General features: G+C 36.6%; 1 protein-coding gene across 5 annotated transcripts; it reads left to right on the forward strand.

Moving 5' to 3' along the window:
• The first annotated feature begins 10,214 nt into the window (after positions 1–10,214).
• RRAGB (Ras related GTP binding B) lies at positions 10,215–41,623 on the forward strand. Of its 5 annotated transcripts, none has more exons than XM_047765156.1 (11): positions 10,229–10,885; positions 11,704–11,737; positions 14,447–14,546; positions 18,851–18,934; positions 20,803–20,869; positions 31,108–31,330; positions 33,785–33,880; positions 36,064–36,186; positions 38,226–38,317; positions 39,973–40,088; positions 41,109–41,623. In XM_047765156.1, the coding sequence occupies exons 1-11, from the start codon at positions 10,794–10,796 to the stop codon at positions 41,204–41,206; spliced, it is 1,125 nt and encodes a 374-aa protein (XP_047621112.1). In that variant the 5' UTR covers positions 10,229–10,793; the 3' UTR covers positions 41,207–41,623. The 5 variants fall into 5 exon arrangements, with proteins under 5 accessions (XP_047621116.1, XP_047621112.1, XP_047621114.1 ...); XM_047765158.1 differs by having other exon boundaries at positions 10,229–10,632; XM_047765159.1 differs by having other exon boundaries at positions 10,259–10,278.
• Positions 41,624–72,089: the final 30,466 nt, after the last annotated feature.

Below are 72,089 nucleotides of genomic sequence, written 5' to 3' on the forward strand. Positions count from 1 at the left end.
TAAAATTTGTATAGAACACAAAAGACTGAATAGTGAAAATAATCTTGAGAAAGAAGAAGAATTCTGGAGGTATCACACTCCCTGATCTCAAAGTGTACCACAAAGCTATAGTAATCAAAAGAGTATGGTACTGGCACAAATACAGACACATATTTCAATGGAACGTAATAGAGAATCCAGAAATGAACCCACAGTTATATATGCAATTAATTTACAAAAAAGGAGCAAAGAACATCAATGAATAAAGGGATTGTTTATTCAATAAACAGTGTTGTTAAGCTGGACAGGCACATGCATAAGAAAGAAACTAGATTACTACCTCATACCATACACAAACATCAACTCAAATTGGATTAAGGACCTGAAACCATAAGACCCCTAGAAAAAAAAGTAGGCAATATACTTGGATAATAGTCTTGCCAATATCCTTCTGTATATATCTCCTCAGCTAAAGGAAACAGAAGTAAAAATAAATAAATAAATAAATAAATAAATAAATGGGACTATATCCAACTAAAAGGGTTTTGCATTGTGAAGGAAACTATCAACAAAATGAAATGATCATCTACTGAATGGAAGAAGAAATTTGCAAACGATATATCCAATAAGGGAATTCATATCCAAAATACACAAATAATTCATACAACTTAACAAAGAAAAACCCAAAAAACCTGATTGAAAAATGTGCAGAGGACTATTCACAATAGCCAAGACATGGAAACAACCCAAATGTCCATCGACAGAGGATTGGATTCGTAAGATGTGGTATATATACACAATGGAATACTACTCAGCCATGTAAAAGAATGACATAATGCCATTTGCAGCAACATGGATGGAACTAGAGAATCTCATCCTGAGTGAAATGAGCCAGAAAAAGACAAATACCATATGATATCACTTATAACTGGAATCTAATATCCAGCACAAATGAACATCTCCTTAGAAAAGAAAATCATGGACTTGGAGAAGAGACTTGTGGCTGCCTGATGGGAGGGGGAGGGGGAGGGGGAGGGAGTGGGAGGGATCGGGAGCTTGGGCTTATCAGACACAACTTAGAATAGATTTCCAAGGAGATCCTGCTGAATAGCATTGAGAACTTTGTCTAGATACTCATGTTGCAACAGAAGAAAGGGTGGGGGAAAAATGTAATTGTAATGTATACATGTAAGGATAACCTGACCCCCTTGCTGTACAGTGGGAAAATAAAAAAAAATAAAAATAAATGTGCAGAGGAGATGAAAAGACATTTTTCAAGGAAGACATACAGATGGTCAACAGGTTTATTAAGATATACTCAACATCACAACTCATCAGGGAAATTCAAATCAAAACCACAATCAACTATTTCCTCACATGTCAGAATGGCTATTATCAAAAAGATGACAAATAATGAATGTTGGCAAGGAAGTGGGGAAAAGGGAACCCTTGTGCACTATGGTGGTAATGTAAATTGATATAGCTGCTGTGGAAAACAGTATGGAGTTTCCTCGAAAATTAAAAAAAAAAAAAGAACTACCATATGATTCAGCAAACCACTCCTGGTATCCAAAGGAAAAAAAAACACTAATTAGAAAATATACATACACCCCAATGTTCATTGCAGCATTATTAAAATAGCCAAAATATTAGAAGCAACCTAAGTGCCCACCAATAGCTGAATGGATAAAGAGGGTTTTATATATATAGTGGAATATTACTCAGCCATAAAAATAAATAAAATCTTGCCATTTGCAACAGCATGGATGGACCTAGAGGGCATTATACTAAGTGAAATAGGTCAGGCAGAGAAAGACAAATGCTATAAGATTTCACTTATGCTCGAAACTGAAAATAAAAAAAAAAACAAATGAACAAACATATAAAACAAACAAGAGTTATAGATACAGAAAAGAACAGGTGTTTACCACAGAGGATGAGGGTAGGGGGAAAAAAGGAATAGACGAAAGAGAGTAAGAACTACCATCTTCTGGAGTTCTCACTGTGGCATTGTTGGTTAAGAATCCAACTGCCATGACCCAAGCCACTGCAGAGGCATGGGTTTTATTTCTTGCCTGGAGCAGAGGGTTAAAGGATCCGATGGTATCCTACAGAGGTTTAAAGCTGTGGAATAGGTTGCAGCTGTATCTCAGATTCAATCCCTGGACCAGAAACTTTCATATGCTGTGGGTGTGGTCATTAAAGAAAAAGCACTACCAAATTTCAGTTGGAAATAAATGAACCATGGTTATGAAACTTAGAGTGTATGGAAGATAGTCAATAAGTAGGCAATATCTTAGCATGGTGACATATAGTAACTGGACTTATCATCACCATGATGAATTTGAAATATATAAAAATATCAAATCACTATTTTGTGTAACAGGAACGAATACAGTGTATAAGTCAATTACATTTCAAAAGCAAGCAGACATACTCATACAAAAAGAGATCAGAATTGTTGTTACTAGAGGCAGGAGTGGGGAAGGGAATTTCATGAAATCAGTCAAAAGGTACAATCTTGAAGTTATAAGCACATATTAGCATGTACAACATGATACATATAATGAACACTGCTGTATGTTATATGTGAAAGATGTTAAGGGAGTAAATCCTGAGAGTTCTCATAACAAGAAAAAAAGATTTTTATTTCTTTGAAATTATGCCTATATGAGATGATAGAGGTTCACTAAATTTATTGTGATAAATATTTCATGATGTATGTGCTCAAATTATTATGCTGTATACTGTAAATTTATACAGTGCTTTATGCTAATTATATCACAATAAAACTGGTAAAAAAAAGTAACCCCCCTAAAAAACATCCTAGTGGTCAAAAAACCCATTTTATTGACCATGTATTTCAATTATGTGTTCTTTGACCAGTTTTACAACATTTTTACTCTGCTAACCACCCTCAAACCTCTGGTTTAGTCAAACATACCAATGGCATTAAGACTCAATTGACAAAATTTGCAGAGGCCCCCCAAATAAGTTGGCTAAAGAATTGCCATTAGTCCTTCTAAATCTCAGATCCATTCCTTTTGGAACTCATAAGCATCCACCCTTTGAAATAGTCACAGGATGCCCAACAAGGCTTTTGGGCACAACTGATAAAAGGAGTTGCCACAGAGGATCAGGGTAAAGGGAGGAAAAGAATAGATGAGAGATTAATATTTTGATGGCTTAATTGTTTCTATTAAAAATAACCATGTTGGATTCCCACAAGGCACAATGGGATCAGCAGTGTCTTGGGATCACTAGGTCACAGTTTCAATCCCCAGCACAGTGGGGTTAAGGATCTCTTGTTGCCAACAGCTGTGGCCTAGGTTGTGACTATGGCTCAGATCTGATCCCTGGCTTGGGAACTCCATATGCCACAAGGTGGCCAAAAATGAAATAAAAAAAAAAAGACACATTTTGAGAGATCAGATCAAGATGGTGGAGGAGTAGGATGTGGAGCTCACTTTCTTCCTCTAATATATCAAAAAAATCTACACATAGAACAATTTTCACAGAACGTCTACTGAACGCTGGCAGAAGACCTCAGCCTTCGAAAAAGGGCAAGAAAATCTCCACATAACTGGGTAGGACAATAGGGAAAAAAAAGAAGAGAGAAAAATAAATCAGGACTGGACCAGCACTAGTGGGAGGGAGCTGTGAAAGAGGAAAGATTTTTGCACACAAGGAGGCCCTGTGACTGGCAGGGAGATCAGTCAGGGCATAAGGGGAGCTCCAAAGCCTTGACAAAAAGCACAGCAGCTGGCCTAAGGAGGGCAAAACAGAGAGAGAGCTGCACAGATAGCGTGCCATCCACAGTCACACCTGAGACACTTATCATTGGGGATAGGTAGGGTCTGGGTGCTGAGACGCAGAACTCAGAGGTCATACCAGGGGAGACAGTAGGAAACATGAGGGGGCTAAGGTGTGGTGTGCCACATCCTAGGGAGTGCAGGTGGAGGCCTAGGTCCACCAGAGAAGCAAGGTGCCATTGTTGGGGAGTGTGGGGTGGGGGTGGGGGGCTGCCATAGGAACTCCTTTCTCCATGCACAGGCTCTCAGGCAGCAGGATATCACTTGCCCGGGCAATGGAGGTGGGCAAGCCGCCACTGCAATCTCAGACTATAGAGGTGAGCACAGCCTGCTCTCCCTGAGGGTACCATAACCTGGCACTGACTGCCTGCCGCCCCACCTCCCTGGGAGCACATGCAGGCTGTGCACCTGATATCTCCTATCAAGGCAATAAGGGCCTGCACAAGCTGAGGACAGACAGCAAGCACTCAGAATATAGTAAAACCATACAAACTACCCAGAGATTCTCCTGAATACAAATAGAAGGAGGAAATCAAAAAGGAAATTAAAAAATACCTTCAGGCAAATGACAATGCAAACACAATCATACAAAATCTATGGTGTTGGGAGTTCTTCTCGTGGCTCATCAGAAATGATTCTGACTAGTATCCCTGAGAATGCAGGTTTGATCCCTGGCCTCGCTTGGTGGGTGTGGGCATTGCTGTGAGCTGTGGTAGCAGATGCAGCTCACATCCCACATTGCTGTGGATGTGGTGCAGGCCAGTGGCTACAGCTCCAATTCGACCCCTAGCCTGAGAACTTCCATTTGCTCTGGGTGCAGCCCTAAAAAGCAAAAATAAATAAATAAATAAATAAATAAATAAATAAATAAATAAATAAAATAAAAAATAAATAAAAAATTCTATGAGGTGCCTCAAAGGCAGTTTTTTAGAGGAAAGTACATAGCAATACAGGTCTTCTTTAAAAAACCAGAAAAACAACCTAACCTACCACTTAAAGAATTAGAAAAATAACAAACAAATGCTAAAGTCAGCAGAAGGAAAGAAATTATAATGATCAGAGAGGAAATCAATAAGATAGAGATTTTAAAAAAAAATAGAAAAAATCGGTAAAACCAAGAACTGTTTCTTTGAAAGGATAAACAAAATCGACAAATTTCTGGACAAGCTCACCAAACAGAAAAGAGAGAATCCAAATAACAAAATAAGAAATGTAAAAGGGGAAATCTCACTGATACGTAGAAATACAGAAAACCATAAGAGACTATCGTTTTCCTTCTCTCTGAAGATCTTTTTTTGTTTGTTTGTTTGTTTTTAACATTTTTTGCAAGGCAGATCTACTGGCCACAAATTTCCTCCAATTTTTGTTTGTCTCCAAAGTCTGTATTTCACCTTCATTTTGAAGAATAATTTTGTAGGGTACAGGGTTATAGGTTGGTGGGTTTTTTTCTCTCACCATTTGAAATATTCCACTCTACTCTCTTCTTGCTTACAGGTTTTTGAAGAGATGTGAGTTGTAATTCTTATCATTGCTCTTTCATAGATAAGGTGTAAGGGTTTTTTTTTTGGCTTATTTAAATATTTTTTCTTTATTCATGATTTTCATGTAATTTTAAAATGATATGCTTAGGTGTTTTCTTTTCCTTTCTTGGCCTTTATCTTGCTTGTTGTTCTTTGAGCTTCCTGTGGTTTGGTGTCTGAAATAAAGTTGGGAAACATTCTCAATTGTTATTGCTTCAAATATTGCTTCTGCTTCTTTCACTTTTTCTTCTTCTGGTATGCCCATTAGACATATATTATCCTTTTTTTGTAGTTATTCTGCAGTCCTTGGATATTATTGTTATTTTTTCAGTCTTTTCTTCTCTTTGCTTTTCAGTTTTAGAAGTTTATTTTTACATATCCTCCAGGTAAGAGATTTTTTTTCCTCAGCCATATCTATTCTACTAATGAGTCCAACTAAGGCATTCTTCTATAGTGCTTTTTGATCTGGAGGATTCCTTTTTGATTAATTCTTAAAATTTCCATCTCTTTGATTAGTTCACTTATATGTTATTTACTTGTATGTGATCTATTTTTCTCCATTAGAGCTCTTAGTATATTAATCATAGTTATTGGAAATTCACAGTTGAATAGTTCCAACATTTCCCTCAGGTAGGCTAGGCACTGATAAAACCCTAGTATGTTAGGTTCTAGTAAAATAGTTTCCCCTGAGGACAGGCTTGTTAAGAACAGAAAGTTCTGTTTTTTTTTCAAAATTGTTAGTTTTCCTCTCCCACCGCCAGTAGCAAGAAGGGATTTTCCTCTCATATTCACTGTGAGGACCTGGTAGAGTCCTTGGAGATAAAATTCACAAATGTGTAGATCTCCCCACTATGACTGGGCTTCTCTGGAGTTTTTAACTCTTCAGACTTATACACACTAAGCCTCCAGCAAATTATCAATTACTGTTCAGCTTTTCCTACTCTGGTAATGGTTCCAATAGAAGTTTCTGAGTAGGTTTCTGCTCTGGAGAGTTATCATTCTGCATATCTATCCATATGTCTCTCCAGTTTTAACAGAAGCAGTTTGCCCTGTGACTTCATGTCTCTGATGAATCTAAGAAGACTTGTTGGTTTTTAAGTTTTCTTAGGCTTTTACCTATTGCTAGTATGTTGTGGTAACTCCTAAACTCCTTACATGCTGGGCAGGAAACCAGAAGTCCCATCATGATGATTCTCATTCATCAAATACTTAAGTCTAGTTAACTGCAAGATCATTTCCTAGTAGTTCAAGAAAAGGAGTGGGAATGGAGAGGAAAGTGCTGCCAGCAAGTTATAGGAATAAGCTCATGGGACTCTGGGAAGTAACAGTGAGCTATGGGAACAGAAGATAGGGGAGGGTTGAAAAGAAGAAGGGCAGGGAAATTATGAGGGGTACTTTGGGAATTGGGGACCCATGGGTATGGTTGAGGAAAAGGTGATTAGAATTAATTTAGGAAATAAAAGGAAACATTTTATTTTGTCTTAGGTGGTCTATACTACTTTTTATTGCTGAAATTGATAATTGAAAAAATATAGGATGGTATATGGACAGATGGAATGCTGATATGTTTGTATGTGGGTGTACAAGTATGTATGAGTGTATGAAGTTGAGGTGTTAGAATCAGAAGCATCTAACAGGCAGTGGGGCCTGAAATAAAGGAATGTTTGTATCCTCTAATGTCTAATACAATCCCTGGCACTGAATAGCTGATTAATAAATATTTGTCAAATGAATGTATGAATAACTCTGCAAAGCTTAATGAACACTTTCATCAAAGAACTTAAAAAGTTCAAAAATTAACTTGACAAAAATAAAAAGTAACCATCATCTTCTCTATCTATGACCCTTTAGTGAAAATGTAAAAATAAGCCATCAGGAGTTCTCATCGTGGCTCAGTGGTTAGGAATCTGACTAGGAACCATGAGGCTGTGGGTTCGATCCCTGGCCTTGTTCAGTGGGTTAAGGATCTGGTGTTGCTGTAAGCTGTGGTGTAGGTCACAAATGCGGCTCGGATCTGGCGTTGCTGTGGCTCTGGTGTAGGCCGGTGGCTGCAGCTCCGATTAGACCCCTAGCCTGGGAACCTCCACGTGCTGTGAGTATGGCCCTAGAAAAGACAAAAAGACAAAAAAAAAAAAGCAGTCAATAATACCTGGGTGAAACCAGAATCTTTATCTCCAGAATGTATAGGAATACATTGTACCAACAGTTTTATTTATTATTCTCTGGGATCAAGTCTTAATTTGGTTTAGTTCCACAATCTTTTTCAAATCCCTTTTTTCCACTATTTCTTTTCCTCCTCTTTCCTCTTCTTTCTCCTCTCTCTCTCTCTGGGCATCTCCCCACTTCTCCCCCTTTTCTTCTTCATTCCTTCTCCTTCCTTTTTTTTTTTTTTAATCTGTTCCTCACAGAACTTTGGGAAGATAGTGATAATGGTAAAGAAGTGTAAAGGCTGGAGGAGAAGGAAATGGAGACTAGCAACAGAAAGTGAATTTATATAAAAGACTGGTTTAAGGGAACAAATTGTCAGGTGAAGTCTGGTGGAGGGGGATGGAGAATATTTTGAAAGCATCAGTTACATAACAAGCACATATTATTTACTCTGAATGCTTTTGAGGGGTGAGATGACTGAAGATTTATTCTACTCACTCCAAACTCCTTTGAAGCTATCATTCTAGGAAAATCACTTAAGAGGTTATTGCAGTTTTCCAGGCCAGATATTATAACAGGTGGAATAAAAATAGCAGCAATAAGAATAAGGAAGTGCACAGAGATTGTAGAAATGGACTAATGAGAACTGAAGAATGTTCAGCACATAACTCTGTCCAAACCCCTGCACCAAGAGACTTGCTAGGCCCCAAGGATGACCCCAGTTCCCCATTGATCCCACACCTGACCCCTGTTAAAAAGCCTACCTGAGAAATTTCAACATCTCAAGGAGAATTTACTGTTTGTTCTGGCCTCATGATAGGCCCTTGACCTACTTTTCTCAGAGCATTTACACAAAAAAAGCTTACAGTCGTGAATATGTATCTCCTACAACTCAAAAATGTCTTTCTGAAAGCCATTCCTTTGAAACATATTCACCAAGAAGAATAGGTGAGGGAGATTAAGCAGTACAAACTTCCAGTTGCAAAAAATTGAGTCATGGGTATTACATGTACAGTGTGTGGAAGATAGTAAGTAACTATGTAATAATATCATATGTATATGATATATATGTGACATATCATAACTGGACTTACCATGAGATCATTTTGAAATGCACAGAAACAGTTTTATAATAGGAACTAACGTAGTGTTGGAGGTCAATTATAATTAAAAACAACAAATTCATTCAAAAGGTCAATTATAATTAAAAACAACCAAATTCATTAAAAAGATCAAATTACCAGAGGCAGGGGGTGAAGGCAGTCAAAAGATACAAACTTTCAGTTAAAAGTACTAGGGATGTAATGTACAACATAAGAAATATAATCAAATAATTATGATTAAAATTATAATTACCACTGCTGAATGTTTACATGTAAATTAAGAGAGTTAATTTTAAGAATTCTCATGACAAGAAAAAAATTGTCTTCTATTTCCTTAATTTGGTACCTATATGAGATGATAGAAAGATGTTCACAAAACTTAATTGTGATAATTATTTCATGATTTATGTAAGTCAAATCATTAGGCTGTACACCTTAAACTTACCCAGGGCTGTGTGTCAATTACATCTGAATAAAACTGGAAGAAAAAAATAGTAAAATGACTTCCTGGTTCGAGACTCAGGGTCTTTCACCACACGGGGAACCTAAAACAAGAGCTGGTTTGACAGGAGGTAGTAGAGAGGAGGGAGGAGATTTAGCAAGTGATAGGGTCAGAATAGAATGAATTTTTCTTGAAGCATGTCATTTGTGGTAAGAAAGGATCATATAACATGGCAAATAGGAAAGTCTGAGGGCAAGAGCACACCTTGTTTCTGCTCAGTTTCCCTCCCTTCCTTCTTTTCTTCCCTGCCTTTTCTTCTTCCATCTGTCCTTCCTTCTCGCCCTCCTCCCTCCAGTCCTTCTTTCTTTACAAGGAAAATATACTATATATATATATGTGTGTACACATACATATACACACACACACTGTATATAGTGTATATAGTGTATATATATATACACAATATATACTGTATATATATACTATATATAAAATATTACATATATAGTTCAAAAGGGATTACGATGAAAAGCAATAGTCGGCTCACTAGATCCCCTGCTCCTCTCCAGAAGCAACCCCTTTGAACTACTCTAGCTGTTTTTTTCTTATAGTCTCTACATCTAAATAGGGTATTTATATGCCTACCAGTGGTCCTTCAGTCATCAGCTCTAGGCTTTGTCTATTGACTTCTTACCATGCTGTGTAATTTGTTTTCCTTTAAGTTTTAAACAAGTGGAAAGTGTAAATCCTAAAATTCCTGATGAATCCCTGGTCCCAGCAATAATTTTTATTGTGCACTATGTGGAAGACACAGTTATAATCACTTCGGATGTATTAACTCATTTAATTACAAGTTCAGCCACAGGAAGAGGACTAATAATAAAAACAGGAAAACAAAGACAAAAAACAGGGAGAAAAGGCAATGTTGTGCCTTCCCCACTGAAAATCGTTAAGGGTGAAATAGTTGGGGGGGGGAGCTAGATTTGAAGCACTGAAATTGCAACCAGCTCCTTTAATTCTCCACGTGGGAGGGCAGCGGGGCCAAGTGGACCACAAGTACAGCCCCTTCAGGTTGGCAGCGCCCTGCGGTGCCACTGGCTTAGCAAGAGCCGGGGCCAAGTGAGACAGGAGGCACTCTGTCTTTCTCCCCGCAGTCTCTATGGTACTCTTCCCAGTCTACCCGCCCCTAGGGAAGCGGCAAGTCACGTGACAGGCTCCGGGTTTACGGCAGGTGCCCACGTGATCCTGTCCTGCAGTGGGGTGGCTGTGGTGAGGTACCTGCGCTCCTGAAGGGCGGGCGGTTAGGTCGTATCCGCCGCAGCCGCCGGCGGACTCTGCCGAGCGGCCAGGCTCAGGAACCACAAGCTGGCTGAAACATTCATCGCTTAGTGCTTTCAGCACGGGTCTGCTCTTTCTGCCACCTCCGCCTTTCTCGTCCCCACCTCTTTGCGGGTGAAGTCCCCTTTGGGTTTCGAGACCTTGAGGCCTGAGGCCCAAACTGGAGACGAACCCCCTTCCCCCGTCCCTCCTTCCCTCTCATCCTCCATCTCTTCCTTTGCACCACTGAATCACAGCCTTTGAGCCGGCCAGCTCTGAGGTGGCTTGAGGCCAAGTTCGGGGCGCTAAAGGTAACGGTGGGGATAGCAGCCCCCCAGTGGACAAGGCGGAGGCAAGAATATAGGAGGCCTAAGGGCCGCCGGCGACGCTAATAGGCGGCCGAGGGGGTGAACAAGGGGAAAAAAGGAGAGTACTGCGGATTTAGAAGGGACTGGAAAGGACTTGTTGCACGATGGAAGAATCTGACTCTGAGAAAAAGATGGAGAAAGAGAATGTGGGGCCGAGAATGGATCCTCCCATAGGGGAACCAGAAGGATCGCTTGGGTGGGTGAAGGGTATTATGTCAAACCTGGAGGGGGGAGGGAGCGTTCTAACTAAAGAAAATACAGTGAATTAGAATATTTCACCCGTGATAAATTGTTTTGACGCTTCGATTTACCAGTAAGGTTGCTTTTGGTGGTTGGATAAACTGGCAAGAGGACTGATTGCTAACTGGTCAGAAACAACCCTTGGGACATGCCTGAATATCACTCTGGGGAGGGGAAGTTCAGAATTGCTTTGAATTATCAATAAAGAAGATTTGACATCATCATGTTGAGGATTAGACTAGGAATAGGGTTGGCATTTCATGGGCAGAGATCAGTTCCTTGGGAGTGCTTTTTGTGCCAATTTGTACAAATTTGAGATTTGTATTTTATATACTTTGTGCCTTTGATGAGTGAAATATTGCTTGGAAGAACAGATGAAAGACTAAAGATTTTTTTTTAAATATACTGACTTTTTAAAAAGGTATTCAAATATGACAATATTGTTTGATTTATTACAGCATTTGTAATTATTCTTTGATAAATTTCTTAAGATGATGAAAAAATTAATCTTGAATTTTAGTGACATTTATATTTCTAAATCCATCTTCCTAGTAGCTATCTCCTGAGCATGTAATTAGGGGAGACAAAGCATAAACCCAGTTTTATAATTTAGGAAAATCAGGGCCTCTACCTAACTGAGGTTCCCCACATAGCTGTACTCAGCTGTTGTGCTATAAATGTCTCCTTTGCACCTCCACATTTTTTAGTATCTCTTTAATTCCTATTTCTAAGGCACCTGGATTATGGACTCTGTCTTTTGGTTTATATCTACAGATGGGTGCTACCAAACACAGCCATGAAGAAGAAGGTAAGATGCGTTAGGTACATCAGAAACATAAAGGTAAAGGTAAGAAGTTACTGTTTAGAAAATATATTTGTGATGCATATTTGCCATCTTTCCTGACTATTGGAGGAACCTTCTACATGTTCTCCCTGAGTCTTGTTCCTTTCTTTGCTATCAGGTTTAATTTTTCTAATATATAAATCTGAGTCATTTACATCCTTAACTTTTTATATTCCTGAAGCCCATAGAATACAATCCAAGTGGCTTCATCTCATGGAATGCCCTTTAAAAATCTATTCCTGGCTGAACCATCTGCCACACCTATGCATCTCATCATAGCCATGCAGAATCTGTTTTTCTCTAAGTTTACAAATTAATTTACATTTTGTGCAAGCCATATACACACACTACACAGACTTCTGCCTGCACATTTATGATAACCCCTACTCACATGTTACCACAATAAGGTTTTATATGAATTCCTCAAATGGAATTGAACACTCCGTCTCATGCACTCTTATGGTACTGTGCTCCGCCTTGGAGTTTAGGAAGAATCGATAGGAGCACAGCTCTAGAGCAAATTCCTGAACATTTTGGGCTTTCAGGTTCTTCCTTTGTAAAACGGTAATGTTACCTACCTCATAGGATTGTTATGAAGTTTAAATGAGCAAATGTAGGTAGAGCACTTAGATTAGTACTTAATACAGTCAGCCTTGATAAGTTTTTCATAAGCTATTAAAGTAATATTTTTAAATTAAAAAATAAAATCCCATTAAAAAGAATAAAATATTGCCACTTGCAGCAATATAGATAGCCCTGGAGAATATTATGCTTTGTGAAATAAGAGAAAGAAAAATACTATATGATGTCACTTACATGTGGAATCTAAAAAATAATACAACTGACTCTATATAGAAACTATAAACAGACTCATACATAAAAAAACCAAACATGGTTATGAAAGGGGAGAGGAAGAAGTCAGGGACTAATTAGGTGTATGAGATTAACAGAAACTCTATACACAAACTAGATAAGCAACAAAGATTTACTATGTGGCATAGTATATCTTGTAATAACCTATAATGGAATATAATTTGTGAAGTAAAAATAACCTATAATAGAATATAATCTGCAAGAAAAAGTAGCACTATGCTGTATACCCGAAGCTAGCACAATATTGTAAATCAGCTATACTTCAATTAACAGACAAAATGTACTATATTTAGCCTTAACTCTGTGTAATAATTCAGTTATGTAATTTCAGTTTGCTAAGAAAATGTTCTTGATGAGCCTGTCTAAAGTTTCTATCAATAGGGACAGCTAAAAATACCAGAAATTTGTGTGTGATTAGAAATAAAAATATTTTTTTCTTATAACTTTAGACTAGCTCCTCAGGAATATTTCTTTAGTGAGATAGAATTTAAATAGCTAAATAGTTAGATTAAATTGAGCTTGAGGGCAGAACATTTTTATTAATACTCCCTATATTTGTAATTAGAACTTTTTATAAAATATCTTGGAATAGAAGATAGAACATACACCCCCTTATTTGAAAAGCAAGGTAATTGGAACTATATTTCATAAAATTTAAGTTAGAAAAGGCTCTTAAAAGTTACCTCACCCAATTCCCTCCTAGTACAAGAATCTACAGGATCTTTGATAGGTGTTTTTCTGTCTTGTTAAATGCTGTCATTGACAAGAAGGTATGTACCTTTACCCTTTCCATTGGACAATTCTCAATGTTAAAAAATTGCTTTGTTTTGATAGTTTGCTCATTCATGTTAGGCACTGAAGACTCAAAGGGGATTCTCCCTGCCATTCAAGAGCTCAGAGTCTTGTGACAGACCAAACACAAAAAAAAAATTAGATAAGTATAAGGAATTGTGGTCTTTGTAGTGTCTTAAGAGTGCCATAGGAGGACATAAGTGAAACACACCAAAGCCAGCCTAGGGCATTGTGATCAGAGAAGGGTCTTGAGATGATTACTCACCCAAGTCTTGAAGAATAAGTGGAGCTTAGCTGAAGGAAGAAAAGGGAGTGGAAAGTTACTGGCAGAGAGTGTAGCAGGAAAGAAAGACTTTGGGCTCCTTGGGTACCTTGAGCAATCAAAGGGGCTATAAGCAGTTCAGTACACTATGACTAGATTCTACAAGTTCCAGGCTAGGAGGCTCAGAAGATAAGGGGAGAGGAATAGATAAGCCAGATCAAGGAGGGTCTTGAACATAATTTAAATACTTGATCCTGTAGGTGGTAGGACACTTTTGAAAAGAAAAAAAAAGAGTAATTAATGGACCAAAATTATGAAGGTAAGTAGAAGAGATGAGATCAAGGGCAGAGGTGGTGAGTTTGACCCTGAGCAGGAGGAAGAGCTATCAACTAATCTGAAATATCCTGCCACGTAGTTCAGCACACAAAACATTAGATTATGAGAATTTCTTCTCAACTTGGTATTTCTCTAACATAATTCTGAATGTATGATAGTATATATTAATAGCATAATAAATTCATTGTGATTCTATCACCAAGAAAAATGTGTGACTTATGATAGGTAAGTGTCTGGCCTTTGGAATTCTTGGTACCTCTGCATTCACCATTGCTGGGGTAGCTAGTTAGTTATGATATCCACACCAGGTTGTTAGCACTGCCACTTTAGTACAGGAAAGAAGTAGATTCCTTTAGACTTATTTGCTCGTGATTGCTGACTCCTTTCTTTTTTTCCCATTTTGTCCTTAGGTACTGTTGATGGGTAAAAGTGGGTCTGGTAAGACCAGCATGAGGTCTATTATCTTTGCAAATTATATTGCAAGAGACACACGTCGCCTTGGTGCAACAAGTAAGATGTTTTGTCTTATTGTAAAGTCAGGTGATCTTAACTGTTAATAATCTGCATAACACACTTGGTTGCAGTAACTTGGGGATGCAGAGATTGACAGATTTGTTTTTGAGCATGTTTCCCTTTTTTCATTCCTTCTCAGAGGGATGTGACCTAATTCTGGTTACTACCACTTGCTCTCTTGGGGAGGTTCTTTCCTTTCTAGATTGCTTACCAAGTGGGATACCCTTGTTCAAATTCTCTTTTATCCTGCTCTTCCTCAAACAAGCATAGAGGCCCTTTTGTTTGTTCATTTTGCAAGGGGGGGGATTTTTTTTTTAACTCTTATTATTTAAAGGAAAATTAATTACTAGGTATTAACAAGCATAGCAATAAAACCTAAGTTTTTTTTAAAGCAGTAGTTAATCATAGTCCTCATTAAAGGGTAAATTGCTTGGGTTGGGGGGCTGTCTGAGGGAGTTACCCAGACCTGTACTCTGTTGCTTCTCTTTCTGGATACACAATAGAAGTTCTAATTGGAGTTCTAGCTTTGACTTGAAAAATGTTTCATCACCCTTTATGGTTTGAATATTAAATCTGGCTTCTTAGTATAGGCTGCCTGGGCTGCCATGGCTGCCAATTCAGTGGGTCTATGCTCCTGGGAGACCCTTTCTGACTTTAGGCTATAATGCCATTTCATTTTGTAGCATTCAAGCATTTCTGGATTCTTCCTTGGTCCTTAGCCTCTAGGTGATGAAACCATTGCCCTACCTGGCTTTCAAATTTTCCTGATCTGGGTTGCTCACATCTTGAACACTTAGAGACAAGACACCCACTACTTCATAAGGTATCTCACTTTGGTTGTAAGAAAGACAGACACTTTAAAACACCCGATGTTCCAGATCCTAGGATACAAAAGAGAAGGAAACTTCATTTCTGTTCTTAAAGTGCTTGGAGTGTAGTATAAACTCATAATTGGGAAAGCTTTAAAGTTATTTTTTAGTTAAAACCCTGAGTCTATTACCCTTTATTTCTGTTAGTTGGTACCCTTTCTGTTCTCTTGAGCCCCTACAAATATTATAGTATAATTAGTGTTTTAATCCTAGCCATCCCTTGCCTCCTAAATCTTATCTTCCTTAAGTTAAATATCTCCACTTTCTCCATCTATTCCTTATTTGACACCATTTCAAAGCACTTTTAAGGACTTGTTTGAATGTGTCTGTAAGTGCTGAAACTTGAATGATGATGTGCTCTAATCAGGGCAGAGTAGAACTGTTATATCTCTTGTTCTGGACATCACACTGCTTTAGTACAGTCTAGCCCCTATTCTCCTTTTGTGGAGTGGCCTTCATTATATTTAGTCATACTAAAAAAAATTCCTTTTCACATATATTTTTATTAAAACATATGCCCTCCTTCTGATCCTTGTGCAGTTAATATTTTGAATCTAAGAATAAATGCTTATCTCTATTAAATTCTTTGGTTTTATTTGTTTTGCCCATGATATATTGTGAAATCCAGCTCAAGTTACTATCTCACTGGGCCTTAGTTTCCTTATCCATAGAAAAAGGATTGGATCCTATTTTAATTTTAGCTATTCTCTCATCTGATATGTTAGCTGTCCTTTCTAGCTTTGTGCAATTTATACATTTGATAAGTATCTCATCTAGTTTTAAACTAAGTCATTTATCAAAAATTTTGGTCAGGGAACAGGGTCCTATGGCTTTTTATGCCTCAAGAGACTTTCTTCTAGATAGTACCTGTCCAAACTTCTCTGTGTTTTGATTTGTTAGTTTTTCTGTTCTTCCAAGTTTAATATCTGGACCTAATAGTCCTACAGTTTCAGCAGATTAAAGGAAGTTAATGTTTCTGGTATGCTATTTTATTTACTTTAATTTTCATATTAACTTCATTTTGATAGATGAAGAAAGTACAATCTAGAAATTAAGCTCACTCAGCTAGTAAGTGTTAGAGTTAGAATGTTAATCTATGTTCCTGCTTTATTCATTATGGTACAGCCGCAGCTCCTGGCAGACTTCTTTCTCTCGATGTTCTAAATTCCACACATTTTATTGCAGTACATTTTTATAGTCCAATTAATACTTCTGTTTTTAGCTAAGCAGTGGAATTGATTGACTACTTTAAGTCTGGTGAATAGTCTTGCAGCCCAAATTTCAGATCTAGCCAAGCTCCTTAAAATAGTTTTGAAATAATCTAGCAGCTTCATTTAAAAGTTATGAGTAGAATATTGCAACATATATGAACCCTATATATTAAAGCCGGCCATTTATTTAACAGGTGTTTCTCTGGAGCTTCCTATGAATGGACAGGGCACTTGACCTTAATAATATTTCAAGTGGGACCTTTATTGATAATGCTTTGTTAGTAATTACTATATTTCTTAAAGGTAGTAAAAGTATACTTTAAAATATTATGTTGACCTTAATGCTTTAATGTATCATTAGCTAGTTTGTCATTGCTGAAGAAAGGTCTGGGTTCTACTGTTAAAGTTAGAGATTAATTAAAAATATCTATAGTGTATTAATTTTTATTTACTATTCCTTTTTATACAGTTACTGATTTTCTTTAAAAGTAGTAAGAGTATTTAATCTAAAATATTATATCGCTTTAATGTTTTAGTATTTTTCTAGTTTGTCATTGCTGAAAAAAAGTCCAGTTTCATTTTGTTAAACTTAAAGTGTACTGTGTTTTGAAATTTGAAGTAAGGATACAGAATGATGGTATAATTAATTTATTAGGGGGCTGTTAAAACACGTTTGATGGAATAGTAAACTTGTCAATAAAATTGATTATGAAATATTTTAGTATTAAACACTGTTGACAGCTCCAAGATTCCAGAAATCTACCTTCTCAAAATTCTCTGTTCCCTTGGCTTTAATTTAATGCTTTATTACCCTGGTTTTATTCCTTTATCTTTAACCCTCCTTCCCTTCTTAAAAAAGAGTTATTTTCTTCTTTCTGCCCCGTAAGTGTATGTGATTTCCCAAAGCTCTGTTCTTGATTCTTTTCAGTTGCTACTACAACAGCAGGACAGGAAGACTAGGAGAGCCAGAGGGCCCTACAGGAGACATGAGACTAAAGAGGGAAGCAGAAATTGGGGTTAGCTTATAAAGTGCCTGATATGCCAAGTCAAGTAGTTTAAAGCGAGGGTAGAGGGCAGCCCCTAGAGAATTTCAAACAGAAAGGTAATATGACCAGATTTCATTATTTTTAATTTTCAATTTTAATTACAAAAGTAATACTTGTGAAAAATTCAAACATTACGGAAGGGTAGAAAGTCTACTCCTTCCCTCATTTTCAGGCCTATTTCCTAGGGACAACTACCATTAGTAATTTGAAGTTATCCTTCTGGTCTTTTTTTCCCTGGGCGTATACAGTCATACATACACAGAGACTTTTTTTTTTCTTTTTAAATAAGAATGGAATAATATATGCATGGTAGATCATTATATTTGTAATATGGAGGGTAGGGTGGAAGGAGGCAAGGGTAGAAACAGGTTGACAAATTAGGAAACTGTTTTTAGTAGACCAGGTAAGAGATCATGGGGCCTTAACTTAGGTTAGGGTGGTGGTAGTGGATATGGTGAAAAGCAAATGGATGTGGGATATATTTAAGAGGTAGAGTCAGTAGGACTTGCTGGTAGGTTTGGGGAGAATGATGGGGAAAAGAGTACACTCAAGGTTTTAGTTTTGGCGACTGGTTAAATTCTCTGAGTTAGGGAAGATGGAAAGAGGAAGATTTTGTGGAAAGAATGGGGAGATGATGACTTATATTTAGATAAATTGAGTTTGGGATACTTGTGGTTTATGCAAGTGAAGATATCCAATATATGATTCAGAAAGTGAAGACAGATACATATTTATGGATTATCAGTATCCAAGTGGTAAAATAAAATAATATGAATTGATTAGCTTGCCTGGGGGAAGAATACGTATAAGAGTTGGTGGCCAAAGATGGTATCCTGAAGAGACTCCAGCATTTAAGGGACAGAAAGAAGAATAGGAGCCTGTAAAGAAGGATCTGCCAGAGAGGTTATAGGTATGCTAGCAGAGGCCAAGAGAAAAGAATATTTTGAGAAGAGAGTAGTCAACAGTGTCATGCTGCAGAAAGTAAGAGAAGGACTAAAAAGTCCATTGGATTTGGTAATGGGGCCATTGGTCACTTGATGAGAACAATTTCTATGATATGGGAGTAGAAACCAGATTTCTATCCCATGTGCTCCATATCTAAACAGTCACTGAATCCTGTCACTTCGTTATTGTCTTTCCCTTTCTCAGTAGTACTTCTTTCCATTTTTTTTTAGTACTAGACCGTTTACATAGTCTTCAAATTAATAGCAGTTTGAGCACCTACTCTCTCGTAGACTCTGTTGGAAATACAAAGACATGTAAGATATGATTCCTTTTCCAAGGAGGGGAAACTAAAGGGGAGAAGGGAAGTAGTTTGAGCACCTACTACGTGCCAGGCACTTTATGTATGATAACTCCTTTAATCCTCACAATAATCCTGTGAGGTCAATAGTATACCTCCCATCTCTTTTTAATAGAAAAGGAATAATACACAGAGGTTAAGTGGCTTATCCAAGGTCACACAGAGAGGTAGAGCCAATGTTTGAATTAAGAACTGTCTGACTCTAATGTCCATTTTTTAAAAATAATGCTTTGTTGCTTATGATCTACTTTTTAAGAAGATAAAATTGCACAAAAGTTAGATAGCAATCTATTTAAACATCTTCAAGATAGTCATAGAAGAAACACCACTGTGTGATTAACTATCACATATATTATAAAGATGATAATTACCAGACTTTGAGAAATTTTCAGGATAAGAATTTTCATTATTCTTCCTTGTGATTTTTAGTGCCTGGCAGAGAGTAGATGCTTAATAAATGTTTAAATGAATTCAGAGGGAGTGATGATGGTTAAGTGGGGGTGGTCAGGTAGAGCTTTTAGAGAAGTTGGGAGCTGGGTCTTAGGAGATGAATCTAACTTTGGAAGAAAAGTGGGGAGGACTTTATAGGGCAGATGAACAGAGTAGGCAAAGTATAGGGTGGGAAGGGAAGAGTAAGGCAGAGGTCGCAAACAGGCAGCCTGTATGCTGGATATGGCCTGTAGATGTGTTTCGTTTGGCCTGTGCAGTGTTTTAGAAAAACTGAAATTTGTTATAAATTTCCATAAAAATCTGGATTTCCTTCTACTATTGAAAATTTTAAAGATCTGGTAATCCTGAGCCCACGTTTCTACATGGCAAATGAACTACCCACTCCATCATTCCCTGGGGTGGATGTTTACTCTCCATACATGATCAACTTTGCTCTTGTACGTTTACTGGCCTGGCTCCTATTAGCAAGTTTGCGACCCCTGATGTAAGGTATGTTGGGGGTTGGGGAGGTAGAGGGCTTTGGGAGTCCTATGAATAAACCAAATTGGACTGGAGCAAAAGGCTTTATTAATGTCAGTCATCGGGGAACATAAAGGTAGATTTGAAGCCAAATTCTGAAGGACCTTGAATGCCCTCCCCCCATAGGCATGGAGGAGCCATTGAAAGTTTTTCGAATGGGGAGTGACATGTTCAAAGTAGTGTTAAGAAGATGAACCTGGCAGTAGCCTATAGGGTGAAATAAAGTGAATAAGACTTCTTGGTGGAAGATAATTATAGAGCTACTGTAGTGATGTAGGCTTGAGAAGGTAAGGGCCTTCTTTAATGTTAGTGGCAGTTTGTAAAACAAGGAGTGGAACTGAGAGAGATTAGAAAGCAATAGCAATGAACTGAATGTGGACAGAGGAGTCAAAAATGACCCCCTCAAAAATGGGAAAATGGTAGGGTCATTAGCTGAAATAAGTAAATCAGTAGAGGGAGTGAATGTTTTATGTTTGTCTTGTATTTGATTTTTGTTGTCATTTTAAAACTTTTTTTTGTGAAGGATGTTGGTGGGTCAGAAAAGAGCTATTAAATGGGCCATGTCTCTGTCTTAAATGTTGAAATTTTAACAGTATTATAATTGGAGATTGTTTCTGCTCTAAGCACTAAACTACTAAAAAGTAAAATGACTTACACAAGAGCCAGTTCTATAGCTCAGAGTAGTTTAGGTGCCCACCTTGCCACTAAACCATACTACTAAGCTGAAAGTCACCTTGTAGCTTTGAGCATTTCACTCCACTTTGGTTCTTCTAAATCCCATGGGTTTGTGCTTTGCTTATTTTGAATTTCACCTTGCATGCTGCAATTACTAGATTTGTCATGTTTGTCTTCCAGTTGATGTAGAACATTCTCATGTTCGATTTCTGGGAAACCTGGTATTGAACCTGTGGGATTGTGGTGGGTAAGTACCATCTGTGTAATTGTTTGTGAGGCCAATAGCAGTAATCTAGTATAATGAGCACAGAGAATGCACCAGAGTAACTATCATTTGATATAAATACATTAGATAGAAGTTACTTCAGAATTGACACTTAAATAAAGATATCTGACTTTTATGTTAATTGTGAAAATGCCATCTATACGTGACATGTTTAAGCAGCATTAACACAAGCCGTACCTAGGTGTGTATAGTATGGGGTAGATTATCCTTCTCTATTTCAGATGAAATTAGGTTTCCATCTCAGATGGCCTAACACCAGTGTTGAGCTCTTAACTGTCAAACCATGCTACCTTATTCTTTGTTTTTTTTATAATTATCTCCAGGCAGTCTAAGCACTGTAGATTAAACCTAAGTTTGTATCCTCCAGCTGAGTTTTCCACTGTTGAAGGAATAGGAGACAGTTTTTCCTCTCATGGCCAAAACACTTCCAGAATAGCCTATCACAAATATACATTCACTGTGCTTGGGTGCAGGTATTGCTCCCTACCCTATGGAAAGGCGCTCCCTACCATGTGGTGTACTTGTACTTGCATTTCTGTGCTGAAGCAGCAACATGTAGTGCACAGTGGTTAGGATCCTAAGCTGTGGAGTTAGATTGGGGTTTGTATCTCAGCTCTGTTAGCTGTGTTACCTTGAATAGATCATTTAAACTCTTTGAGCTGTAGTTCCTTTGTCTGCACAATAGGAATAATGATGGTACCAATTCATAAGGTTGTTTTGATGATTAAGATTATATATTTTACACAATCATATATATTTTATATATCATATATCAAAGTGCCTTACAAAACAAATAAATACCATTCTTAGCTCAGTGTCCCCCAGCTCCATTTATAGAGCCAGCCATGGAGTAGGTGTTCAATGTAAATTTGTTGAAAGATTAGCAAATAAGAAAATGACTTCATTATTGCTAGCAGATGGATCACTTAACATCTGAGCAGCTTTTTCCATGCAAATCCTTCCTTGGTATCATTGCTTCCAATTCTGTAATCCGTGTCAAGAAATTAGTTCAAATACCTTACTTTTAGGCACTAAGATGTTACTGTCTTTTTTACAGATAAATCAGCTGAAGTCCAATGAGATTATGAATCTCCAAGGTCACACAGCTAATTAATAGCCAAGTATAGGACTAAAAGCCAGGTTGATGATTTTTTTATAAGAACTGCTATTTATTGAGAGCATGCCATATGCCAGGTTTCACGCTAGATTCTTTCCCATAGGACAGAAAATCCATTGATTTTTTTTCAGGTTAGACTCCAGAAATTTAGAAAATTAAATTGACCAGAATCCCCCACCCCATTTCATTGAATATTCTACTTTTACAGAAATCTGTTCAACATTCACTCAGTGAACATGAACTTATGTACGATAAAGTGAGCAAAGCACTGAAAGTTATACTGCAGTAGATTAATATACACAGTATTTGGTGGGTATGACAGAAAACGTCATAATACATATAATTTTTTTCTTTCCTTCTTTATTCTGATTTTTAAATTTATTTTTTGTTTAGGTAACATTGGTTTATAACATCATATAAGCTTCATGTGTACAACATTATATTTCTACTTCTGTATACCCTAAAACATGCTCACCACCAAAAATTTCCTTTTTATCCATTAGCATACAGTTGGTCTCCTTTACCCTTTAGGCCTTCCCCTATCCCTTTCCCTCTGATAGCCTCTACTCTATTCTCTATATCTGTAGGTTTGTTTTTGTTTGGATTTATTTTGTTTATTATTTGTTTTTATATTCCATGGAAGAATGAAATCATATGATACTTGTCTTTGTTCATATCACTTATTTCACTTAGCATAATAGCCTCAAGATCCATTATATGTATAGATACCACATTTTTTTTCATCTCTTCATGGGCAATTAGGTCATTTCCAAAATGTGGCTATTGTAAGTAATGCCACAGTAAACATAGGAGTGCATGTATCTTTTCATATTAGTGTTTTCATATTCTTTGAACAAATACTCAGAAGTTGGTTAGCTGGATCATAGTCTTGATTTTTTGTGGACTCCATATTTTTCTATAGTCGCTGCAGCAATTTACATTTCTACAAACAGCATATGAAGGTTCCCTTTTCTCATATCCTCTCCAGCACTTGTTATTTCTTGCCTTTTTGATAATAGCCAATCTAAAAAGCGTGAGATGATACATTATCATGGTTTAGACTTATATTTTCCTAGTAATTAGTGACATGGAACTTTTTTTCATGTGCCTGTTGGTCATCTGTATATCTTCTTGAAAAATGTCTGTTCAGCTCCTCTGTGCATTTGTTAATGAGGTTGTTTGTTTTATTGTTGATGAGTTTCGTGAATTCTTTACATGTTTTGGATATTAAACCCTTATCTGATCTGTGATTTGCATATGTTTTCCCATTCATGGATTATCATTTTTGTTTTGTTGATAGTTGCTTTTACTGTGCAGAAGCTTTTTAGTTTGATGTAGTCTCATTTGTCTATTTTTGCTTTTGTTTCCTTTACCCGAGGAGACATATCTAGAAAGATATTGCTAAGATTGATGTCAAAGAGCATACTGCCTATGTTTTCTTCAGTGGCTTCAAATCTTTAATAATATTGAAGTCTTTATACCATTTTCAGTTAACTTTTGTGTATGGTATAAAATATTATTCTTTACTTTTTTGAATGTCACATTTTTTCCCCCAACACCATTTATTGAAGAGACTATTCTTTCTCCATTGTATATTCTTGATTCTTTGTCATAAATTTCCATATATCCATGTGTTTATTTCTGGGCTCACAGTTCTTCTCCACTGATCTATGTCTCTTTTTCTGCCATGCAGTTTTGATTACTGTGGTTTTGTAGTATATTTTGATTACTGTGGTTTTGTAGTGTATTTTGAAATCAGGGAATGTTATGCCTCCAGCTTTTTTCTTTTTTTCAGAATTGTTCTGGTTATTTGGGGTCTATGTTTCCATAAAAATGTTAGGATTATTTGTTCTATTTTTGTGAAAAATGTTTTTGGAATTTTGATAGGGATTGCATTCAATTTGTATATTGCTTTGAGAAGTAGAAATATATATATATATATATATATATATATATATATATATATATATATATGTAGCTTTTAAGGGCTGCATTCATGGCATATGGAAGTTCCCAGGCTATGGGTCAAATCAGAGCTACAGCTGCCAGCCTACGCCACAGCCACAGCAATGCAGAATCCGAGCCATGTCTTCAACCCACACCAAAGCTCACAGCAATGTCGGATCCTTAACCCACTGAACAAGGCCAGGGATCAAACCTGCATCCTCATGGATCCTAAGTAGGTTCGTTAACTGCTGAGGCACTAAGGGAACTCCCAGTTTGCTAATGTTTTGCTGAGAATTTTTGCATTTATGAGCATCAGAGATATTGGCTTGTAATTTTCTTTTTTTGTGTGTATTTGTTTTATCTGGTTTTGGTATCAGGGTGATGTTGGCCTCATAAAATGAATTAGGAAGTGTTCCCGTCTCTTCAGTTTTTTGAAGTAGTTGGAGAAGGTTAGGTATTAAATCTTCCTTGAATGTTTGGTAGAATTCATCTGTGAAGCCATCTGGTCCTGGACTTTGTTTTTGGTAGCTTTTTGATTACTGTTTCAGCATCTCCTAGTGATCAGTCTATTAAGATTGTTTATTTCTTCGTGGTTCAGTCTTAGAAGGTTGTATGGTTCTAAGAATTTTTCCATTTCTTCTAGGTTGTCCAGTTCGTTTGAATATAGCTGTTCATACTATTCTCTTATAATCCTTTGTATGTCAGTGATATCTGCTGTTATTCTCCTCTTTTTGATTTTTTAATCAGTTTTCTCTCTTTTTTTTCCTTAGTGAATCTAGGTAAGGTATAATATTTCATTTAAGGCCACTGTTTCCTACACTTAAGACCAACTGTCTGGCTGATCTATCCATTGATATAAGTGAGGTATCAGTGTTAAATTTCTCTGCTATTACCATGTTGCTGTCAATTTGTTTCATGTTGCTATCAGTTTCTTTATATCTGTTAATAATTGCTTTAGAGGAGTTCCCGTCGTGGTGCAGTGGTTAATGAATCCGATTAGGAACCATGAGGTTGCGGGTTCGGTCCCTGGCCTTGCTCAGTGGGTTAAGGATCCGGCGTTGCCGTGAGCTGTGGTGTAGGTTGCAGACGCGGCTCGGATCTGGTGTTGCTGTGGCTGTGGCGTAGGCCGGTGGCTACAGCTCCGATTCAACCCCTAGCCTGGGAACCTCCATATGCCGCGGGAGCGGCCCAAAAAATAGCAACAACAACAACAACAATAACAACAACAGAAGACAAAAAAAAATTGCTTTAGATATTTTGCTGCTAACATATTAATCACTATTATGTCATTCTTATTTCTTGTTACCTTTTTTGCTTGAGGTCCATCTTGTCTGATATGAGTATGGCTACAACCACTTTCTTTTGGCAGACATTTGCTTAGAATATCATATTCCATCCCTTTACTTTTAACCTATAGTGCTGAGGTAAATCTCCTGGAGGCAGCGCAGAGTTGGATCTTGTTTTATAACCTCTCCAGCTACTCTGTCTTTTGATAAGTGAATTCTCTTCACATTTTGGATGATGATTGATGAATGAAGACTTAGTATGTCATTTTATCTTTTGTTTTCTTCTTACTCCATATCTCCATTGTTTCTTTTTCCTTGTGTTTCTACCATTTTTGTTTATTTATTTTCTGTTATTTTTCTCAGCTTCTCTTTTGTATGTTTTGTGCCTCTGTTCTAGATTTGTTTTGTAATTATCCTGAAGTTAGTATCAAATGTCACATACAAAATAGTCCTTTTGTGTTTTTGTGATCTTGAATTATCCTTTTTTATGTCATGAGTTTGTTACCAAATTGAAGTAGCTGTAGTTATTTTTTTTCTGCAATTTCTCCTCTTTTAACATTTATGCTATAATAATGTGTTTCAAATCTATTCTGATAAAGAGTTGCACTATTCCAGATTCTGTCTCTCTGTTTATCACCTTAGTTACTCCAAGTTTTGTGTACTTTTCTATTTTTGTTTCTGGCTTAAGAGCTCTTTTCAATATTTCTTGTAAGGCAGGGCTAGTGTTGATGAACTCCCTCAACTTTTGCTTGTCAAGGGAAGTATTTCTTTCTCCTTCATTTTTGAATAATAAATTCAGTGGCTACATTATTCTTGGGTGACAGTTTTTAATCTGCTATTTTGATGTCATTGTGTTCCCTCCTGAATTGTGGCGTTTCTGCTAAGAAATCTGCTGATGGCCTAATGTGAGTTCCTTTGTAGCTTGCCATTTTTTTTGTCCCTCACTGCCTTCAAAATTTTTTCTATGTCATAGACTTTTGACGGTTTTAATATAATGTTCCTGGAGATCTTTTTCCATTGAGGTAATTATATGATCTATAATTTCTTGAACTTGTATATCCAATTCCTTCCACATGTTTGGGAAGTTCTCATCAATTATTTATATAAATAAACTCTCTGCTCCCTTTTCCATCTGAATGTCCATTATACTAATGATGCCCTTTCTAAAAGAGTCAGATAGCTCTCATAGAATTTCCTCATTTTGCATCCTATTTTTCTTTCCTTACTTGTACCATTTCTAGATTTCTGTTATCACACTTACTAATTCTCTCTTACATATGGTCTGCTTTATTTCCAGTGCATTCTTCATCACAATTATTGGGATTTTGAGGTCCAGAATTTGTTCAATTATTTTTTAGAGTTTCAGTCTTTTTGGTATAACATTCCTATTTATTAATTTTATTCCTGAGCTCATTAGAAGTAGCTTTCTGAGTTTTCTTGTACTTTGTTGAGTTTCTTTATGACAACTCTTTTAAACTCTCTATCAGTTATCGCATTATTCCATGACTGTAAGTTTGGCTTCTGGAGAATTGTCAAAGAGTGATCTGCCTGTGTTTTCCTCTAAGAGTTTTATAGTATCTGGTCATATTTTTAGGTATTTAATCCATTTTAAGTTTATTTTTGTGTATGGTGTTAAAGTGTTCTAATTTCATTCTTTTACATGTAGCTGTCCAGTTTTCACAGCACAGTTTATTGAAGAGACTATCTTTTCTCCATTGCATATTCTTGCTTCCATTGTCATAAATTAATTAACTATAGGTGCCTGGATTTACTTCTGGCCTTTCTATCCTCTTCCATTGATCAGTGTTTCTGTTTCCTTGCAGCCATGGCATGTGGAATTTCCTGGGCAAGGGATCAAACCTGTGCCACAGCAGCGACCTGACAAGGGATCAAAACTGTGCCACAGCAGCAACCTGAGCGACTGCACTGACAATGCCAGATACTGTACCCACAGATTCACAGAGGAACTCCTATATTTCTATTTTTGTGCCAGTACCATACTGTTTTGGTGACTGTAGCTTTGTAGTATAGTCTGGAGTCAGGGAGCCTGATTCTTCTAGCTTCATTTATCTTTCTCAGGATTTCTTTCCCTACTTGGTGTCTTTTGTGTTTCCATACAAATTTAAAATTTTTTTGTTTTACTCTGAAAAATGCCATGGTAATTTGGTAGGGATTGTGTCAAATCTGTAGATTCCCTTGGATAGTGTAATTATTTTGACCATATTGATTCTTCCAATTCAAGAGCATAATATCTTTCCATCTCTTTGTGTCATCTTTTCTTTCTTTCATCAATGTCTTGTACTTTTCAGGGTACAGATCTTTTGCCTATTTAGGTATGTTTATACCTAGCTATTTTATTTTCTTTGTGGTGATGATAAATGGGATTGCTTCCTTAATTTCTGTTTCTGATCCTTCATTACTATATAGGAGTGTAAGAGATTTCTGTGTATTAATTTTGTATTGGGAAACTCTACCAAATTCATTGATGAAATCTAATAGTTTGCTGGTAGCATATTTGGTATTTTCTATGCATGGTATCATGTTATCTGTCAACAGTGATAGTTTACTTCTTTTCCAGTGTGGATTTCTTTTATTTCTTATACTTTTATGATTGCTGTGGCTAAGATTTCCAAAACTATATTGAATAAAAGTGGCAAATGCATTCAGTTTTTCACCAGTGAAAAAGATGTTCACTTTGGGTTTGTCACATTTTGCCTATATTATGTTGTGGTAGGTTCTCTCTATGCCTACTGTCTGGACAGTTTTTATCATACACGATTGTTGAATTTTAAAGTCTATTTTGTCTTTATGAGTATTGCTACTCCAGTTTTCTTTTGATTTCCATTTTCTTGGAATATTTTTTTCCATCCCCTCACTTTCAGTCTGTATGTGTCCCTAGATCTCAAGTGGGTATCTTGTACACAACATACATACAGGTCTTGTTTTTGTATGCATTCACCCAGTCTATATCTATGATTGGAGCCATTTAAGGTAATTGTTGATGTGTGTATTTTTATTGCCATTTTGTTAATTGTTTAGGATTTGTATTTGTAGGTCTTTTTTCTTCCTCTCCTCTTTTGTTCTCTTGATGACTGTCTTTAGTGTTGTGTTTGGATTGCTTTGTGTGTGTGTGTGTGTACCTATTATAAATTTTTGTTTGTGGTTATACTGTGAGGTTTTGATACAGCAGTCTATATATTCACTAGATTGTTTTAAGTTGTTGTTCTCTTAATTTCAGATGCATTTCCAAGATCCTCCATTCGTTCTCTTCTTTCATGATTGCTGGTTTTGATACATTTGTGTATGGATTACTTCCTACCTTTACTGTATATTTAACTTTACTGATGACCCTTCTCATTTGTAATTTTCTTGTTTCTAGATGTGACATTTTCTTTTCTGCCTTGAGTAGTTCCTTTAGTATTTGTTGTAAAGCTGGTTTGTCAGTGCTGAATTCTTAGCTTTTCCTTGTTGGTAAAGCTTTTGATTTCTCCATCTACTTGCTAGGTAGAGTATACGTGATTGTAGGTTTTTCCTTTTTCTCAATTTAGGTTTTTCCTTTCATCACTTTAAATATATGGCCACTCTCTTCTGGTCTGCAGGAATCCTGAAGAAAAATCAGCTGTGAGAATTATGAGTAATCCCTTCTATGTTATTTGTTGATTTTCCCTTGTTGCTTTTAATATTTTTTTCTTTGTCTTTAATTTTTGTCATTTTGATTTATAGGGGTCTTGGCGTGTTCCTCCTTGGGTTTATTCTATATTGTATTCTCTGCACTTCCTGGACTTGAGTGTGTAATTCCTCTCCCATATTTGGGAAGCTATAATGTCTTCAAATGTTTTCTCAGGCCCCTTCTCTCTCTCTTCTCCTTCCTAGGAGAATTGTCATTTTCTTTTTGCAGTACAGTGTTATTGTGAATCTTCATGTTACTTCCTCTGCCAGAGCATGTGAAGTGGGACCAGTTAGAATCCTTTTTTTTAATTTTTTTTAAAAAAATTTTTAAGATTTTTATTTTTTCTGTTAGAGTAGATTTACAATGTTCTGTCAATTTCTGGTGTACAGCAGAGTGACCCAGTTATACATATACATTCTTTTTCTCACATTATCCTCCATCATGTTCCATCACAAGTGACTAGATATATTTCCCTGTGCTATACAGAAGGATCTCATTGCTTATCCACTCCAAATGCAATTTTGCATCTACTAACCCAAACTCCCAGTTCATCCCCCTCCCTTCCTCTCCCTCCCCCTCCCTCTTGACAACCACGAGTCTGTACTCCATGTCCATGAGTTCGTTTCTCTTCTAGATAGGTTCATTTGTGCCATGTATTAGATTCCAGATGTAAGTGAGACGGTATTTGTCTTCCTCTTTCTGACTTCGCTTAGTATGAGAGTCTCTAGTTCCATCCAGGTTCCTGCAAAATGGCATTATTTTGTTCTTTTTTATGGCCGAGTAGTATTCTATTACGTATATATATATATCTCATCTTCTTAATTCATTCAACTATCTATGGACATTTAGGTTATTTACATGTCTTGGCTATTGTGAACATAGGGGTTCATGTATCTTTTTCAGTGAAAGTTTTGTATGGATATATGCCCAGGAGTGAAATTGCTGGGTCATATGGTAGTTCTATATTTAGTTTTATGAGGTACCTCCATACTGTTTTCCATAGTAGTTATACCAATGTAAATTCCCACCAACAGTGAAGGAGGGTACCCTTTTCTCCACACCCTCCCCAGCATTTGTTATTTGTTGACTTGTTAATGATGGCCATTCTGACTGGTGTGAAGTAGCACCTCATTGTAGTTTTGATTTGCATTTCTCTAATAGTTAGTGATGTTGAGCATTTTTTCATATGCCTGTTGGCCATCTGTATGTCTTTTTGGAGAAATATCTATTCGGGTCTTCTGCCCATTTTTTCATTTGGGTTGTTGTTTTTTTTGCTGTTGCATTATATAAGTTACTTAGAGATTAAGCCCTTGTCAGTGGCATCATTTGAAATTACAAGCTTTGCAGTTCCTGTCGTGGTGCAGTGGTTAATGAATCTGACTAGGAACCATGAGGTTGTGGGTTTGGTCCCTGGCCTTGCTTAATGGGTTAAGGATCTGGCATTGCTGTGAGTTGTGGTGTAGGTTGCAACACAGCTCCGATCCCATGTTACTGTGGCTCTGGCGTAGGTTGGCAGCTACAGCTCCGATTAGACCCCTAGCCTGGGAACCTCCATATTGCCGAGGGAGTGGCCCTAGAAAAGGCAAAAAGACAAAAAAAATTAACAAAAGAAATCACAAGCTTTTGCACAGCAAAGGAAACCATAAAAAAAAAAAAGACAACCTACAGAATGGTAGAAAATAATTTCAATAGAGGCCTTTTCTTTCTATGTAGGTGGCACTATTGCACAAGTTTTTGGTTTCTCTTACCTGAGCTGCCTCTGGTTATATTTGAGAGTTGGCTCTTCTTACCCTTCACTGCCTCTGCCAGAGGCATGCGCCCTCATTATCACTTCTTGTGCTTTCAGGGTCTTAGAAGTTAATTAAGTATAAAGGCGGGAGGTGGATAGCATGTAAGACAGAGTGGATAGCATGTGTAAAGGCCCCTTGATGGATAGACCATGGGCTGCTAGAACTGAGGGACGTCAAAGTATGTTTAGAACACAAAGAAGGAGGGCAAAAGGTGGTGCAAGGTGGCTCAAGAAGTAAGAATTTGAGGCTAGTCCAATCTGCTATCATTTACCCTTTCATTTGAAGCCTTAGAATTATCTTTCACATTGATTGAGCCAACTAAAGAGATCCTAAGTAGGTGTGATTACATGATGACTTGCTTACTACTGAGATTTTTTTTTTCTTGCTAGACAGGACACCTTCATGGAAAATTATTTCACAAGCCAGCGAGACAACATCTTCCGAAATGTGGAGGTTCTAATTTATGTCTTTGATGTGGAAAGCCGTGAACTGGAAAAGGACATGCACTATTACCAATCATGCCTAGAGGCCATTCTGCAGAACTCTCCAGATGCCAAAATCTTTTGCCTGGTACACAAAATGGATCTGGTACAGGAGGATCAACGAGACCTGGTAAGAAATGGAAAGGGTGATGCGCCAAATGGCTGATATGCTTTGTAAACTTCTTTTGTAGAGGTATAGGTAAATTTGTATCATTCTCTTTTCAGGAAAAAACTCTCAGCTTAAACTTTCAAAATAAAGAGCTGTCATTTGTTTTTGAAACCATTTACAAATAAATGTTCCCTGGTAAGGGAAAGATAATATTTACTTAGCAAATAATTTTCAAAATAAGCAAGGATCCTGACCATGTGCTATCACTAAGCAGCTTTATATATTTTTAAAATATATTTGCTGCCCATGTTTTAGCATCTTTCAGAACAGGCAGTTATTGTCAAGGCTAGAAGACCCTCCAGGGGTGAGATGAAGAAAGGTCATCACTGTCACTAGATTGACTTAGAAAACTATTACACACCAATTCCAGTGCCAACTACACTGTGTTAGGCACAATGCCAAGGCCCTCATAATTGCACTGATATGATATATTTATCTTCTTTTCTAGAATGGGAGTTAGTATGCATAAATTTAAACCAGAAAAGACACAGTAGAAAGGGCAAAATCCTAGAAAGGGCAAACTCCTATGAGATCCCATGACTGATGAGTCACAAATATAGTCTAGCATTAGTTTGCTCAATATAAAATAAGAGGATTGGATTTTCAAGTCTAAGTTGAAAGAGAAGATTCTCTATTTCCAAGGGCAAAAATGAGCAAAACAGTTTTAGAATATGCCAATGATGTAGAATAATACAGTTCCTCTTTGTTTGGAGCCTCAGAATCTAATATCCCCTTTACTTAAGAATTTTTTTGGTAATAGCTATCTATGGTCAGGAATACTTTTTTGCATAATTAGTTACAGGATTGCCTTCAGTGTTCTAGTGTTTGGGTATGTTTTGGTGTTTCTAGGTTAGCTTACATGTTTTCAAAAACCAGTTGAGAGGGTTCTGTATTTGACTCTGAAAAGGACTTTTGAGAGTCTATTCTTTTTAGTTCCTCTCCCTGTCACTAAGTATTAATTCTGTTTTAATTGAGCAGAAAATTCTGTATGTAGCTTGGTTCTTGGGATTTTGAGGGCTCTGTTATTATTATGATTTTCTGTATGTTTCCTTGGCCCAATTGGCAACAACAACATAAAAATCTAGAGCGTTCCAACAAATGACCTCCTTAAGAATTTTCTAATTACTTCCAATTTTTAGTGATCAACTTATTGTTTTCTATATTCTTATATAAATACCCTCAAAGATATGTTGATGTTCTTTGTGGGATTTTAAAATTACTTAAGAAAAGTATACTCTATTTCATTAAAGATTCAGATTTGGAAGTTTTGGAATAAAATGGCTAGGGTGCTTCCCTAAATACCAATTTCAAGCAAGATGGGTATTTCCCTCTGTGTGTGTATTAGGATTCTTCAGAGACACAGAACCAATAAATGTGTGTGCGTGCATGTGTGTGTGTGTGTTTAAAGAGAGAGAGACACAGAAAATGAAAGACTGATTAATTTTAAGGAATTGACTCATGATTGTGGAGGCTGGCAAGTCTGAAATACGCAGGTCTGCAGAGCAGGCTGATACTCTGGAGACCCACGTTAAGAGTAGATATTGCAGCTTGATCAAGTTAGAAGGCAGTCTGACAAGTGAAGTTCTCTCTTCCTGGGGAACAACAGTCTTTTTCTCAAGACCTTCAACTGATTGCATAAAGCCTCATACTATGGAAGAGGATCTGCTTTCCTCACAGTCTACTGATTTAAATATTAATTGCGTCTAAAAAATACCATCATAGCAACAGCTACAGTTGGTGTTTAACCAAATGTTTGGGTACTATGGCCTAGCCAAGTTGATACATAAAATTAACCATCTCAGTGTGAACACGCACTACAAGCCCAGTCCTGGAAAATATCTGTGTATATATCTATATTTGTATAAATAAGTATTTTTCCATGTATATTTGGGCATATATACATAGATACATAGCCAAGGAGAATAGATATTTGTGTGCCAGAGGTTATTATATCTATATAGCCAAATAAATACAGTATATACAGAAATAGTATTATGAGCATATGCATATGTGTATGAGAGAGAATGATATCTACAAAAGTTGAAATATTTTGAATTTTAAAATCTTCTTGGTATGTCTGTCTTAAAATGACCCAGATTGGGTGATTTGGAATATTAGATATATTTGATTATGATTCCTCTGTATAGTACATTTTATTTTCTAACATAGTGCTTTCAGTGAGTACTCAGAACAAGCAGCACAATCCTGAAGAATTCTAGAAGCTGTTGCACTTTCAGACCTGACCTGAAATCATTTCTGCCACCCTAGTCTATGAAGTAATACACACAGTTAAAAGTTCTTCTGAGGAAAGATGAAATGCCCTATCTAAAATATGCTGAAATGTTAGACCTGAGATTTTACTATGAAAGAGAAAAGCTATTATATGCTGATCAGTATGTTGGTCTTTTTCTTCAGATTTTTAAAGAACGGGAAGAAGATCTGAGGCGTTTGTCTCGCCCATTGGAATGCTCTTGCTTCCGAACATCTATCTGGGATGAAACTCTCTACAAGGTGTGTATATTTCTCTGAGTTCTCTCATTTCAAGAGCATGAAAAAAGCCAGAAGGGTATTAATCAAAACAAAAAGATTTTAAACTCCTTCATAGCCATCTAGATGTATTGAACTAAAAGAAATAATCTATAATAAATTGTTTGAAAAATATCCAAAAATATCTCTTAAGGTTAATTAAGAGATTTTGGATTTGATCTTAGATTGGGTCGGCATACCTACCAAATCACAATGAATTAGCCCAGTTTGGTCATGATTAATTTGATACAAATCTTCATAACAGTAGAGATTTCACTGGCCATCATCCATTTTGACCTATTCTGGTCTCGATGCTGATTGGAACTGTGTCTAATATTCAGGTACCTCTACAGGATGTAAGCTAGTCTACCTTAGTTTGGATGGCAATAGAAAATCAATACTTAGGGGAGATATTGGAGAAGGGAGTCTTAGAATGAGACATGTTATTCCTAGATTATGATAGCTTCAACTTTCATGCCAAATTGGAGACTTAGCATTCTTTCAACCAGAGATTGTTCGCATTGCTGAAATAGGTACCACACTGCTTGCAGTAGTCATAAAGGTTACAGCAATAGCTGTGTTAGAGATGAAGCTAAAATTACCTTATTGGCACATAGGCTTCTTTTCCTGCTTCCTCCCTCTCTCCCACTGATCTAGTTATTTGAAAGACTGGCTCCTTTTTGCTCCTCCTGTGGTCAGCCTTTTCCTTCAGACTGCTTCTGGTATCCATTGACAGGTCTGGGTAGGAAAGCATCCTTTTCTGTCACTGGTAGCTACAGCCTCAGTATCATTGCATCTGACAACTATCTACAACTAGAAGCAAAGAAACCTGATTTTCCAAGGAGAAAAACAATTGGACTTTAAAATAGCTACTGATTAATTTCTTTAACTAATTCATTTTTTTCCCAATATTATGTTTACCCAGCCTCACTCTGATAACAGATCATTTTAAGATACCTGTCTAGGAAGTACTGTTCTAGATTAATTTGGGCCGAATTTCTCTCAAAGCCTTATTCCCATAGAACAGGTAACCGTGAATAAGGATGGACATGACGCACTGATAAGAACCAACTGCGGTGTGAAGGATGGCAATACATAACACGACCAAAGACAATTGGCTAATCACAACACTGCTGTGAGTGACAATGTCTCTGCTGTGGTTAGCTTTGGTGCCTTCTCCAAGGTAAATTCAGCAGTGACATTAACACCAACCTGGGAACTTGGAACCTGAACCCCCATGCCTAAGTAATAAAACTAATTGGAACAGAGACATGGCACTACTATCTCTTACATCAATGTTGCATACATAAATAGAGCTGACATAAATTTTTATATTAAGTTTTATTCTGCAAGCACTCATTGCATATCTGCTTGATGCTGTTGGACACACAAATGACTAAGACCAGGTTCCTGCCTTCTAATAGGGGAGAGAAGAACATTATACACCTTATCAGACAAATTGGAGTGAAATTGAATGAAGTATAATAGTGGAACATCAAATAAAAGAGCCTTAATAGAATAGAGGGAGAGTGTAGTTAATTTCAACTCCTTATATTAGTCATACTCCTCTGGAAGAAGTCAGTTTTAGGCAAACACGCAGTGGGCCGTTTTTAATTCAGTTGGATCAATAATTTATACAGCTGACAGTAAGCTTTTTGGTATGATAATGCCACTGATTTCTCTTGTAAATTCTCTTGTATGTTATCCCATTGAGAGGAAGGGCCATTATTCTGTATGGCTCTGATATTTCCAAAAAATTGATTCTTGGATGTTTGTTTAATCTTTATCATTCTTTGATCTTTAGGGAAGTCTACATTATTGGATTTAGATATCTGTTGAATGGCTGGATTAGAAGCTCTTTAGCCTAATAGATCAGAGTTTTCAACTTACCCTAAGGCAATATGATGGAATTAAATTCTTTATTTTAAATTATCAGTGGTAAGAAGCATTTTTTTCAAAAGGGTTTGAAACTTTAAAAAAAATCCAACTGAAGGGTAAAAAATATTAGCTTTGTTTTCTAACTTTGTGTCATATTTGTTGTCAGTATTTGTTTAGACTCAATTATCACCATATTTTGCTGTTTTTGTGTTACAGTATATATACTCATTTGCAGAGATCTGGGACTGGCTACCTGTTAGTAATATTACACTGTGTTTCTGTTCTGTTAGGCTTGGTCAAGCATTGTTTATCAACTGATTCCCAATGTCCAACAGCTAGAAATGAACCTAAGGAATTTTGCTGAAATTATTGAGGCTGATGAAGTGCTTCTATTTGAGAGAGCCACTTTTCTGGTAAGAACTTTCTGCACTGCAGATGTACTTCACACTTAACCTTCTTCTGTTCAGCAACAGAGAACATGTTGCCACTTTCAGGAAGAACCTTTTTTCTCTTTTGTCATTTCGGCATGCATAGCCTTATTTATGAAGTAGTACTGTCAGTAAGTAATCTGAAAGAAGTCCTTTGGTGTGTGGGTCTTCAGTAATTAGTAAAACTTAGATGTTTGCAGGTATGCCTTACCATAGAGTTATTTCTGTTAATAATTGTTCACTTGTGTTAAAGAATTCCTATTTCCTGTTTACTTTTATTATGAAATGATGGGCATTTTCCTTTTGAGAAAACTTGCATCCCACCTCTTTCTCCAGAAGAATGAGTTGAAAACTTCTAATATGGAAGAGATATAATGGTCAACTCAGTGACATAGCTAAGAGTTCAGATGGGGAGATGAAAGGCCAAAGAGGCTATGTCAGTATTTTTATTTTTCTTATAAATTCAACTTAATGATATTAGTGCCTACTGTGTGTATGTTCCTGAGGGAGAATGCAAAACCCAATATTATATTTAGAAGTAAAATTTTTAAATAACAATAATAGAAACTAACTTGAGATGTCACAAAGCATTGCATAAGTAATTGTGATCAGCTTAATAAATGTAACTCTTTAAGAGCAGCTCACAGTAAATAAATTGTTTCTTAGCTCTACCAATGCTTGATGATTTTAGACATATTTCTTAATCTCTGAGTTTGGTTATCCTTTTATAAAATGGATACAATAATATCTATATCATAGGTTTATATTCTGTGGATTAAAATGGGACAAAGCAACATTAAGCCCTAGCACAAAGCTTAATAAGTATAGTTGGCAAAACTATTTAAACATTGGTTTCTTTTGCTGTTAACAGCCAACGGAGGGCAGAGACTGCAGAGTGCAATTTTTCTTCCTTCCTTTGTGGAAACATTATTTGTAATGGTAGTGCATTCGGGAGTCATCTTTTCTGCTAACTGGTCGTCCTTTCTGCTTATGGTTAGGCAAGGAATCCTAACTAGAGTGTCTTTCTGCCTCAGCTCTTAGGTAGGGGCCACTTGCTTGGAATTACTGAAAGGAGCCCTGTCTTTCCTGCTAATGTGAATAGAAACAAGAAAGTGAACTCTTCTGTCTGTATTGATACACATGGCATTGTGCAGTCTTGCTTCAGCAATATTCTGCCACATCTATCACACATGATCATAGAGATTAACCTAATATATACTCTGTTCTTCACTGAAAGTAACAGGTGGCTTTGGTATCTCTTGAAGATTAAGTTTAGGTGTGATTGTCCTTTTTTGCTGAGGTGCTTGAAGTCAAGCAGTGGAGGACTATTCTACCACTGGTCTAGGGATTCTGTTTTGAAATTTTCACGTAGTTTCAGGGAATTGCCCTGTGAATTTTCTTCTGGCAAATGACTCAGTTTTGCTTCCTACTAGAAACTTTATATCAGCCTATAGGAAATACTTGTGTGATTTTATTAAAATCTGAAAGTGTTAGAGAAAGTATTTTCAGCTGGCATGGATGTCCATCATGAATAGGTTCATTTATAAATAGTAAATTCTCAAAGGTTAGACTCATTTAGTTGAGATTTTTAAATATAATACTAAAAGCCACTTGGTTGTAGCCTTTATTAAAATTAAATACATTAAGTATATCTCCAGAACAGCTAAGAATTTTTATTTTTCCTTTTTCTTTTGTACTTTTTATTAATCAGAGATCATCCTGTGAAATACTAAAATAAGATGAGTATTTAATGATTAGTCAGTGAGAAACAACATCAGTGAGCCAAGATAGACAAAACTTAAATGATCTAGTAAAATTATAACCAAACAGTTCTGGATGGATCATCCTTAGGGATGTTAAAATTATGCAAGATGTTCACAGGATATGGGACAGAGGAAAAGAGACATTAAAGCCAGGTGCCAGGTCTACCCTGAAAATCAGTGTGACCAAGAGACTGATAGATATATGCCTTGAGAAGTAGTAGAGGGTAGTATGGATTTAAAGGGCTTTGCTCCTTTTCATAGGTGATTTCTCACTATCAGTGTAAAGAACAGCGTGATGCCCACAGGTTTGAGAAAATCAGCAACATTATTAAGCAATTTAAGCTGAGCTGCAGGTAAGAGATCTTGTGTGATGTATTTATTTCTGGGAAAAAAATTGTCATTTTTGAGATGTTCAGATAACTATAGTAGACTATATATATTCAGCATAGTTCCTTAAATTAAAAATAAAGTTAGGAATTCCCTGGTGGCTTAGAGGGTTAAGGATCCAGTGTTGTCACTGCTGTGGTGCAGGTTTGATTCCTGGCCCAGGAACTTCCACATGCCATGGACACAGCCAAAAATAAATAAATAAATAAAGCTAAACTCTAAGGGGGCCTGCAATTGACAGAAGTGAAAGATGTTTGCCTTTAATGCAAACGGAAGTGATGCAGGAGAAGCATGTGAAAAATATCTAAGCAGAGTACCTTTTCAAGATGTTTAATACTATTTGGGAAGAAGTAGACAGAAAATGTCCAAGAGAATTTTGAATAAGAAGAAAGAAGAAGAATTTATCAAATACCAAGATTTATTATAAAACTACAGTAATTGAAATAGTGAAGTATTGAAGTTCCCTGGTGGCTCAGTTTGTTAAGGATCTGGTATTGTCCCTGCTGTGACTCGTGCTGCTGCTTTGGTGTGGGTTCAATCCCTGGTCCAGGAACTTCCGCATGCTGTGTATGTGTGTGTGTGTGTGTGTGTGTGTGTGTGTGTGTGTGTGTGTGTGTGTGTGTGTGTTATGGCCAAGTAAAGTAAGTTAAATTGATAAAATAAAATAGATTGATTCAGGAATGGTACAAAGTAGAGAATCTAGAAATGTGTAATCATATTGTCTCAGCTTTGATTAAATACAGTTTGAGGGAGTTCTCATTGTGGCTCAGCAGTAATGAACCCAACTAGTATCCATGAGGACACGGGTTCAATCCCTGGCCTCGATCAATGGGTTAAGTATCCGTCATTGCCATGAGCTCTGGTGTAGGTCACAGATGTGGCTCAGATCTGGCGTTGCTGTGGCTATGGCCTTGGCCAGCAGCTACAGCTCCAGTTTGACCCCTAACCTGAAAACTTCTTTAGTTGCAGGTGCCGCCCTAAAAAAAAAAAGACAAAAAAAATGTAGTTTGAATCTTAGCATTGTGGATATAGGAAGAAGAAATGACTGAACATCATAATTTAGTAAAGATTTAATAATCAAAATTCTTATCCTGGTAAAACTTTGATGCCTAGACAATACAATAAGTTTTTCCCTTTTATACCTTAGCATGCTTTGAGACTTTCTGTCATGTTTATGCTAACATTTTAAAGAAGAAATAGCAAATAGTATATGAATATTATTACCCTTTTTGTTTTCAAAGAAATGGGATCATTGCTGGAGTTTCAGCATAACTAGCATTCAAAAGATAGAGTTATTAAGCTCAGTGATCAATTAAAGAAACTTCTTAAATATTAGAGAAAATTTCAGTAACATGATTTTTAACATGGATCCAGGTCTAAGCCCACTTTCATTTCACAGTCACTATCAAGTCCTAACCCACTTTCTGTCTAAGTCACTTTAAGATGTTAAATTAAGCTTTAGAGTTTTCCTTGGAAAACAGAGTGGGATTAGTCATTAACTGTCTTAATGAGGTGGTGAATTGAGATATAATGCTATCAAAATGTTTAACATCAAAGATAAGAATTTCTTATATTTCTATTATTTTATGTTCTTTACTCACTTTTCTCCTTTCTCCTATAGCAAGCTGGCTGCCTCTTTCCAGAGCATGGAAGTCAGGAACTCTAACTTTGCTGCTTTCATTGACATCTTTACATCCAACACTTATGTGATGGTCGTGATGTCTGATCCATCCATTCGTAAGTTTAAACTTACTTGACATAGATTCAAACCACATATTATTTAAACTAATTTCCCTAGAGTTAGTATATTATTAAAGGTATCAAAATCCATTTTGTAGTGAACAACACTGTGAATGTACTTAATACCACTGACCTGTACGTTTAAAAATGGTAAAAATGGTAAATTTCATTTTATGTATATTTTACCAATATGAAAAAAAAAATTTAGTATTAGTGGTAAATACTTTCTTATTTAATAGGCATATTTTGAAGCTTAAAAATAATTTAGTCTCCCAGGTATTATGTTTTCTTCATGGGGTCAAAAATCAAGTTACTAAATCTAGGGATTTTTAAAGAAAAAATACCCAAATATATGACTTATGCTCCATATGGGATAGATTTTTTTTTTTGGCCATGCCTACAGCATGTGTAAGTTCCCGGGTCAGGGATCAAACCCATGCCACAGCTGTTGCTGTGACAACACCAGATCCTTAACCCGCTACACCACAAGAGAACTCCATGGGATAGATTTTTAAAAGACTAGTCAGTTTAAACTCTGAACTATTAAATGTTGAACCATTTTATATGTATGTCATTGTATACTCTTAAGTACCATATTTGTTATGTGCATAGAGAGAGATATTTGGTGCTTCTATGCCATAATAGCCATATCCATTACAACCATTGAAATAAAGGTTCTAGCAGTATTTCCGGGATGTTCCCAAAAGTTTAAATTATCTCTTAAATTAATCTACCTTATTAGAATACAACATAATAGGTTTTTTTTACCATTAGTCTCAAATCAAAAGAGTTTAAAAATTTATTTTGAAAATGTTATGTTTAGAATATAAGCAAATCTTTTAATTATTCAGAAAAATTTAACTCAGTTAACTTGGGACCTCCTATTCCTGTATGTTTTCTGTGATATACATTGAGGGATTTGACTCTTTTTTGTTTCTTTATTTGTTTTTCCTAGTCAGATATTCCTTTGGCTACTTGTACTTATTCTGTTGAGTTTCTCTTCTACCCCACCCTTAGCTTCCGCAGCCACTCTGATCAATATCCGCAATGCCAGGAAGCACTTTGAAAAGCTGGAAAGAGTGGATGGACCAAAGCAGTGTCTTCTCATGCGCTAAAACATTGCCAAATGCTGTTTCAGAAAAAAATTGAAATACAGTTTCTTAATCTTAATGTTGTATTTGTATATGTAGGCTCTGAAATGTGATGCTTATTTCTTCCCTACTCCCCAGTCTCAATGTTTAACCTTGAATGCTGTTTACTCAAATAGCCAGTGAGGAGTTAGAAGATAAGCTGTCTATAAAGTTGGTGTGACATAAAAGTAGGTGATATGTAAGTGTTCTGCTAACAAGGTTCTAATAGTATAATTGTTCTGATAACCTGGTTTCAGTAGTTGTGTGTGCCAAAGCCTTTCCCGATATCATCTTGTATTCCTTATCAGATAGTGACCTCTATGTTTGAAATACTCCTGTTCCTCAGCATGCATTGAAAATATTCCTTAACTTCAATTGTGAATAAACTTGTGCTGTTAGGGATTTCAGTGTCTGTTTTTTCTTTTCCTTATTTCTTCAAGTTTTCCCTAAGAAATAGCAAATGAATTCCACACTTATCCCAGGGGAAAGCAGTACAAAATAAAGTTGAATGGGAAGGATGAGTCAAACGTTAACCTAAAAACTAGGCAAAAGATTTAGATAAAATGATAAAGGAAATGGGAAAGGAATTTTCAAAGAAAATTATTCTCTGACTGATGGCAGCTGGAGAAGCTGTGGTAGTAATCCAAGGCTGAAATGTGTTGGAAGTCTATTTCAGGATGCAACTGGAGAAGGAATGAATAAAAAGTTGAGGGAAATTCATGAGATGTAAGTCTTCTTTCTTTGAGCCCCAGGAATGGTTAAGTGTATATATTCTGTAACACCTAATGAGTTATGCCTTCACTATACTAGTTAAGTAGTATTAAAACCTCTTTCCAGCTTGGGGTTTGACCTCATCTTCCTAAGGAAAAGATGAAGCATTTTGAACTGGAAGAAACAGAGCTTGACATCACTAACTGGAATTACTCAAAGCCCTAACTTTTTCAGTTTCTATAGAGCTGAAACAAAACGCAAAAGCATCTACAACACAGTAGACTCATCTCGATTCTCTTGTCTCTGTCATGAAGAAACTTCTTCTAGACTGCCAGAACCTCACCTTTACCTTTCCCCATCTTGTTGTCCCCATTTGAGAGAAATAGAGTTTTTAGCCAAGCAGCAAAGGATATGTTGTTTTTTAGGCAGCTTAACATTATGTAGGTTAAAAATCTCAAGTCGTAATCTCATGGAACTAGTTTTATCAACAGTTGTATTAATCTACAGAAGGAGATGTTTTTAAGTAGATGTTCCAGATTCTTTATCCTGTTAGCACCTAGGAAAATGAAAAGAGCAAATGAACTGGGAGTCTGTTCTGTGACTAATGATTTGGCATGTTTTCACTATCCTCTGTCTGGGGTGGAATTTGAAGGAAGACACCTTAAAGTGGTTTTTTTGTTGTTTTTTGCAAGGGGGTGTGAATAGATATATAGATAATTGAGGACAAGAAAACAGTTATACAATTTACTCTATTTGCTCTTGGCTCAACCCTTGCTCAGATTCTAGTTATAACTTGGACTCAAAAGATGCACAAAAGGATGAAATGTTAGAAAAATAAGGTAATGATTTGACTTTATTATGGTGATGAGCAGCCAGTCTTTGTCACTGAAGACAAAAATGTTTTGAGACAGATATTTGTCCAAAGATGGTGCCATGTAGAAACTGAAGTAAATGCAATGGACAGTGAAGGCATGTCCACAGAAAAGAGTTAGAAGAAATCAAAACCAGAGATGTGAATTTATGAGATTAGTAGTACAATCAAGTAATGCTTTTTATAGACCACGTATTAGCTATGTCAGTAGGATAAGGCAATGGTTCTCATACTTGAGCATGCATCATAATCACTTGGAGAGTTATTGCTAAAATACATCTGGGGGATGAGGCAGCAGATTCAATAGGTCTGGGGTGGGACCCATGAATCTACATTTCTAACAAGGTCTGGGATGTTGCTGATATTGATCCTGCTGGTCCTGGGACTACACTTTGGGAACCGCTACTTTAGGTTGTACAATGTGATATTTGTTTTTTAGCAAGTATGATTTAACATACATATACATTGTGAAATGATTACAACAATCAGGTTAATTAGCACATCCATCAACCCATACCATTTTTTTTCTGGTAAAGAACACTTAAAATCTACTCTCCTGGAAAAATTTATACAATCCAGTATTATTAACTATAGTCACTATGCTGTAATTAGGCCACCAGAACTTACCATCTTATAACTGGAAATTTGTAGTATTTGCCTAGCATCTCGCCATTTCCCTCACTCATCAGCCCCTAGCAACCATATTTCTACTCTGTTTGATGGCCTTGGATTCCACATGTAAGTGAAATGATACAGTATTTGCCTTTCTCTGTCTGATTTATGTAGCATAATGTCCTGAAGATCAGTCTGTATTGTCACAAATGGTTACATTGGAGTGGAAGAGGCAGAAGCCACACTCTGGGCTTGAAGAGTATGTGGACTGTGATGAAGCAAAGAATTGATAACTGCTCCTTTAAGAAATGTAGTTATTCAGGGAATAAAACAGGATGACAGCAATGTCCAGAGAGGTATTTTCTCAAAACTTATTAAGAATTTTCTGTATTTAAGATTTTTAGTGTAATATATATATATATATATATATATATATATATATATATACACACACACATTCTTTTACTCACATTATCTTCCATCGTGTTCCATCACAAGTGACTAGATATAGTTCCCTGGGCTATACAGCAGGATCTCATTGTTTATCCACTCCAAATACATTAGTTTGCATCTACTAACCCCAAGCTCCCAATCCATCCCACTCCTTCCCCCTCCCCCTTGGCAACTACAAGTCTGTTCTACAAGTCCATGAGTTTGTTTATTTTCTGTAGATAGGTTCATTTGTGCCATATATTAGATTCCAGATATAAGTGATATCATATGGCATTTGTCTTTCTCTTTCACTTCATTTAGTATGAGAATCTCTAGTTCCATCCGTGTTGCTGCAAATGGCATTATTTTGTGCTTTTTTATGGCTGAGTAGTATTCTATTGTGTATATATACCACAACTTCTTAATCCAAACATGGCTGATGGATATTTTTTAAATTATTTTTATTTTTTCCATTATAGCTGGTTTACAGTATTCTGTCAATTTTCTACAATATAGCAAAGAGACCCAGTCACACATACATATATACATTCTTTTTCTCACATTATCCTCCATCATGCACCATCATAAGTGACTAGATGTAGTTCCCAGTGCTATACAGCAGGATCTCATTGCTTATCAACTCCAAAGGCAATGGTTTGCATCTATTAACCCCAGATTCCCAGTCCATCCATCTCCCTCCCCTTTGGCAACCATAAGTCAGTTTTCCAAGTCCATGAGTTTCTTTTCTGTGGAAAGGTTCATTTGTGCCATATATTAGATTTCAGATTTGTGATATCATATGATATTTGTCTTTCTCTTTCTGACTTACTTCACTTAGTATGAGAGTTTCTAGATCCATCCAGGTTGCTGCAAATGGCGTTAATTTGTTCTTTTTTATGGCTGAGTGTATATATATACCATTCCATTGTGTATATGTACCACATCTTCCTAATCCAGTCATCTGTCGATGGACATTTAGGTTGTTTCCATGTCTTGGCTATTGTGAATACTGCTGCAATGAACATATGGGGTGCATGTGTCTTTTTCAATGAGAGTTTTGTCTGGATAAATGCCCAGAAGTGGGATTGCTAGGTCATATGGTAGTTCTATGTATAGTTTTCTAAGGTACCTCCATACTGTTTCCATAGTGGTTGTACCAATTTACATTCCCACCAACAGTGGAGGAGGGTACCCTTTTTTCCACACCCTTCCCAGCATCTGTTATTTGTGGACTTGTTAATTATAGCCATTCTGACCAGTGTGAGGTGGTACCTCACTGTAGTTTTGATTTGCATTTCTCTGATCATTAGTGATGTAGAGCATTTTTTCATGTGCTTGCTGGCCTTCTGTATATCTTCTTTGGATAATGTCTATTCAGGTCTTCTGTTCATTTTTCAGTTGGGTTGTCGGGTTTTTTTTTTTTGTTTTCATTTTTTTTTTTTTTTTTTGCTGTTGAATTGTATAAATTGTAAATTTTAGTGATTAAGGCCTTGTCAGTTGCATCATTTGAAACTATTTTCTCCCATTCCATGGATTGTCTTTCAAAGAAATGGAAAGGTATTCCATGCTCCTGGATTGAAAGAATTAATATTGTAAAAATGGCCATACTACCCAAAGCAATCTCCAGATTCAATGAAATCCCTATCAAATCACCCATGGCATTTTTCACAGAACTAGAACAAACGATCCAAACATTCACATGGAACCATAAAAGACCCAGAATTGCCAAAGCAATCCTGAGGAACAAAAATAAATTCTTCCTTAGGCTGGTTTCATCCAAAAAAAATTTCTCAAAGCCTGACCAGCAGCTTCTGAGTGAAAGATTGCCACATTCGTAATCTATTTTCAACACCCTGTGTATGATCCTCTTGAGCACTTCTTGAAGCTGAAAAGTCTGAGCTCAATGTACAAAAGAATGTAGCCAAATTCTCACCTCATAAAATACAGGAAACTGAATTTCTTTGAAGTAGCTCAATTGGAAACAATTAATGTTTAGTAGCTCCCTTCATTCAGCTCCAGAACAATTACGATTTCCAACGTTTATTGATCACTTGCTATATGTTATGTACTCTTATAAACATTAATTTTATTACTTCATTATTATTTAAGTATATTCATTAGTATATATTCACTTAATCCTCAAAAATTCCATCAATTAGGTATTGTTATATACAATAACATTAAGGCACAGAGAGATTAGGTTACTTGCCCCCAACTCACATGATTTGTGAGTGACAGAGCCAGGACTTGAATCCAGGTATGTGCCACTAACCTCTCCTGGTGTACTGCTGGAGTAGCAGAAAAGATCTTAGAGAAGAAGATGCCTGCACCTTGTATAACTCAGGAATTTCAGAATAAGTTATATAGAACTGGACAGATACACTATCTCTAGACTAGGCTGAAGCTAAATTAGGCGTCATGGTTGGGAAGACAAAAAAGACAGTCTGCTTGCAATAAAGGTCTTCCCACAATACTAAAAACTTGAGCCCATAAACATGTCTATCTCCCTTCCTCACTGACTCTCCACAATATAGTACAATTCCTGACATGTCATAAGCATTAAATAACTAGTTGATGAATGAATTAATAAAGTTTTTGCTCTACATGGCCTCTAGCGAGGGAGCAAGCAATGGTGGCTAGATTAATTGAAGTCAAGACTAAATCTACCTCTAGTTACTAGCTTTTAGATTGCCATGTAGTCATATTTTTTAAAGTTTTCTTATACAGGCAGGGTTCAAATTCCTGAGCCAGCTGCTTGTTTTTCTGATAATATTTCTAAAGCTCCTTAACAATGCTTGGTGTATATTTGGTACTCGAAAATAGTAGGTAATAATAATAACAGCAATAATAAAATTTCAATCAGTTAGTAGATCCATTGTGAGTTGAAGCTGGAATACCTGACTCAGGAGGGTGTAAAGGGGGAGATGACTTGATTAATACCCCAGAAACTGAAGTTCCAGACCACTGAAATGCCATGAGGCATTGGAGTCTCTACAAATCTCTGGCAATATTGAGCCTGGGCAGGGTCACTAAAAATCCCATGGTCTTGCCTTCCTAAGTTTTCACATGAGCACAAATACCACTTGCAGCAGTGAGAAAGCTTACCTCAGAGGTATGCCTAACTCTTTGTGGCTCTGTCTACAGACCTGGCTCTGATTTGATAGCCATAATGGAAATAGCTCCTTTGCCTTATCCATGTACATTCCTATTAAGTCTCTAACGTACTTTGCTCCACTGGCTTTTCCCCCAATCTGATCCTCAGTTCTGTCTCCACACTTCTTGGTCATTATGGTCTCAATTCCACTCAAGATTTCAACTTCAACAGCATCCTGCCAGAGTAGTAGTGATAATAGCTGCTATTTGGAGAGCACCTACTATGTAATAGGCACTTTACTTATTATTTTGTTTCATCCCAAGAGAAATCTTCTTGCTTAACACTCCCCTGTTCAAAATTCTCAGATGGCTCTTACCTTTCAGACATAAATGTTAAATGATGAAAGGATAGGCAGTGTGAAATTCAAAAATTTCTGAAGGTGTGTGGAGAATAGGTGGTACACAGATGAAACAAGATAAACCATGACTTGATTATTAAAGCTGGGTGATGAGTATAAGGGGTTCATTGTATTATTCACTCTACTTTTGTATATATTTGAAACTTTCTATAATAAAAATATTGTTTAAAGAGAAAAATACAGATAAACACATATATACAACAAAATAAAACAAATACTCTCAGATGGCCTCTCATCACACTTAAAACAGATACTGAATTGCTTAATAAAACTTAAAGGGACATATGTGACCTGTTTTGATCTCATTTCCTACCACTCTCCCCCAGGCCTGCTGAATGCCATCCTTACCGTTCTCCTTGCTATTCTTTGAATATGCTAAATCTGCCTTTGCATCAGGGCTGTGCACTTGTTCCCTTTACCTGGACCACTTCTTTCTCAAATACATTCTCAAAAACATTTTTTTGTTTACTTGTTTATATTTGTCTATCCCACTAAAATGTGACTTTTCTGCAGACAAAGACTTCTTGTTCACCGTTACAGCCTAAAGCACCTAAAACAGTCCATGGGAAATGATGGTTCTCAAATGTTCATTAAGTGAACTTAGTTGAAGTATAAGTAATTGTCATGTTCCTTAAATGAAGTCCCAGGAAATGTTGCTGCTATACTAAAGGCAGACATGTGTGTAATACGGGCAAGTAATTACTTAGTTTCCCACCTAGCCAGTAGTCTTCAAATATTAATTCAGCATTTTTTAAATTATAATCACTTTTCCTAAGTATACTTTTGTTTTTTGTTTTATTTTTTGCTTTTTAGGGCCACACCTGTGGCATATGGAGGTTCCCAGGCTAGGGATCTAATCAGAGACACAGCTGCCGGCCTATGCCACAGCCACAGCAATGAGCCGCATCTGCGGCCTACACCACAGCTCAGGGCAACACCAGATCCTTAACCCACTGAGAAAGTCCAGGGATTGAACCCGCAACCTTATGGTTCCTAGTTAGATTCGTTTCCCCTGCACCATGATGGGAACTCCTAATTATACATTTTTATTTGAAATATCTTTATTTCAAAATAAAGGATTTGGTATGTATTCATTACATGTGATGTTCTAAATTCAGACAACTTCTTGGACAACATTTTAAAAAGACAAAATATTCAGCTAATAAACTATTCTCTTTTTTTCTGTAAATCGTATACTATTTGGTTTCAGAATTCAACCTGACTTAGACTACTAATTTTAGACAACTCTCAGCTTGGTCTTATGTTGGTGATCCAGCCTTACAGCTGCATAATGAAATTTTCAAGTGTGTGTGACAAAAGCATTAAACAGGGATTAATTTATTGGTGCTGATGAAGAATGAGTTTTTAAATTTCCATTTCCATTTGAATGTGCTTTCTACTTCAGCAGTAGGCAGTAAAGAGACTAATTCACAGTTCGAGAGTTAAATTAAAAATATTATGCTGAAGATATACAATGGAATGTTAGCCATAAAAAGAGTGAAATAATGCCATTTGCAGCAACATGGATAGACCTAGAAATTATCATACTAAGTAAAGTAAGTCAGACAGAGAAAGAAAAATATCATGTATCACTTATATGTTTAATCTAAAAAGTGATGCAAATGAATTTATTTATAAAACAGAAACAGAGTAACAGACTCCAAAAACAAACCTGTGGTTACCAAAGGGAACATGTTGTGGGGGGATAAATTAGGAATTGGGATTAACATATATACACTACTGTATATAAAATAGATAATCCACAAGGACCTACCCTACTGTATATATATCACAAGAACTCTACTCAATATGCTATAATAACCTAAATGGGAAAAGAATCTGAAAAAGGAATCACTTTGCTGTACACATGAAACTAACACATTGTAAATCAACTATACTCCAATATAAAATAAAAATTAAATTGAAAAAAAGATTATGCTGAGCCCTGAGTCATTAAAACTGTATTTATGATATATCCATTGATACTGTGGTGCCCATAGAGATCTGGCCCTAACAAACTAATAAACAACTTGCAGGCAATGAGGCCTAGAGCTCTGGTAGAGCCCTAAAAAGAGCTATTGGTAAGAGCTGAGACAAGGAAGGGTTTGTATTATACCTCAAAAACTGAGGAATTCTGCCCTAAAGCCTCAACTTTCCCCATTTTCACTCTCATTCTGAGTTCCTGTGATCAACAGCAACTCCTCAAGGATAAGACATACAAAGTCTTTAACTGTTACAACAGTGATATCACATATATCTTTTTCATAACCTGGGCACTGCTTTCCTGCCAATGGCAACTTTTCTATAGACACATGGAAAAAAGAAAATTGGACTATATGCCAGGAAAAGCTCAGTGCTATTTATACTACTGCTTTGGTCTTAATCGGAGAATAGGCCCATGTGCTCCCAGAGGAGCAGTAAAGGCAGAGGAGGCTAATAGGTTCAGTACCCATGTTATGCTCAGAATATTGTGATTTAAGGAAAGGTTTGGTCTCCTTCTCCAGCTTGAGCCTGACTCTGAGTCAGTTGAGCTCATGAAACATACATCCTCTGAGAACTCTGTTTCATTGACTGACCCAAGTTCTGGTAATGAAATAGTAGCAATCATAAGCAATTGTTAACCAACAAGAAAAAAAGAGAAAGGTAAGCAAAGAAATGCCCCAAAACAAGACAGAGATGCAGACACATGCATTCACACAACAAACATACATCTCAAAAAAAAAAGATTATCTCAAGAACTTCACTCATGTTTCAGAGTTATCAACCCCATCCTCTCTCTCTATGCAAGATTAGTTTCAAGTTTAAATGAAGATAACTCCCAATCATATAATCGACCCAGCATCAGGTCAAACCTTTCACTAACTAAACTCTTTAAAATATGATTAAAAGTTTAAATTGAATTGCTTTCCAATAAGCTATGGGCATCCTCTTTGATTTAGTAGAAAGGGAATATCAAAGCAACAGAAACAAAAGTGAGTTCTCTTGAATGGGAGAGTTTTTGCTAAAATGAACAAGTAAAATATAATCTATCTTGAAAAATAACTAGCCCTGGGGGCATAGATCTCCAGAAAATACTGTTTTATTTTTTTTGTAATTCTGTACAATAACTTCACTTTTACACCTTTAATGTACCTCAGTATGTACTCAATTAAGTCTGTCTAAGTCTAGAAATATTTTTCTGGAAATTGGGGAACACAGAAATACATGCCAGACGAAAGCACCTTTTCTTCATGTTCCATACACTCATCACTCATTAGCGTGGGATAACGGAATGACAACGTGTCTGGATTGGTAGTGACCCTGATGGTTTTTAACATCTGAGTCAGCATATGTAAGCACAATGGTCCTATCAGAGTGGAGAAAGAAGATAGTCTCTCATTCACCTGAGCCCTTAAGAGAAAGAATCAATTGAGCAATTAATAAGTATTCTTGGAGTCTATTCTGTGTGATTCCCTGTGTTAGACACAAAGGACAGCCATTCATTTATTTGTGAAAAAAAAAAAAAAACACTATTGAGCGCTCTATGACATACACTCTTCTAGGTTCCAGGGATACAGTGATGATTAAGGCTAGTGTCTGGCCTCAAGTAGCTCACAGTTACTGGGGCAAGCATACCTTTTAAAGATAAACAAAATGCAAAAAACTAACAGTTTCAATATAGTTCCCTGTGCTATACAGCGGGACCTCATTGCTTATCCAGTCTATTTTTTTCAAATTTTATTTTTTTTTAATTTATTTATTGTTATTTCCTCCAACACACTTTTTTTTCCCACTGTACAGCATGGGAACCCAGTTACACATACATGTATACACAATTTTTTCTCCCATTGGGATAAACAATGATGGAAGATAATATAAGAAAAAGAATGTATATATGTGTATGACTGGGTCACTTTGCTGTACAGCAGAAATTGGCACAATATTGTAAATCAACTATAATTTTTTAAAAGGTAAAGATAAATAATAAAAATTTATGGTTTTAAAGTTAAAAAAAACTAACGGTTTCAGTCTTATCTTACCAGATAGCTTCAAATGCATTACAAGATTTATATATCTACATGTTTTGATCAAATATTTCAAACAAGAAAGAAAAATGTAGAAATTAAGGTAATAGACATACACAGACCCACCCCCAGCTTTACCACATGCATCTGGAAATTGTCTTTGTTTCCATTGTAAAATATCTTCCTTGGAGTTCCCATTGTAGCTCAGCAGAAACGAATCCGACTAGGAACCATGAGGTTGTGGGTTCGATCCCTGGCCTCACTCAGTAGGTTAAAGATATGGCATTGCCATGAGCTTGTGGCGTAGGTTGCAGACGTGGCTCAGATCTGGCATTACTGTGGCTCTGGTGTAGGCTGGTGGCTACAGCTCCGATTAGACCCCTAGCCTGGGACTCTCCATATGCCGTGGGTGTGGCCCTCAAAAGACAAAAGACAAAAAATTAAAAATAAAATTAAAAAAATAAAATATCTTCCTGTTTATCTTAGAACTCTTTAATTATTTTTCTGTTGATTTTATTCATTCATTCAAAAATATTTATTTACTCATCTATTCCATTTCTACTATATTCCATTTCTACTACCAATGGCCTTAAATACCAACTTTCTTCAAGGTTTCATCCTCAGCTCATTACACTTCTTGAACTTCAAGTTAACCTTGGAAGATTTTTTTCCTTTTGCAAAGCTTTAAAAACCATGAATAAACTCAGGGTTTCTAGTAATGTTTATGGAAACTCTGTGAGAATATTAAAAAAAAAATACCCCCTCTTGTGGACCCATTCCTGTTTGTGCAATGCTTGGATAGCGAAATACATTGTGCTGATTTTTTTAAAAAAAATCACATCTTCCTGTAGGCAATTAGTCTTTTGGAGTTCACAGGTTAGTGAGCAGCATGTGGATTGAATTTCAGTCTCAAGTGACATGCCTCTCAACCAGGCACCTTGCTTAACACACAACTTGTGCGACTAGATGTGCTTATGTATTTGATGATGATTCACAAATTTATATGTCCAGACATCATTTCTCCTATGAGATCCAGACTAAGATACCAAACTTCCTATTGGACACTTCTGTCTGGACATACCATAAATATCTTAAATTCAACATGTCCAGAACTGAACCTTCCAACTCCTCCTCCTGCTTTCCTTTCCCCAGTTGGCAGCATAACCATCAATTTATGACTGTAAAAAACTTGAAGAGATTCGTAACTATTCAGTTTCTCCTACTCCCACATCTAATCACTAAACCATCCCATTTGGACTTAATACTTCTTTCTTCCTACTATTGCTGCCAAGAGTTAGACCTTCATAATCCTCACCTGCACTACTATATTAGCTTCCTAACTTGTAACCAAGCTTCCAGGCTTGTTCTTGCTCTACAACTGTAGCCCTCAAAAATAGATTTTTTTCATCCTTCTACCAGGATAGTCTATGTAAAAAGCAAGTAAACTGTCATTTCTTTTTATAAAATTCTGCAATGTCTTCCTATTATTTGATAAAAGTTCAAGCTTTTTAGCATGACATACTATGTCCCTTCATACTTCTCTTACTTTATTTCTTTCCATTTTCACCTCCCAGTTTATACTCCAACAATGCTGAATAGTTTGCTCTTCATAAACACACCATAATCTTCCATGCCATATAACTCAACTTTTCTTGAAACTCCCTTTCTTTCAATCTTCATCTGGCTTTAACTCCTGCTTTTCCTTCATGGTTCAACTCAGGTATCACCCTGCTCTCTGAAGTTTTCCTTGATCACAACTTCAAAGTAAGCAGATATGCTTACTTATGTGTATTATCTATTTGCCCATTTTTTTCTTTACTTTTAATCTTTCAAAGGGAAGGGGCTTGTAGTAAAAGTTTTTTTGGAATACTTTTAAGAGGAAGTGACACTTAAACTGAGTCTTAAAGGATGATGAGTTACTCAATGCATGGATTAGAGGAGGGAGAGTGTTAGGGTCAGCAGGGCAGAACATTTCAGGTAGAGAAAATAGCATAAGCAAAGGAAAGAAGCAGAGCTTAAGAATGGATTTCCCTTGGGAAGAATTCATACTGCAGATGTTTTTTATTTGGCTGTCACAACTTTTTTAAATTGAATTAATTGCCAACATAAAAAAAAACAGGAGATCTAATAGAAAATTTTCATTTCTGGCTTTTTTTCAATAGATAGATGATCTGGAGACACTAGAACAGTGATTCCACATGACAACTTACTGGAGGGAAATAATGGCTACCATTTTTAGAGGAGAATTTTAGCACTGCAGTCTGTCACCATCTCCATGTTCACTACTTGCTTATATTTGGCCTGCTTTCCTCATACATGTTGCTTACCTTACCACTGTAGGATTTTGAGTTTGTGAACCTTTATATGGAGTCATAAAGGAGTATTACAGTTTTGGGAATCTGTAATTAAGACAGCATGGCAAATAAAAGAGGAAAAACATTGTCCCCTGCCTTTCAGGAGCTTAATTGGAACCCAGGACAAAAACAAAAATCTAGTTGTAAGTATTAAAATGATTGGTATATGGTAGTGTTCTAAATCAGTAGTTTTCAAAATATTAAAAAGCAATGGATGGCAGATTAGTATGATGTGAGGCTCAACTCCTCTCACAAATACTCTGAAAATACATCTACATGTGGAACTATTTGCACAGAAAATTTACTGAAAACTGACAAAAGACCTAAGGATTATTATAGAGCAAGAAAAACTCCATGAAAACAGACATGACAAAGAAAAGAAGAAAGAAGAAAAAGAGAGAAGTGAAAGGAAGTGAGATGGGACTAGCATCCTAGGAGGGAGCTGGAAAGAGGAAAAGTTACTGCAACCTGGGAAGTTCCCCCACCGGGGAGGAAATCAGCCAAGATGGAGGAGGAACTCTAGACCATCTGTGTGAAGCAGTTAAAACAGAAACAATCCTCCACAAAGGGTCAGTGCTACAGGCAACCATATGTGGGTGCCAGCAGGTGTTGGGAACTAAAACTCTAGCCTTAAAGATCAGACTCAAAGAGGGAGCTACGGTGGCTATATTGAAAAAACAAACAAACAAAAAACTGGGGTTGCCCACATAGAAACAGCCTGGAGGGATTAGAATATAGGGCTGCCACAATTGAGGGCATGCAAATGGAAGCAACCCAGTTAAGCTTAGATGCCAGATGCCATTGTTTGGGGGTGCTGAAGGAAGGGGCAGGATCTACTACTACAGCCTTGTTCCCTGTGTGCACTGTCTCAAGCTGCAGTTCACTGCCTAATTCAGCTCAGAGAGCCACAGGCAGCAGGAGCTGCCTAGCAACACCTGGAAATCATTCCTGCCTTCAGGGTTGCAGGGTTCTTGAAGCAGGTGGAATAACACAAGTCCAGGCTCCTGCTGGTGGCCCCCATGCTTCCAGTGGCCCCTATGCTATCAGTGTCTGATCTCTGGCAGAAGAGCCAGCAGCAGTGGTTCCCTTTCCACACAAGAGCAGTATTCTGCATGACCAGGGAAAACACAAGTGCTGAAAGAGGACTACCAGCACCCATTCCCCTTGGGAGCTGTAAACCTCCTGACCAAGAAAAGCATAAACTCCAGCAGGGGCTTGTACTAGCAGTGCCCAATTTGCACCAAAAAAGAGCCAAGGGAGGGCTAGCTCCTGATGAAGCTGTGGGATGACCAGCTGAAAAACAGCACAACCTACAGGGGCCCTAACAGTGGCCCTGTGGAGGCCCATGTCAATGGCAATTGTTTCATACCAATGGAGCCCTTAGAGGCACATTAATCCACATTCCAATCCCCAGCTGTTACAGCAAGCACTCTTATCAGCAGCCAAACAGGGGAGGGACTCCCAGAAGTACACTTCCTGCAGCTACAGAGAGAGACTTTTAGCAACAGTTAGGGAGAAGCCACCCACCCTTGGGGCTTTAAAGAGAGATCCCTAGAGTGGCCAAGCAAGGGGAGTGACTACAGAATGGCAGCACCTGTCTCTACAGCTATAGAGAGCAAGCCTTAAAGCCTTCCTGGCAAAGGGAGAGGGAGGAGAAGAAACTGCTGACATTGCAAGCTAGAGGAAATAGTCCTGAAAGCTACCTGGTAGAGGTGGGGTTGCAGGAGACACTGCTATGCCCGAATGCTACAAAAGCAATCCTGTGAACTGTGAATCACTGCCACCTGCCTCACAGAACCCATCCTTAGCATCCACCCAGCTCCAGGAGAGGTATTGTGATATTGCTGCTCCCAACACTTGCTCTTGGTACACCAAACAGCTGCCACTGCTGAGAATTCCAGGACTGGGCACCCGCTGCTGAATCTATATTCCTACTGTCAAGGGGATGATAGACAGAGAGCTAGACATTATGAGACAACGAATAGGTAGATTTCAGACAAAGGAACAAGATAAAAACTCATAAAAAACACTAAATAATGAGGAGATAGGCAACTTACCTGAAAAAGAATTCAGAGCGATAATAGTAAAGATGATCCAAGAAATTGGAAAAAGAATGAAGGCATAGATTGAGAACTTAAAATAAATGTTTAACAAAGAGTGAGGGGATTTAAACAGCAGGATTAATAGCACAATATCTGAATGAAAAATACTCTAGAAGGAACCAATAGCAAGTTAATGGAGGCAGAAGAACAAAGTGAGGTGGAAGACAAAGTGGTGGAAATCACTGCCACAGAAAAGAAAAAAAGAAAAAAAGAATGAAAAGAGCTTAGGAGAGTCTGACTTCATTAAACATTCAATGTACCAACATTCACATCATCGGGGTTCCAGAAGAAGAAGATAGAAAGGGCCATAGAAAATATTTGAGGAGATTATAGGTGAAAAATTCCCTAATTTTGGAAAGGAAACACTCACTTGATTTGAGGAAGCGTAGAGAATTCCATACAAAATAAATCCAAGGAGAAACGCAGCAAGACACATACTAATCAAACTGACAAAAATGAAATAAAAAGGAAAAATATTTAAAAAATGCAAGGGAAAAGCCAACAAATCACATAGAAGGGAACCTCCATGAGGATAACAGCTGACTTTTCAGGAGAAATTCTAAAAGCCAGAAGGAGTGGCAAGATATATTTTAGGTGATGAATAGGAGGAACCTAGAACCAAGAATACATTAATGAGCACGGCTCTCATTCATATTTGGGGGACAGATCAAAAGCTTTACAGATAAGCAAAAGCTAAGACAATATAGCACCTCCAAATCAGCTCTATATCAGCTACTAAGGGAAATTCTCTAAGAAGAAAAGGAAAAGTTACAATTAGAAATAAGACTATTAAAAATGAAAAAGCTTACTGGTGAAGGCAAAGATAATATAAAAGAAAATCACCCATGGACAAATATGATATCTAAAATATCAAGCATGAGAAAAGGAGAGGACAAATGCAAAACATTGAAAATCCATTTGAAATTAAGCAACGAGCCACCAGAAACAATTCTACACACATATAGATGATTAAGAAAATGACAATAAGTACATATTTATCCATAAATGTATTGAATGTAAATGGACTAAAGGCTCTAGCTGAAAGACACAGAATGGCTGAATGGATACAAAACAAGACCCATATACATGCTGTTTATGAGACCCACTTCAGCTCTAAAGACACATACAGACTTAAAGTGAGGGGATGGAAAAAAAATATTGCATGCAAATGGAAATTATAGAAAAGCAGGAGTAGCAACACTCATATCAGACAAAAGAGATTTTAAAATAAATAAGGTCATGAGAGACAAAGAAGGATATTACATAATGATTAAAAAATCAATCCAAGAAGAAGAAATAAAAATTGTAAATATATATGCACCCAACATAATAGCACCACAATATATAAGGCAACTACTAAAAGACATAAAAGAAGAAATTTACAGTAACAGAATAACAGTGGGAAAACTTAACACACCCCGCTTGCTGCAATGGACAGATCATCCAGACATAAAATCAACAATTAAACACAGGACTTAAATGATACATTGACTTAATTGATATCTATAGAACTCGTAACCCCAAAGTAGCAGAATATACTTTCTTCTCAAGTGCACATGGAACATTCCCCAGGATAGATCATATCTTGGGCCACAGATCAAGCCTTGGTAAATCTTTAAAGAATTGAAATTATTTCAAGCATTTTCTCTGACCACAATGCTATGAGACTGGAAATCAACTATAAGGAACAAAATGGCAGAAAACACAAACTCCTGGAACCTAAAAAACATGGTACTAAACAACCAATGGATCATTGAAGAAAACAAATAGGAAATTAAAAGATAATTAGAGACATATGACAATGAGGATACAACAATCCAAAACTTATGGGACATGGCAAAACCAATTCTGAGAGGGAAGTTTACAGCAATACAGTCTTATCCCAGGAAAGAAGAAAAAACTAAAATAAACAACCTTACCTTACATCTTAAACATCTAAAGAGGGAAGAACAGACAAAGACCAAAATTGGTAGAAGGAAAGAAATCATAAGGATTAGAATAGAAATTAATAACATAGAGACAAAGAAACAATTGAGAAGATCAATAAAACCAGAAGTTTGTTCTTTCAAAAGAACAAAAAAATGATAAACACTTAGCCAGATTCATCCAGAAAAACAGGGAGAGGGTTCAAATAAATAAAATTAGAAATGAAAAAGAAGCTACAGCTGATACTGCAGCAATACAAAGGATCATGAGACACTACTATGGCCAACTGTATGCTAATAAAATGGGCAATCTAGAAGAAATGGTCAGTTTCGAACAAAGGTACACCTACCAAAACTGAACCAGGAAGAAATAGAAAATATGAATAGACTATTCACAAGTGCTGAAACTGAAAATGTGATTTAAAAACTTCCAAAAAACAAAAGTCCTAATAGCTTCACATCTGAATTTTATTCAACATTCAGAGGAGATTTAGCACTTCTCCTTCTGAAACTATTCCAAAAACTTGCAGAAGAAGGAACACTTCCAATCTCACACTATGAAGCTCTAATACCAAAACCAGAAAAAGATACCACACAGAAAAAAAAATAAAGCCAATATCACTGATAAACATAAATGCAGAAATCCTCAACAAAATATTGGCAAGTCACATATAAATATATATTAAAAACATTGTACACCATGACCAAGTAGGATTTATCCTAGGGATACAAGGGTTCTTTAGTATCTACAAATCTATAAATGTGATATACCACATGAACAAACTGAAAAAATAAAACTCATATGATCCTCTCAATAGATGCAGAAAAAGCTTTTGGCAAAATTCAAAACCCATTCCCGTAAAAAACTCTCCAAAGAGTGGGCATAGAGGGGAAAGACCTCAATATAATAAAAGCAATTTATGACAAACCCACAGCTAACATCATTCTTAACAGTGAAAAACTGAAAGCATTTCCAACAAGATTAGGAACAAAACTAGGATGTCCACTTTCACCAATGTTATTCAACATATATTTTGGAATTCCTAGCCATGGCAATCAGAGAAGAAAATGAAATAAAAGGAATCCAAATCAGAAAAGAAGTAAAACTACCACTGTTTGCTGATGACATGATACCATACATAGAAATCCTAAAGATACTACCATAACACTGTTAGAACTCATCAATGAAATTGGTAAAGTTGCAGGACACAAAATCAATATACAGAAATTGATTGTGTTTCTATATACTAATAATGAAAGATCACAAAGGGAAAAGAGTGAACCAATCCCATTTGCTATTGCATTGAAAAGAATAAAATACCTAGGAATAAATCTACCTAAAGAGACAAAAAGACCTGTACAAAAACTATAAGGAAACCAACAATGACACAAATAGATGGAAAGATATACCATGCTCTTTAAAATGACAATACTACCTAAGGCAATCTACAGATTCCATGCAACCCCTATCAAATTACCAATGACATTCTTTATCGAACTAGAACAAAATATTTTTTAATTGTTATTTCCCAATACAACTTTTTTCTACTGTATAGCATGGTGACCCAGTTACACATACACATACACTTTCTATTTTCTCATATTATCATGCTCCATCATAAGTGACTAGACATAGTTCCCAGTGCTACACAGCAGGATCTCATTGCCTTTGGAATGGATTAGCAATAGAACAAAATATTTTTAAATTTTTATGGAAACACAGAAGACCTCAAATAGCCAAAGAAATGTTGAAAACAGTACTGGTGGAATCAGACTTCCTGACTTCAGACTCTACTACAAATCTACAACCATCAAAACAGCATGGTAGTGACACAAAAACAGTATAGAAAGCCCAGAAATAAACCCAAATGTCTATGGTCAACTAATCTATGACAAAGGAGGAAAGAATATACAGTGGAGGAAAGATAGTCTTTTCAAAATATGGTGCTAGGAAACCTGGACAATGAATGCAAGAGAATAAAATTACAAAACTATATAACTTCATACATGAAAATAAACTCAAAATGGATTAAAGACCTAAATGTAAGGCCAGATACTATAAAACTCCTAGAGGAAAACACAGGCAGAACATTCTTTGACATAAATTAAAGCAACATCTTGTTTGATCCACCTCTTAGAATAAGGACAATATTGACAAAAATAAACCATTGGTGCCTAATTTAACTGAAAAGCTTCTACACAGCCAAGGAAACCATTAAAAGAAAACCCTAAGAGACAACACACAGAATGGTAGGAAATCTTTGCAAATGATTCAACAGACAAAGGCTTAATCTCCAAAATATGCAAACGACTTATACAACTCAACAACAGCAACAAAATACAACCAAATGGAAAAATGGGCAGAAGACCTAAATAGACATTTCTCCAAAGAAGACATATGGATGGCCAACAATCATATGAGAAAATTCTCTATGTCACTAATTACTAGAGAAATTCAATTCAAAACTGTAATTAGGTACCACCTCACACCAGTTAGAGTAGCCATCATTAATAAGTCCACAAACAACAAATGCTAGAGAGGATGTGGAGAAAAGGGTATCCTCCTTCACTGTCAGTGGCAATGTCAACTTGTACAGCCACTATGGAAAACAGTATGGAGGTTCCACAGAAAACTAAATTTAGAACTACCATATGATCCAGCAATCCCACTCCTGAGAATATATCCAGACAACACTTTCATTAAAAAAGATACATGTGCCCGTGTGTTCATTGCAGCACCATTCACAATAGCCAAGACATGGAAACAACCTAAATGTCCATTGACAGATGAGTGGATTAAGAAGATGTGGTACATATATGCAGTGGAGTACTACTAAGCCATAAAAGAGAACAAAATAATGCCATTTTCAGCAACATGGATGGAAGTAGAGACTCTCATACTTTGTGAAGTAAGTCAGAAAGACAAAGACAAATGCCATATGATATCACTTATATGTGGCGCCTAAAATATGACACAAATGATCTATACACAAAACAGAAACAAATCATAGACATGAAGGGCAAACTTGTGTTTTCCATGGCAGGAGGAGAGAGGAGGACTGACAGGGAGTTTGGGGTTGGTAGATGCATACTGTTACATTTAGAATGGATCATGATGTGGTCCTGCTGTGCAGCACAGGGAACTGTATCCAAGTCTCTTGGGTAAGAACCCGATGGAAAATTTAAAAATTGGTATGTATGGTTGTCTGGGTCATGTTGATATACATGAGAAATTGAAGGATCATTGTAAATCAAATATACTTTAATAAAAATTTTTACAAATAAATAAATTATGAAAAAGAGAGTTAGTGGTGAGCACATGTAAATGTCAGAAAGCAGGGAATTTAAACAGAAATGAGTACCTATTTTTGCAATAGGATATGTATTTTATGGCCTGTGTCACCTAATCATATCAGGAAGCTAGATGTATCCCTCAAATTGAAATGTAACACAAAAGTACACACCAGTGATGTCTTCAGGAAAATATGCAGAATATACTGCAAGGAATATATAGGGGTAGACACTGAGAATTAAAATTCAGTAGGTAGGGTTGCTGCAGATTCTTTAATTACAGAGGCAGAAAAGAAAGTGATTAATCATTCATTCATTGGATCATTTAACACACATTGTTAATGTTGCCTGAGGGCATGGTGAGATCTGGAAGGGAGGAGTTTTTGCATTTGAGTATATTCTAAAGCAAAAGTTCCTAGCTCACCTCCTTTCTGTACCACAGCCCCATTCAAGTATCTCCACAGTAAAGACTCTGCCCTTTAGAGAGAGAGAAAAATGTCTCTTCATTGAAAATGCATGTAAATTACAAAAAAAAAAAAATCCAGGATGGAAAATGATAGAAAATATGTCTAGGAGTTCCCGTCATTGCGCAGTGGTTAACGAATCCGACTAGGAACCATGAGGTTGCGGGTTCGGTCCCTGCCCTTGCTCAGTGGGTTAACGATCCGGCATTTGCCGTGAGCTGTGGTGTAGGTTGCAGATGCGGCTCGGATCCCGTGTTGCTGTGGCTCTGGCGTAGGCCAGTGGCTATGGCTCCGATTCGACCCCTAGCCTGGGAACCTCCATATGCCGCAGGGGCGGCCCAAGAAATAGCAAAAAAAAAAAAAGAAAGAAAAAAAGAAATGAAAATGTGTCTAGTAGGGTTTAAACAATGCATGCACCCCAATGTTCATTGAAGCATTATTTATAATAACCAAGATGTGGAAGCAACTTATGTGTTTATCAATAGAGAATTGGATAAGGAAGATGTGGTATATATACAATGGGATATTACTCAGCCTTAAAAAAGGGTGAAATAATGCCATTTGCAGCACCGTGATGGACCTAGAGATTATCACACTAAGTGAAGTAAGTCAGACAAAGACAGGCATCACATGAGATCACTATGTGGAATCTAACAAAAAATGATAGAAAAGAACTTACAAAATATAAACAGACTCAAAGCCTTTGAAACCAATTCATGGTTACCAAAGGGGTAATGTGGGGTGGGAGGGACAAATTAGGGGATTGGGATTGACATATACACAATACTGTGTATAAAATAGATAGGTAACAAGGACTTAATATACAGCACAAGGTAATCTACTCAATACTGTGTAATAACCTATAGGGGAAAATAATCTGAAAAGGAATGGATATATGTATACATATAACTGATTTATTTTGCTATACACCTGAAACTAACACAATTTTCTAAGTCAACTATACTCCAATAAAATTTATTTAAAAAGAAAAAAAAAGCAATGGAATTCTTTTCAAATGAAAGCTACAGAAATTCTAGTTCTGGTTACATTCAATTCTCCACTACAGCTTCTGCTCTTGCCTTTCTATATTCTATTCCTACAAAACAACAAAAGAGATCGAGCCATCCCTCTGCTCAAAATTCTTCATTAGCTTCCTATTTTTCTCATGATAAATTTCAAAATTTTAACAAGGGCCTTCGAAAGTCTATAGGGTCTGGTCCCTGAATACTTCTCTAACTTCACCTCCTACCACTCACTTTACTCCAGCCACCTGGGTCTATTTTGTTCCCTGAACACATCAAGGACCTTTGAATTTGCCATTCCCTCTACTTGGACTGATTTTCCCACAAATAACTGCATGGCTTACTCCATCATTCTGGTCATCTTGTTATATGTCACCTTGTCAGAGAGGCCTTCCCTGACCACCCTATATAAAACAGCATCACTTTCACTCTTCATCATTTTATCAAGGCTTATTTGGCTTTCATAGAACTTATCACTATACAACTTTATCATCATATATTCATTTACTTGATGTGTATGTATGCATTATATGTATTGTATGTATGCATTATATGTATTGTATGTATGCACACCTTATTGGGATATAAGTCCCATGTGGCAGGATTCATATTTTTTGTTCATTTATGTATTTCTATCATTGTTAAATATTTGGCACACAGTAGATAGTCAATGCATATTTGTTGAGGAAAAGAACTAAGCAAAGAAAGGAGGAAGCAGAAAATAAGGAAGATGGAAGAAAATTTCTGAAAGATGTTGAAAATCGGGTCTAGGAGTTTGTTTTATAGGTAATTATGAGCCATTGAAAGTTTATGAAGAAGAGACCCATCTTCAAATAAAAATTTTAAGAAGATTAAAGTGACATCATGTCATCAGAACAGAGTAACACCTCCCTGTAGAACCCCATACACATTACCTTTCCAACTAAAACAGCTCCCTTTCCCTTTCAACAGTCCTAGGGACTTCCAAATAAGGTTATTTGAATCCTCCTGAATTGGGCATCTATGTTATATGGGCCAAGATTTGAGCCTTTGTCCAAGAGCTAATTTGTATCTCTCATTTGCCAGTTCTATATCCACTTTATCAATGGAAATCAAAACTAAAATGAGAAAGAACAATAATTATTGCCCCACCCAAACATTTTCATATTTATTTGATTTGGAGTTTAAGATAGAACTCTTAGGAAGCTTAAATTTCCTAAGTAAAATGTGAGTCACAAAAAAGAAGTCTGCCATTTTTTTTCTTGTGAGCATATATATTTACATGTGCTTATATACATTTAGAGAAAGATATAGAAGGATACACATTGAATTTCTCTTGAAAAATTAAATTGGTTGTATGTAGTAAGAAAAATGTGAGCTAGTTAGAAAACAAGGTTTTCAAATTTCCTGTTTGAGTCTATTCTGAAGGACAAACTAAGTCAGGAATTGACTAGATGGGGAACTGGATGGGCAGTAGGAATTGCTTACCTAAGAAAGGGCTTTCATAGGTTACCAGTTTGATTCTTAGAAGAAAGATTACATGATGTACTTGTAAAGTGCCTAGTATACTAATTACTTAACAAATAATAGCAATTATGATAATTATAATGATGTTGACAATGATTTTCTGTATTAGTGAGGCTTGTCTGATGCTACCTTGAGTTTTTGGTATTGCTATTTATGCTGCAATGTTTCCTTTTTCTTTTTCTTTTTTGATCTTTAGGGCTGCACTTGTGGCATATGCAAGTTCCCAGGCTAGGAGTTGAATTAGAGCTGCATCTGCAGCCTACACCACAGCTCACAGCAACATCAGATCCTTTAACCCACTGAGTGGGGCCAGGGATCGAACTCATGCCCTCATGGATATTAGTTGGGTTCACTAAGCCAAGTGAACCAAGTTGTGGTTCACTGAGCCACATTGGGAACTCCTTTTATTTTTTTAAATGTTTTATTTCATTATCAATGTCTTCACTTCTGTGCTTAGTTTGGACATATTGAATGCTTAGTTTTTAATATTTACAATCAAAATTCTTGGGGAGTTTTGGCTTTTTTGTATATAATGACTTTTACTTTTTCCATTATAGCTGGTTTACAGTGTTCTGTCAATTTTCCACTGTACAGCATGGTGACCCAGTTACACATATATGTATACATTCTTTCTTCTCACATTATCATGCTCCATCATAAGTGACCAGACATAGTTCCCAGTGCTACACAGCAGGATACCATTGCTAATCCACTTCAAAGGCAATAGTCTATTAGTATTTCAGGGATCTGAGTCTGAAATAAAATTGTGTAAATCCTAGGATTTAGACATGATTGGAGGAGGTGGATCCTCCAGGGACTATATATAGATAAGGAATTGCATCTGATGAAGAACTTGATCCTCTATGAGATGAAGGATATTCACTAAACTTATTGTGATAATTATTTCATGATGTATGTAAGTCAAATCATTATGCTGTACTTATACATTACTGTATGTCAATCATATCTCAATAAAACTGGAAGAATAAAAAGCAGAGAAAAAAAGAAGTCACTCCAAGGGAGAATCTACATGAACATATTTAGTTCAAGTATTAGTGCTAAAGAGGGAAGATAAGTAAAATGTCTTGACTAATATTTTCTTTTGACCCAGCACCAAGAGTGTCTGATCCCTAAAATGGGGTGAAAAAAATGAAGAAAAAATGATTGAAAGAACTAGTTCAATGAAAGTGTCAAGAGGGGATATTTAAAAGCACATATTTCACTTTTTAATGTCTTTTTTCCAACAATTCATTTGGAAAATTTGAGTACTATGCACTTCTTCCACTTCCTGCTTGGCAATAAAAAGTCACAAGAGAACACAAAATCATGGTGTGGCTTATATTGGGTCCTCACAAACACAAGGAATATGATTGCTTAGGAAAGATATATACTAAAAAAAAAAAAAACAAAAAAAACAGTCCTGTAAGTTACACTTTACCCATGTAACTTGACTAACTTTTTTATGGTCCACTGCACTACTTCATGGAGTTGACTTTGAATTGGCTAAAGAGGGAAAGGAGATGAGTATGTTGAAAACTCAAAGTGGACTTGGAGATGGTCTTGCACTTTAAAAGTCTCCTAGAATAGGAGTCACCACTGTGTAGCAAAGCCAATAAAAAACTTACTGTTTAGTCATTAGAGAAAATATTTATTTATGAAAAGACATTATAGAAAATATTTATTTATGAAAAGTATTAGCTCTTTTGAACATATAATTGGTGATATGTACTGGGGGTCAAAGAGCAGTAAGACAGAGAGAAAAGAGAAGAAACTAAACTTTGAGTCTCATAGAATTCTTTTGTAGTATTTCCCACAACATTTCTATGACTAGATCTCATTGGCTGGGTTGCGTCACATATTCATTTCTATATAAGGCACTGTGGCCACAGAAACAAAATGGTTTGGCCTGAGTCATGCCTCTACCCCTCAGCTGGGACTCAGATGTTTAAGTGAAAAGGGGAACTGGAAGGAGGAGGGAATGACCCAGAATAAAATCAAGATGCTATTATTAATTACAGTTGGGATGGATGCTAGGCAGGCCAAAACCACCAGATATTCACTAGAGAAACTAAATTAATGGAAAATTATGTGAGCTAACAGAGCAGGAATGAGAATCTGATTTAAATCCCTACTAATCTGACAGAGATTCTCCATAGTGTTTCCATATATGTTTCAGTTTTTATTTCTCCTCAGGGAAATCAGCTGAGGATAACAAGTACTGTGCTTCTGGTTTTTGTTCACCTCATCTGTAAGATAAGACTGTATCAGAGGCTAAGAGCCACTGATGGATAACTGACTGACTGATAGGGCAGCTGTGGCTTCCAATGAAGTGATTCCAAAGTGCCTGGCAAGGTGCCTGTGAAAGTTCATTTCAAACTCAAAGCAAAATCACTGCCTGCTTCTCAACTTTCCAAGTCCATTGTCCATATTTCATAACCAAAGGGCTACAACTCTTTCCATCTTGATCAAAATGATTACCAATGGAACATATGCTAGGCAGTCCACAAAGACCTCCACATAAAGTTCTTTGAGAAAGGACAAGTTATGAACACCTCTGCCTAGCACAGTGGAAGCAACAATTTGTAGAGTATATAGGAGCAAGTCAGAATCTAAACTGGACTGCTGCAAAAATCCAAAACTCTGAGTGTTCTAAATCCCCAACGAACAGAGTGTAACATTTCTCAGAATGGTAAAAACAGAGTTGGAAAAGCCAAAAATTATCTTTACTCTTCCTTTCTACCTTTTTTCCCATCCATTTGGCTAAAGGGAGATTTGCTGTAAATCATAGCTATGAAACCTATATTATGATACTCTTTGTACTTTGTGTGTAGGACTAGGTACTAAGATACTATGCGATTCTGGTAAGAGTATGCATGTCAATGTTTTTAGACTTGCATTAGATATTTACTCTAAGTAAGCAAGCATTACAGTTTTCTGGGACATGCAGAGGGATTCAGTCACTACGCCACTGCCTTCTGAGAAATTACCATATGCTCTATCCTCCAGCTTTGACAGCATGGTGTAAGACCATAGTGAAAAAGGAAGCATCGCTTTTTTAACTGCCACTTCTATACACAAACCTCTCTAGGAATATATAAATGTGTATCAGGTACATATTCTCATTATAGCAGTTTCAGAAGAGTGTGTAAAAACCATTTGTGAGAATATATTTTTGTTCATATTGGCTGTGAAAGAATAATAATTTGGAAGTTCCCATTATGGCTCAGCGATAACAAACCCAAATAGTTTCATGAGGATGTGGATTTGATTCAGTGGGTTAAGGATCTGGCGTTGCTGTGAGCTGTGGTGTAGGTCGCAGGCGTGGCTTGTATCCCATGCTGCTATGGCTGTAGTGTAGGCAGGCAGTTTGACCCCTAGCCCGGGAAATTCCATATGCCACAGCTGCAGGCATAAAAAGCAAAAAAAAAAAAAAAAGAATAATAATTTGGAAAGCACCAGAGAGGCTTTTCCCTGCATTTGGCAGTGACAGCTCTGTGTTACTTGGGATACTGCTGGAGCTAAAGGGAGTGCATTGAACCTATATCTGCCCTGGAATCTACCACTTTTGCAGAAATCAGAAGAACTGGATCTTTTTTTTTTTTTTTTTGGTCTTTTGTCTTTGTTGTTGTTGTTGCTATTTCTTGGGCCGCTCCCGCGGCATATGGAGGTTCCCAGGCTAGGGGTCTAATCGGAGCTGTAGCCACCGGCCTACGCCAGAGCCACAGCAGCACGGGATCCGAGCCGGGTCTGCAACCTACACCACAGCTCACGGCAACGCCGGATCGTTAACCCACTGAGCAAGGGCAGGGACCGAACCCGCAACCTCATGGTTCCTAGTCGGATTCGTTAACCACTGCGCCACGACGGGAACTCCAGAACTGGATCTTAAACTCAAGAACTCAAGTTAAATTAGTCAAATGAGATATTGAACTTCTAGAGCTTAAGAGAATCAGCTGTGTGTATAGAAGGAGTATAAGACAAATTATTAAATATAATTCCAGTCGGCCACAGAGTTACCTAAGTTTTTCCCCCCAGGAGCAAGTCACAAAGGGTGAGATTTGGGGACAATGAGGGACTGGATATGTACAACAGTATTTATCATCACTCCCCCAGCGAATTTTGAATGCGTCCTGTAGGGTGTAGTATCTACCTTTAGCAACCTTAAATTTAGCTGGAGAAGCTGGTGTCAGTTTATCGATACTTGGCCATAAGCCCTGAATAGCTATCTGACAAAGGGTCCTACTCACTGAGAAAGAAATATTTTCATTTTAAAAAAAATTTTTATTAAAGTACAGTTGATTTACAATGGTTCTTCAATTTCTGTTGTACAGCAAAGTGACCCAATCACTCACATTTCCTCATGCTGTACAGTAAGCCCCACTGCCCATCCATTCCAAACATAACAGTTTGCATCCCCAAACCGCAAAATAACCATCCATTCCACTCCTTTCCCCATCCACCATGGGAACCACAAGTCTGTTCTCCTTGTCCATGGTGTCTTTCTGTTTTGTAAATAGGATGATATGTGCCATATTGTAGATTCTACAAATAAGTGATATCATATGGTATTTCTCTTCTGCTTTCTGGCTTGCTTAGCATGAGAATCTCAGGTTCCATCCAACTTGCTGCAAATGGCTGAGTTTGTCTTTTTATGGCTGAGTAGTATTTCATTGTATATATGTACCATATTTTCCTAATCCATTCCTCTGTCAGTGGACATTTAGGTTGTTTCAATGTCTTGGCTATTGTGAATGGTGCAGTGATGAAAAAAGGGGTGTATGTATTTTTTAAATTATAGTTTTGTTCAGATATATGCCCAGGAGTGGGAGTGCTGGATCATATGGCAGTTCTATATTTAGTTTTCTGTGGTACCTCCATACCGTTTTCCATAGTAGTTTTATCAATTGACATCCCCATCAACCATGAAGGAGGGTATCCTTTTCTCCCCACCCTATCTAGCATTTGTTATTTGTTGACGTGTTAATGATGGCCATTCTGACCAGTGTGAGGTGATACGTCAATGTAGTTTTGATTTGCATTTCTCTAATAATTAGTGATGTAGAGAATTCTTTCATGTGCCTATTGGCCATCTGTATGTCTTCTGTGGAGAAATGTCTATTTAGATCTTCTGCCCATTTTTCATTTGGGTTGTTGGATTTTGGTTGTTGAGTTGCATGAGTTGTTTGTATATTTTGGAGATTAGGCCTTTGTCTGTTGAGCCATTTGCAAAGATTTTCTCCCATTCTTGGATTGTCTTTTCATTTTTTTAATGGTTTCCTTTCATGTGCAAAAGTTTTTGAGTTTAATTTGGTACCATTGCTTTATTTTCATTTTTATTGTCATTATTCTAGGAGGTGGATCAAACAAGACGTTGCTGTGATTTATAGCAAAGAGTGTTCTGCCTATGATTTCTTCTAGGAGCTTTATAGTATCTGGACTTCTATTTAAGTCTTTAATACATTTTGAGTTTATTTTGTGTATAGTGTTAGATGGTGCTCTGTTTTCATTCTTTTCCATGTAGCTAGCCAGTTTTCCCAGAACCATTTATTGAAGAGATTATCTTTCTTCCACTGCATATTCTTGCCTTATTTATCATAGATTAGTTGATCATAGGTGCTTGAATTTATTTCTGGGCTTTCTATCCTGTTCCATTGAGCTATGCTTTTGTCTTTGTGCCAGTATCATATTGTTTTGATGACTATAGCTTTGTAGTATTGTCTAAAGTCAGAAAGTTTGACTCCACTTTCGTTTTTCTTTTTCAATATTGCTTTACCTATTTGGGATCTCTTGTGTTTCCATGCAAATTTTAAAATATTCTGCTCTAGTTCTGTGAAGAATGCCATTGGTAATTTGATAGGTATTGCATTGAATCCATAGTTTGCCATGGGTAGTATAGTCATTTTGACAATATTGATTCTCCCCATTCAAGAGCATGTTATGTCTTTCCATCTGTTTGTGTCGTCTTTGATTTCTTTCATGAGTGTGTTATAGTTTTCAGAGTACAGGTCTTTTGTCCCTTTAGGTAGGTTTATTCCTAAGAATTTTTTTCTTTTTGATGCAATGGTAAATGTGACTGTATCTCTAATTTCTCTTTCTGGTTTTTCATTTTTAGTATATATAAATGCAATTCATTTCTGCGTATTAATTTTCTAGGATGCAAACTTGCCAAATTCATTGATGAGTTCTGCTTTCTGGTGCTGTCTTTATGGTTTTCTAGGTATAGTATCATGTCATCTGCAAACAATGATAGTGTTATTTCTTCTTTTCCAATTTGGATTTCTTTTATTTCTTTTTCTTCTCTAATTGCTGTGGCTAAGACTTCCAAAACTATGTTGAATAATAGTGGTGAAAATGGACATCCTTGCCTTACTACTGATCTTAGTGAAAAAGTTTCCACTTTTTCACCATTGAAAATGATATTAACTGTGGGTTTGTCTTGTATGGCTTTTATTATTTTGGGGTAGATTCTATGCCCACTCTCTGGAAAATTTTTATCAGAAATGGGTGTCAAATTTTGTCAAAAGCTTTTTCTGCATCTGTTGAGATATCATATGATTTTTGTTTTTCAGTTTGTTAATGGTGTGTATAACATTGATAGATTTGCTGATATTGAACAGTTCTTGCATCCCTGGGATAAATCAACTTAGTTATGGTGTATGATCCTTTTAATGTATTGTCGATTTCATTTGCCAGTATTTCTTTGAGGATTTTGCATCTATGTTCATCAGTGATATTGGTCTGTAATTTTCTTTTTTTGTGGTATCTTTGACTAGTTTTGGTATCCAGGTGTTGGTGGCCTCATAGAATGAGCTTGGGAGTGTTCCTTTCTCTGCTATTTTTTGAAAGAGTTTCAGAAGAATAGGTGTTAACTCTTCTCTGAATGTTTTATTCAGATGTGTAACCATCTAGACCTGGACTTTTGTCTTTGGTATTTTTTTTATCACATTTTCAATTTCAGTATTTGCGATCAATCTGTTCATATTTTCAGTTTCTTCCTAGTTCAGTCTCGGTAGGTTGTAACTTTGTAAGGATCTGTCCATTTCTTTTAGGTTGTCCATTTTATTGGAACAAAGTTACTTATAGTAGTCTCTTATGATCCATTGTATTTCTGTGGAGTCAGTTGTAATTTCTTCTTTTTCATTTCTAATTTGATTGATTTGAGCCCTTTCCTTTTTTTTCTTGATGAGTGTGGCTTAGCATTTATGAAACTTTTGATCTTTACAAAGGACCAACTTTCAGTTTCATTGATGTTCTCTATTGTTTTCTTTGTCTCTATTTCATTTGTTTCTGCTGTAATCTTTATAATTTCTTTCCCTCTACTAATTTAGGGCTTTGTCTATTTTTCCTTACCTAGTTTGTTTTAGGCATAAGGTTAAGTTGTGTAGTTGAGCTTTAACTTGTTTCCTGGGCTAAGATTGTATTGCTATAAACTTCCCTCTCAGGACTGCTTTTGCTGTGTCCCATAGGTTTTGAGTTGTATCTTTGTTGTCCTTTGCCTCTAAGTATCTTTTAATTTCCTTGTTGATTTCCTCAATGATCCACTTGTTGTTCAGTAGCATATTGTTTAGTTTCCAGGAATTTCTGCTTTTTGCTTTTTTTTTTCCTTGTAGTTGACTTCTAGTCTGATAGCATTGTGGTTAGAGAATTGGAGAAAATGCACGTGATACTTTCAACTTTTTTAAATGTACCTAGGCTTGATCTGTGGCTTATGTTGTGACCTATCATGGAGAATGTTCCATGTGCACTTGAAAAGAGTATATATTCTGCTACTTTGGGATGATGTGTTCTTTAAATATCAGTTAAATCTATCTTTTTAGGGTGTCATTTTTTAAAAAAGTTTTATTGAAGTATAGCTGATTTGCAAAGTTATGATAATTTCTGCTGTACAGCAAAGTGATTCAGTTATACATATTCACACATCCATTCTCTTTCATATTCTTTTCCCACATAAATTATCATAGAATATTGCATAGAGTTCTTCATTCATTACAGCAGGTCCCCAATGATCAATCATTCCATATACCTCAGTTTTCATATGCCAATTCCAAACCCTCAATACATA

The sequence above is a fragment of the Phacochoerus africanus genome, chromosome X (assembly GCF_016906955.1).
Source record: "Phacochoerus africanus isolate WHEZ1 chromosome X, ROS_Pafr_v1, whole genome shotgun sequence".
Taxonomy (NCBI): domain Eukaryota; kingdom Metazoa; phylum Chordata; class Mammalia; order Artiodactyla; family Suidae; genus Phacochoerus; species Phacochoerus africanus.

What these genes read in the sequence shown, in the direction of transcription:
- RRAGB (XM_047765156.1), top strand. Translation starts at nt 10,794, where the DNA reads ATGGAAGAATCTGACTCTGAGAAAAAGATGGAGAAAGAGAATGTGGGG. An exon ending in GGGATGAAACTCTCTACAAG is followed by an intron (nt 33,881 to 36,063) that starts GTGTGTATATTT and finishes CTGTTCTGTTAG; the next exon opens with GCTTGGTCAAGCATTGTTTA. An exon ending in GATGTCTGATCCATCCATTC is followed by an intron (nt 40,089 to 41,108) that starts GTAAGTTTAAAC and finishes CCCCACCCTTAG; the next exon opens with CTTCCGCAGCCACTCTGATC.